Raw genomic sequence first — 65,846 nt, forward strand, 5'->3', positions numbered from 1 at the left:
TGTAGTAATTTAGTATAGAGCCAGATTGAACAAGTAGATATATGTCTAGTCATTGGTTCTTATTTACTTTATTTTTTAATTACTTCATTAAATGTTTGAGCCATCTAATTCTATTGCAACAGTGAAACGTAGGAAATATTGGAAGAATTTTCTTTTGCTATAACCATTTGTCTTTGTGATGTACACAATCTTGTAGCATCTTTATGTCATCACTTTACTGATAGATCAGTTACAAAAACAGGATTTATATAATCACAGGGATGACTGGATAATGCTGTAAGACAGTATAAACTACACTTTGGGGTTGGCCCAAGTCTTTGGACACTGGTTTATTAGATGGCCTGTTCTTTGTACTTGCCAGCAAGTTTTCATAAAATAAGTACCAATATGGTATATGAGGAAGAAATGAACGATTTAAATACTTGTAATTTAAACACTGTCCCTCAGCCTTGAAGAGTTTCATTTTCTCTAAATGGGCAATCCAGATATTTTAAGATGTGAGAGTATTTTAAAGAAAAGCACCTTCCCTCGCATGCATCCAAATCCACATACAAACCCAAAGATTCATGCAATCTGTATATTTAGATTTACACATTTATAAACATTTGCTTACTTCCTAGGGATGCAGTGGCTCAGTGGCTAAGACGCTGAGCTTGTCGATCAGAAAGGTCGGCAGATCGGCAGTTCGAATCCCTAGCACCGCATAATGGAGTGAGTTCCTGTTACTTGTCCCAGCTTTTGCCAACCTAGAAGTTCGAAAGCATGTGGAAATGCAAGTAGAAAAATTGGGACCACTTTGGTGGGAAGGTAACAGCGTTCCATGTGCCTCTGGTGTTAGACATGCTGGCCACATGACCACAGAGATGTCTTCGGACAGCGCTGGCTCTTCGGCTTTGTAGCGGAGATGAGCACTGCCCCCTAGAGCCGGAAACAACTAGCACATTATGTATGAGGGATATCTTTGCCTTACTTACTTCTAGGTAATCCACGACTTATGACTAATCACTGCGCATTCTGTATGCTTGGCAACTGGCCTGCATATTTAGCCATTTGCAGCATCCTGTGGTCACAGAAACACAATTTACAACACTTTTTCTTGGAAACTGGCCTTTATTTCCAGTTTTTTTGCAAAAAATGCCCATTGCAGACAATGGGTTTGCTTAATGACGTCCACAAGAAAAGGCCATAAAATCGGTCATAGTCACATAATCACCCGCTTAACAATCGACACAACTTACAACTGTAATTCTGAGCTCAGTTACAATTTTAAATGGAGGATTACCTTTACTTATTTATCTATTCATTTATTTAGGCCTCTCTAAAAGAATGGAGACTGGATGGCTTAGAATACCTAAACATAATATCAACACAACAATCCTTCTTTTAAATTTGCAATTTATTTTTATTTTATTTATACCCTTCTGCTGTGAATCTGCTTTAATGAATCATATTAAATGCAATGTTAGTACCCTATTAATAATTCATGTGAATAACTATTAATCAAAGTAACACGCTAGGATTTTTAAAAATTAGTCCTATGATAATGAAGGTTAAGATAGCCATTAACTAGGTTTCTGTAAAATATTCTCCAGTAAGTTAAATTTAGTTCTACACATTTCCCAAAACAGTAATGATTGCTGTCTTTAGGAAATGAGTTGGAAATTAGCCCTCAAATGTTTTATATGTCTGTTTTCTCTTTTGAGCAACACTGGATGATTTGGCAGACAGGGATAATAGAAAATTCCTGTGTTTCTCCAAAATTATAGCAAGCTCTTAACACAAATTGCTGACAGCCCATACAATTATCATCAACTGAGGAAAAATTAAACAATTGAAGCCAAACCTCCAATGCCACCCTGATAGCGTTAGATCACCCGTGCTTTGAGTTATTTCTATTTCCAGCTGAGCAATAAAGAGAGTTCTTGATCTTTCCCCTCTGGCTCACCCAGATTGTGACCAGACCGCCTCTAATTAGGGACAGAAGCTTCAAAGTGTGTGTCTCCTTTTACCAAATTTAGGGCAGTGTAAATAATCTGCAAGATGGGAGACCGGGGCTGAACTTTGTGTAAGAACAAATCCATCATGTTATGTAAATAGAAATGAATCTGGTAATTGGCTTTGGGTAGGTATTTTGCATAGATATTCAGTGGGGTTAATCAGAAGGATATGCAGAGGGCATCTGAAGACAATCCCAAACCAAAGCACTCCTGGGGCAGATATAAAGGTAAGTGGGGCTGGAATGTAAAGGAGCAATCGATTTGGTTTTCTTCAGTTTTGCTCAAAGCTGTGGCAGCTTTGATAAGTAAAAGGTGCTTTTAGGTAGCCAGATAAGAAGGTGCGATATAATGGAAAAGTGTGGGTTCAAAAACATATTTCAGACCACCAATTCATTGCAATTAAATGATTAATCTCCCACTCATAACCATCCTACATCCTTGAATAAACCAAAATAAATTAGCATGTAATTTTTCTTTGTTTAGTCAGTCCTAGAGACATGTGGAATCGAGTGGTTTTAGAATAAAATTTCCTCAAATATTTGTAGTCTCGATGTGCCATTCCTAAAAGACAGATAGAGAAGCATATTATTCACATGTAATCCCCTATCAAACCACAAAAAATGAGAAAAAAGATGCCTAAAGAGTTAATTATTATTCCAATAGTTCATCTCGAAAGGACCTCCATAAAAACTTTTCCAGCTATGAGGATTCTAATCAAAGATTCTGCTTTTCCCTGTCTTTCCAGGAAAGCCAACCGTTCCCCCAGCGTGACAATCAAGCTTCTAAATGCTCAAAGTCCTGTCTGTTCACTGTCTTATTACTGCCTTTTTAGTTTCTCTCTTCAAACACTGCAGAATTAAAGGATGGTACACTAATAATAAAGATACTGAAGGTTCCTAGTGGGTATTAGGTAAGTTATCAGGAACTCAGTTATAGTTTATTGATCAGATCTGAAGCAAATTTGTCTCCAGTATCAGAGACAGAATACCTACCAACTATGGAAGAATAAGAATGCAAAAGTGTTCTTTAGTTCTTGTCTTATTGTTGATTTTAGTTTACAGATATTTTTTGCCTACTTTAAGAATTGAACTTGATATGCTAGACCCGTGATGGCAAACCTATGGCATGTGTGCCGGAAGTGGCACGCAGAGCCATTTCTGCCAGCATGCGAGCCATCGCCCGGAATAGATCTACTGTGCATGCATGCTCCCCCTGCCAGCCAGCTGATTGTCGGATATCTGCCACGCATGCACGGGGGGTGTACGGGGGTGCATGCACAGGGGGATGGGGTGCACACAGGGAAGCATGTGCAGAGGCACAGGGGGGCCGTGCACACATGCACAGGGGGCAGGGGTTGTGCATGCATTGCATTATGGGATACGTGCACACATGCATGCCCTTTCGGCACATGATGATGAAAAGGTTAGCCATCACTGTGCTAGACAGTTCTTATACGTATTCCAGCATAGCCTTTATTATACACTCATAAACATTTTTTAAATACCAATTCTTGTTTCTTTTAAACATATGATGGGCTCTTTACTATGTCTATACTTATTCCCAGACCCATCATTTGTTCCATCTACATCAAATTTTATCAGAGTGTTGTTGTTTCGTTGTTTAGAGAAAAACAGTATTTAACTTGGATGGTGATTTCTTTTTCGTGCTATGAAAATGAAAATTGTTTTAAAAATTCATGATTCTCATTTTATCCAGAAAATGCTTCTTACTATGCTAGCTTGTTTAAAGCTTTAGTTTCATTGAATTAAAATCAATCAAATAAATAAATGTTATCTCAAAGTAAACAAGATTGTAAAGCTATTTAGTCATGATAATTCTGGGTTAAGGTTGTTTCACGATGAGGTATGTGATAGCTTTATTCATACACTTTAACAGGATCTGATCCCAACTGATATTATCTTTTAGTTTAATTCTTCTCCATTTTCTTGGGGAAAAAAAAAACATCTTTGGTAGCAGTTTCTCATTTATCCTTGTTAGACTAACTTAAATGACATTTTTGAACAAAGATATATATACATAGCTAAAAGATATGTTATTGGCACCAAACTGTCTTTCATAGGAGCACTTCCATTTAAAACTTACATTTTAAAGATTTATCTTGGAAAATAATTTATTGATCAATTTCTATGTGTTTTTATTTTTACTTTTATCTTTCAGCCCCATTTTTCCAAGGATAATAGCTGCAGGCGTCTTTATAAATTGTCTTAACAGAAATCTCTTATTTTCTCATTTCATTTCCTGTAAATCTGTTTCTAGCACCTTCTCTCTCTAGAGAGACTTTATACCTTTTTTCTCACGTTATGAAAATAATGAAACTTTTGTGGGGGAATTAAGAACATAAATAAATCTTGCAGTTCTATATTAAATTCTCCTTCTCCCTCCTAACATTCACCTTTAAAGGCAAATCCAAAAAACATCTGATAGGCATAATACATCATTCTCCCCCAAAGACACAAATCACCCATGACTTAACACAATTTTAGAATTGAAGGGTCTTTGTTCTTCCCTGCACCAGAAATTACATATGCGTTAAAGTGCCATAATTCAATTCAACAATATTGGATATCTAACATTGCTACAGTTGGAAGACTAGTGCACATCACTAACTGGGCTTTAAGTAATATATAAGTGGGCAAAACTCTCTAAGGGCCACAGATAATTGCAATCTTATTTTTGTGGCCCCACAAGTTCTCCAGAATTGATATTCACATTCACTGATGAATTAATCATGGAACCTTTATTTTATTTGTTTTTTATTTATTTATTTGATTTGTCAATCGCTTACAAGATAATAGGTATAAGTATAAACATGAGTAAGAATACAGGAAATAGGTACGAATAAATGGGGACAATAGGACAGGGACGGGGGCCAGGACAGTGCACTTATGCACACCCCTTACAGACTTCTTAGGAATGGAGCGAGGTCAAAAGTGGATAGTTTGAGGTTAAAGGAGTGGGGGGTTACAGGATGTAACAACAGAGTCAGATAGTGCATTCCAGGCATTGACCACTCTGTTGCTGAAGTCATACTTTCTGCAATTGAGTTTGGAGCGGTTAACACTGAGTTTGTATCTGTTGTGTGCTCTTGTATTGTTGTGGTTGAAGCTGAAGTAGTCATTGACTGGTAGGACATTGTAGCAAATAATTTTGTGTGCTACGCTGAAGTCTAACCGTAGGCGGCATGTTCAAGGTTGTCCAAGCCCAAAATCTCAAGCCTGGTGATAGAGGGTATTCTGTTGCGAGCAGTGTAGTACTCTTCTTGTGAAATACTTCTGGACTCGCTCGATTGTATTAATGTATTAATGTCTGATATGCGGTGTGGATTCCAGACTGATGAGCTGTATTTGAGTATTGGTCTGGCAAAAGTTTTGTATGCTCTAGTTAGCAATTCAATATTTCCGGAGGAGAACCTTATTTGTTTGTTGATTGTCCTTGTCCTGACTCTCAAAAACATTTTGTCATTATCACATTTCTTGTAGAGGCTGAAAATTAACATTTTAAAAGAAGGACATCTCTTTTTCTAGGAAAGCAACTTACTGACAGTACAAACTGATTATATAGCTCTGTTAAATGATAGAGGCCATTTCCTTTAAAACAACCCCCAAAAAAAAAAACCCCACAATTGCACCATTTTACATAGCCAAACCAGTAGAGGGCAGCTCCACCATATTTTAAAAACATAAAGAATAATTGTTTATGGAGCAACAGCTATTTACAGCAGGTTCCAAATCAGGTTAAACCTCTTTTAATAGGATTAAATGGAAGTAGTTATTCCATTATGAAGGAGATGACCTGTGTTGACCTGTTACAGACACGACCTGTGTTGCCAGTTAGAAGATCAACAGTTGTTCTATTCTTCTCACCTTAAAAGAGTTTATTATGAAAGGGGTGGGGGATACAGATACAGCTATAGAAAAATTTAGGTGTGTTACATCTGGAAGTCAACACTGTCTGGGCTTCTCATGTCATTCTGTGAATGAGGCAGGACATTGGTTCATTAAAGCTTCACTTAGAAATAGTTGCAAATTTGTTAGCTTCAGCAGCTCACATTTTATGTTCCCCTTTTGCATACACTAAGCTAAATGCAGATATACACATGCACTATGTCAGAGTCATGGTTTTCAGGGTGTGGATTTCTAATTTCCCAGTTTCTGAATGCTTTCCTATGTAAAATTACCTGAATATTATAAATTGGCATGTTATGGAAGAATCTGTAAGACTTCCATTTCTCTGTGCTGTGTTAAATAGCTCCTACCACAGGTAACATATGTTGTGGTTTGACATGGAAGTTTTGTTTGCAACAAAATTTAATATCTGTGGGAGAATAAGTACTGAAGTGCGTAAATAAGATTTATAAGACTTGGAGGACAGGAAAAGAGGCTAGGGGTCAGAATCAGGCTGGAACCAGAATGTGAAAGAAAAAATGGAAAAGCAGAAAAATACACGACTATGTTGGAGAAAAAGAAGGAACAGAAAGTAGCACTAGAATGGTAAGATGATAGAATGTTTTGAAATGTAGCTGAAGTCTTCAAAAGGAACTAAACTATGATGTGAGAAGGCAAAAAAGAATATTGCTAAAAATGTGGAGATACATGTAAAATAAAAGATGAAAAGAAGGATGTATAAGATTGTTGTTAGAAGTGGAAGGAGTGGTTCGACAGAAGTAGGTTGGAAAGAATTTCATTGTTTGAGTATGATCCTATTCTCCTCGAAGGAAAGGGGAATACTTCTTGAAGAAGCATAGAGTACTTTGTAACGCTATACCATTCTGAAGTGCTCAGCCAAGAACAGTTTTCTTTCAACTATGTTTGATTTACCAACTTTTTTTCTTCCTCCATTATTTACTTACTGGCTACTTCCTGAATATATTACTGCAGCAAATTTTACATGAGGGTGTCCTTTATAGGAAATTCCGAAACACCACTGGATCTAGAATGTGATAGTTTGGCTTCTGATCAATGTGATGTTTCTCATCGGGAATATACTTTGCCTCATTTTCCATGGTTTTCCAAGTCAAAATCAGTGTTTGTTGTACTATATAAATCCTTTCATTGCTTGAGTCTGTATTCCTCAAAGAATATCTTCCCTAGTGTCTTACCAATCAGAAGCTCTGTTTACCTTCTATGGCAGGGATCTCCAAAGTTGGTAACTTTGAGACTTGTGGACTTCAATTCCCAGAATTCCCCAGCCAGCATGCCTGGCTGAGGAATTCTGGGAGTTGAAGTCCACAAGTCTTAAAGTTGCCAAGTTTGGAGACCTCTGCTCTATGGCCTGGGTAATGGTGCCAGCTAGAAATAGTTAGGGTCAAGACTTTTTCAGCTGTGCCCTTGTATCTATGGAACAATCCCACTTGAGGTGCAGACATGACCCTCCTTAGCCAATTTTAAGAGAAATCTGAAGCCTCCTCAATTGCTTTCTATTATTGATTAATATTCGTTTGGTATTGGATTCCATACAGTTTTCTAGTTCATTTGCCAGGGAATTCACAAGTGGGACATCTTTCCTCAAAGCCCAGAATGGAAGTCCAGTTAGTAGCAACAGATGTTATTTTGTAAACTTTGGTTATAATATACACATGGATCAGTGGGATAAGTGGTTGAAAGGATTGAAATTTACACTATGTTATAATCTTAAAGAGAATTTTAATATAACCAATGTCATTGGGGGTCAATCATCCTCTAAACTGGATGGATAGATGGATGGATAGGAGAAAGAGAGGAAGAACAAGTAGTCCTCCTTATCAATGATTTTGTGATCTATCATTGTAAATGTCTGTAGCTAGTATGTATGACACCTCAGTTTCTGTGCTAAAGGATTTTGCATATCTGCAGTTAGGAACACATGTTTTGTTATAGCTGCCATTTGTGTCTGCATAAAAGTGTAAATCAAACACACAACCTATTTTCTCAATGATCTGCTTCCAATCTGTCCATCCGCCCACTCAGCCTTGCTCTTCCTACTGTTTACCCACCAATCCTTAAGCACTTCTCTTTCTTCCTTCCCTTTAGCTCATCTATCCTTATAGTCTTCACATTATAAGTCCATTCTTCTTCAGAGTGCCTTTTTCCAGGGCTCTGGATTCTAACCCCCATTCCTCATAGACTCTAGGTCTCATAATCTATGGTTATATTATTCACAATAGCAGATAGTGGACTGGAATGCACAGAAAAAATGAAGGTCACTTGTTTATTTTACATATATGATCCGCTTGATGTAGGGAGCAACTCCATTCCTGATTTTTTGGCTTTCTGAACCTAATATAAAACCTATTACCAGTACCAAAGTAAACAATGTCTATGTATTTGTTTACCCCAGTATGATTTATAAAAGTATAGATCCTTTTATAAACCTACTGAGAATTAAGGATAAATGAAAGGACTTCCGAATAGGTTTCTGTAGGATTGTAATATGTTCCTGGGTTTTTAAATGGAATTTAGAAATAATCACATAGTGTGAAAATCTTTCTCAGATTAATTTAAACAAATAAATATGGTAAAGCAGAGCATTTGGACTAATGTGAAAAGAAAATCTACCCTGATAGAAACTTCCTTTTGTTCTTCTCTGATCCAGCATTAGATGAGAAGGATCATATCGAACAGTGTCTCTGGGCCCCCTAAGTATACTTGTATGTACTAAAATAAGATTAAATTGGATTTATGTATATGGAATAGCAGTAGCAATAGCACTTACACTTATATACCACTTCACAGTCTTTTACAGTCCCCTCTAAGCAGTTTACAGAGTCAGCCTATTGCCCCCCAACAATCTAGCTCCTCCTTTTATTGACCTTGGAAGGATGGAAGGCTGAATCAAGCTTGAGCCTGGTGGGATTTGAACTGCCAAACTGCTGGCGATCAGCAAAACCTGCAGTACTGCATTCTAACCACTGAGCCACTATGGCTCGAACCACCAAATAGGTTGAAATGCTGTCTTTATTTTGTCTGGGGCAACAAATATTGAGTCAGAACTATTAACATGTTATAATTTCTTTGTTTTCTTTTTTCCTAAGCTAATTATAATTGTATCATTGTGCTTAGTCACACAGTCAGAAGTTTAGAATGGATTTGACATTTTTGTCCACTTACTGACTCCTTTCCAAAGACCTGAGATAGGTTGTTGTTATTCTTCTTGTTGTTGATGATGTTATTAGTTTGAAACGTTATACTTTAGAATAGATTCTAAAGTACTGTTGCAAAATAATTCAACAATAATTGAGGAACTTCTGAGCACAACAGAGATAAATCCAACAATTAACTTCTGCAGGTGACAAGGATCTTCTGCACTTCGGATCCAAAAACAAAAAGATGTTTTGGAGTGGCCCATGGCACACATGTCAGCACCTCCTTTAAAGAAACAGGATTTACCCCCGGTTCAAACGGTAGCCATACACTCCTACAAAAATATGTATTTCAAAGGGATGCCAGCAGTAGACCCATACTCTCCAGAGAGCACCTTATCTCTTGCTGTCAGCACCTTCACACAGCTGAATGTAATACTCTATATAAACCACTTGTGCTCTCTTGAGTTTTATGATGCTATCACCTTTTCACAGAAAAACATCTTCAATTGTCATGACAACCTACAAGAGAGAAAGTAAATAGCAGAAACCAGAACATTAGCCCTGATAGGAAAAACTGTACAGAGGAAGAAGGACATATTAATATTTTTAGATTTCATCTTTGTGGATTTAAAAACCATATTAAAATTCAACTGAATCAGTTTTCTATCACGAATGAAGATATAAATGAAATGCTACCTTGCCACTATGCCATTGTTACATTATTCCTATTGATACAGGAACTTTGTTCTCTTGCTGATTAATCAGGGAGGTGACCAAACTGTATTATATGGGTGCTCAGTTAAGCACTTTTAAATATTTTTACATAAAATTGACAAACCACTTCACATTAAGAGAATTCTGCAGATAACACATGTGCCCCCTTAGCAACTAGTTTCAACTGTAGCCACATTTTGAACTGAACCAAATTGGTTCCAACCATCAACTTTCTGTCATGCCAGCAAATAGCCAAGTGATTTAATTTTTGCCCCTTCAGTGCCCCAATAGCAGCAATAGCAGTTTAGAAAAGCTCTCACCAACTCCCAGTTCTGATAACTTCCATTTGCCTGTTCTAGATTCAGGAATTATAGTGATCAGCCAATGTGTCATGCCCGTCGGAATCTGAGGAAGGGCAAAGGCCAGCTGGGCAGAGCAGGGGAGAGGTAGAGCAAGGGAGAGGGAATTCAGAGGAAGACCCAGGCCTATCTCCTCTTCATCCTAGGGCACGCAGGGAGGAACGGAGGAGGGAGCAATGTGAGTTGTGTGGCTTATGGGGAAGGAAAGGGCCCTGATTCCCTTCATTAGCTGCAGCTGGGAACACAGTGTTTAAAAAGGGAAGTTGTGCACAGCCAACTGTTGAGAGCAAATTATGAATTATCTGGTATTGTCGAAGCTTATCTGGGTTCCTGGCATCTTCCCAACTGCATGCATTTTGCTTGCCTCACAAGTCTACAATTCCTTCTCCTGCCCTGTCAAGTTCATTGCTTCAGCATGGTTTGTGTGGATTTTTATTTACAGTTTGTATGTACTTTGTTTTCAGACTGAATTTCCTCCACTTAAAGATTGTTCTTGGGAGAGTTTTTTTCTCCAGTTGAAGGTAACCTAGACATTGGGAGCAAAATTGGAGATACTAAAGGGACTCTTTTTACTTATGTGACTGTGTTGCCTTTGTGCCAAAGCCCAGGTCATCACACAACATATCAAAGATTGGTTCTGTACTTCATTTATTCTTTGAGGCTACAAATGTCAGTAATGCCAAGCCCACCAAATACAATCCTTTAAAGTAAGGGTGAGCAATTAATTTTCCCAAGGAGCCATATAAGAAACTAGGGCCACCCCCCTAGGCTGAACAGGGACAATCAAAGGGACAGTTGTGGCCTGTGGGCTGTAAAATGTCCAGGTCCACCTTGAAGCCTGTAACTGCCCTCAAATTAGCCAGCCAAAGGAAGTATTGTGTAGCTAGCCTAGTCCTGGTCTCCTAGATATTACCTGATCCCTCTTCTAAAATTTGAGACTGGAAGCAATTGTTTCAAGAATTGGAGAACATGAATTATGATACACCCTGAGGGGTGGGGGGAAACCAGGGTCAAGGGTGACAGTGAATTATGTGTCTCAGAATTAGCTTGCTGTCAGGATTCCAGCAGTTGCCCTAATTAAACCATGAGCCTCAAACCAAGCTTCAAAAACTTCAAAAAATTTATTAGGAGCAAACATGTCAGTATGATCTATATGAAGCCGATTCTGAGACATGTAATTCACTGTCACCCTTAAATCACTGTCACCCTCTGGGTGTATCTTAATTCATATTCTCCAACAAAACACGTTCATAGCCAAGAGTCATCAATCACATTCTCCAATTAGAGATTTGTGCAGCAGAGATTGTGGTAGCTTAGTTATAATCTCTGCAATTTAAGAATGGAATGCACTTTCGTTTCCAAACTGCTGCATTGCTTGTTCAAATTTCTCCCCTCCTGATAGTGTCCCTTGAAGATAGCTTGTGTTCATAAGCCATGGAAACCTGACCAATGTACATCATGCTGTCAATGACCAAAATGATGAAACAAGTCCTACTGATTGATGCTTTATCTTTTCCTCATAAGTACTCAAGATAAATAACAATGGGAAGAAATACATATCCAATATCTACGCAAACTCTGAGTGCTTTCTTAAAAGCAGAAAAAGCGATGGCAAAGCATAACTGGGTCTGTGTAACATAAATTGAGAGCAGTGGAGAAGTCCCAATTAATAGATTTTAATTATTGCTCCCTAGAAAGCAAGAATCAGTAGAGCTGGATAAAAGGCTCCAGTCATATTGACACAACAACGAATCAATACGTTCAATCTCAAAAGAGTTAGATAATTCCATTCTGCTGCATTTATGAACTTATGCACAGCAAAACATTCATATCAGGCCCATCCTACCATGAAGCAGAGTGAAGTAGTTGCCTAGATTTCAATGGCGGGATGGAAGGAGCACTGGCAAGGGATTGTATGTTCCATACAGCATCTCTTCCATCCCTTACAGGTTGCATCTACCGCCTTGGCTGTCCCCTTCCAGTTTTATTGAGAAGCAATTGTTGACATTTGCAAGTGAACATTTCCAAGGAGATAGCTTTGGGAAAATATGAGATATAAAAATATGAGACATTACAAGATCCTGGCTGCTTCTGAAAAGAACCAACTGATTCATTTAGAGCCAACAGCCATTAAAACATCTGTTTGTATCATTTGCTGTAGAAGAGTATTATCAGAAAATACGAGATTCTGGTGCTTTACATCTTAATTGTCATAGCATTAATCTTCACAATATGAAGATTCCTCAACACTTAAGACTTGCATGTGCTCAATGGAACCGAATGAATCAGAGTTAATTAATTGGACAAGGTAAGAAATTTTGTGACCTTAAAAAAACAATTATCAAATGACAGACATACTTTGAAGGTTAGATTCCCTTCCATGTGTACTTGGAAATATCTTACATATAACTGGTTTACACATCACATGAGTCAGTGGTGGGATTCAAAATTTTTTACTACCGGTTCTGTGGGCGTGGCTTGGTGGGCATGGCAGGGGAAGGATACTGTAAAATCTCCAGTCAGAGGTGGTATTGGCCTGTTCTCTGAACTACTCAAAATTTCCAATACCGATTCTCCAAAACTGGTTAGAACCTGCTGAATACCACCTCTGACATAAATTGAGGACCTTAAGTCTGTTGGCCCGATCTAGTCTATTGGGTTGAGCTGTGATTATATTACTAGACGAAAGAGAAATGATTTAAGTGTATCAATGCATTTAATACAATTTTATTAAACATGCAAACAGTAGGAATTCTAAGCTACTGCTCAGCAGAAACGCTTCTGGTTATTCAACCCAAGTCTGCTAAAGTATATACTACTATGTTATTTCTGAATAATATTAATAGGAAAACAACTATTTCAAGAAATCCCCCAGGATATGATGTGGAAAACATGAATGAACACAGCCAGAAATCAGCATGTGGTTTCTGCCTTCACAATAGAGACATACTCATTATGAAGAGCGTTTGGCGGCAAACATCGTATTTACTCATGTAATAGTTTTAAATATTGCTCTGAAAATACATATTTCACGTGTGAAATGTGTGTGTGTGTGTGTGTGTGTGTGTGCGTGTGTAGTCATAATGTATGCCTCAACAACAATGAGCTGTTTCTGTGCTGTTGCATCTATTCTGGAAAATCCCTAGATGATTTATATGCCACTGTCATTACAATCTTTTCAAACTTTTCCACAGTGCATGTATTTTGCTGCAGGGTTTCAGCATCCAGTCACTTTATTGTATTGTTCCCAGAATAAATATTGAGATGATGGTTATCTTTAGACCCCCAACAGGTTTACAGACATTTACAACATGTGGGATCCATAAAATATTAAAGAAAAAAAATCAAACTAAAATCTGAACGCAAGTTTTCCACAGCAAAATTTCCTCAGGATTTTGGTTCTGTCATCCCAAACACAGTAGAGGAGGACATCCTTTGGAAGTGATGGGTTCCATAATGGCAATGATGAAAAAGGGTGAAAGCAGAAAACGCTGGGCTCTAGCACACCATGGCTCTGATCTCAACAGGGACAAGAATGTTCTGTGCTTTTTTTAGCCATTGTATTAGATTTGTTTCAAAAAAATAAATTAAATAAAATTAGTAGATCATTCTGGACTTTTTGCATGAAACGGGGGGGGGGGGGAGAATAAATGTATGACATATTTGATGATTCTGAAAAATTAGTATATAATAGAAAAAAAGAAAGTTAGAGTGTAACAGTTTAGTGTCAATTTTTACTTATATCTGTGGTAAAAGAAAAAGTCAGAAGTCATTTCTTTATATTTCTTTCTGTCTCTGCATGTTTGGCTTTCTTTTTTATTCTTTCTTTTCTTCTCTTTTCTATCTTAATTATTAGTTTTGTTAGGGCTTTTTATCTTTATATTTGAAAATAGGGGTAGGAATTCTCCATATGCCCCTCTTGACTTAACCTTCCAGATGATTCTCCCTTTAAAAAAGACAATCATTTAGATACTTCATGCCAAGCCATTAAAGGCTTTATAGCATAAAACCTGCTTAAGTTTGATTTTTCGAATCGTTTTGTTGCAACTGGAGTGGGGGCAGGGGGTGGAATTCATTTGAGATCAAACGTTTCTGGGGAAAGTAAAAAAACCCAAACAGTTCAGTGGTGGGATTCAATTTTTTTTACTACCGGTTCTATGGGCGTGGCTTGGTGGGCATGGCAGGGGAAGGATAGAAAATCTCCAGTCAGAGGTGGTATTTGCTGGTTCTCCAAATTTCCGCTACCGGTTCTCCAGAACTGGTCAGAACCTGCTGAATACCACGTATGGAATAGTTCCAAGGTAGAATATCTAGTTTAAAATGTACTAACTTCAGTCCTTCACAACTAGAGACTTAAAAGGTAGGGAAATTAGGCAGATACTGGCTTCTGAGGTTTTTTTTCCTAACGCCTTCACAGCTAGTCCATGACTTACAACAGTTCATTTAGTGACTGTTCAAAGTTACGACACTGAAAAAAGTGACTTATAAACTGTTTTTCACACTTACAATCCTTGCAAATATCCCCCTGGTCACAAGATCAAACTTTGGATCATATTTATGATGGTTGCAGTGTCCTGGAGTCCTGTGATCCCCTTTTGCGACCTTCCGATAAGCAAAGTCAATGAGGAAGCCAGAATCACTCAACAACTAATTTAACAATTGGGAACTATTCACGTAACAACTTTGACAAGAAAGGTCGTAAAATGGGGCAAAACTCACTTAACAAATGTTTCAATTAACAACATAAATGTTGAGCTCCATTATAGTCATAACTCGAGAACTACTTGAAATGGTCATGAGGCTTCTGTATTTTTTCCTCCCTGCATAACCAAGTAACATTTGTGTCTATGTTTCTGTCCTTTTCTACCCAGGAACTAATCTGGATGTGGGTATATAAACACATTGTATGTGCTGCATGTATAAGAGCGAGAGAGACTCTAATCTGAGCAGGTGGATATTCTGATGCATTTCTGCTGTCCTATCATGGGGCACCTAAGCTTACCTGTGTAGGGGCACACTAGGAAACACAGCACAGGTTACACACATCTGTTCTGGATCACAAGACCAGGATTGGGAGGGGGGAAGCTTAGAATGGCACAGATCACAACATTCAAGCTGCTATCTCTCCCAGAATATTTTTGAGGATTTGTTTTTTCTGAAATATTTTTCTCTAAAACTCCCATCAGATCTGGTTTATCTAAAAAATATGATGGGTTCTTCTGCTCAATTTCCCTACCCCAAAGCCAAATTCATTCAGTTACCCTTCTTATAGATCAGGGGTGTCAAGCTCACGGCCTGCGGGCCGGATGTGTCACGTGCTGGTCCCGCCCCGGCCCAGTTTACAAAGTGGGGGGAAGTCCCAATAGGTCACGGTTGAACACCCTGTTATAGATGAATAGACAGGGTCTCCATCCCCTGAATTTCTTTCCATCATTTCATTGGGTTAGAAAGAATAAAGAGAAACCTGGGAAAGAAGAGAGGTTCCTAACCTGAGATTCTGAACCGGGGTCAGAATAACATTTGGTCCCACAGAGATTGCTGGATTAAAACTGTCAGCATCCTTACCTTGGTGATCCTTCCAGAAATATTCATTCAGCAACTTCCTGAGATTTCATCTCTACATTTGAGAACCTCTCTTGAGGAGAAAATATGCCAGCCTAAAGGAAGAAATTGCCTGATTTTTGGCAATTTTCTTCAAGCAGAAAAACTGTCTCTAACGCTTCAGTATCTAATGTTGGCAAACCTTAGCAAGAGACAAGGGAGTTTCTGCCTGTTTCTCTGGAAAGTACCTTGGGGATGTATTATGACTTAGTTCTCATAATTTCCAATCAATATTCCAATGGGAATTGTGAGAATTGATGAACATCCAAAATTCTAGGGAGTATCAGATTGATTGAAACAAAAGACATATTTTTTTAAACACAAGATAGGATTATTCGTGGGCATACTATTGTGTGATTTCTTAGCTTAGATACTGCTTTGTTGCCCAGAAGTCCTTTGTGTAATTTATTTAGTTCAAATGACTTATATTTATAACTCTTTCTTAGGGTTGCTATGGTTTCCGTTACATTCATCGCCAGCTAATTTTCCTTTATCTCCATCACTACAATCTTAGTGTGATTTCTTTTTAGTTTTAATTTGTGTCATTCCAGACCAGTATGGACTAAAAATCCCCATTAAGCCAAGGATTGCAGAAAGCATTACAACAGAAAAGCAGTAAAACCATTAAAATAGTAATTTCAGGCAGCCATAATGAGAAAGGGCAGCATTCTTGCCCATTCATTGACCAAACCTAGTAAAGTTAAAGGGATTGATTTCTTCTAATTAAAACAATGTCATTAGAGATTTATGTATCATTATAAGCTGCAGCAAAGTAATAAACTGCAATTGCATCTCCTTTGTTAGGTAATTGAAAAGCTTAAGTAATTCCTAAATTTTGTAAAATATTGAAAATATATTTGAGAATATCTATGTTAAGAGAAAGTTAAAGAAAAAGAAGTATTAGCTGAAAGAAAAATCTAGAACAGATACTCACCTCCCCTGGGAGTGCAAGACGATATTCCAGGCAGTGTGAAAACTTGAGTTTAGAAGTTTCAAAATTATAGAATATATGTATAATTATATGCATATAATTATTTATTTTTTAAGGGGTGCGATATCAGAAGCGTTCCAGGGATGTGGGGTATAGAAAAGGTTGGGAACCCCTTATCTAGAGCTTTAAAAAAGGATGTATACAAGAAGAAAAAGTATTTTGACGGTAACTTGGAGGGAGTGATCCAAATTTAATGAGTTAATTGGAGTTAGCTAGAATTTTATTGTATGTATGCTAAGAGAAAGTTAAAAATAAGATGCATTCGAATATTTTAATTTTAGAAATGTTTTTAAAGAAAAGCTTAGTGTTTTAAAATGGATAAAAATATTTTTCCTTTTAAGGTTAAAGAAATGCAGTGAATTTTGTTAATATAAATAGTGATAGTTTGTAAAGATCATTAAGTACAAATAGAAATACATATTATTTCAATAGCGAGGAAGATAAAAGCAGTAATGGTTAAATTGATAGAAATGGCTAGTTATATACGAATGTGTACAAGTAAAAAGTTGAGATGAGTTGTACTGTGCTAAAGGTTGACTCGGCCTTCCATCTTTCTGTGGTTTGTAAAATGAGGATGCAGATTATTATTGTAGATCTGCTGGGTAAGATTGATTGGAATGAGAATTAAGCACCAACCAAAAAACTAAAATTATAATGCATGTTTAACATATCTGTACATGGTTTATTCAAAATCAAACACAATTAACACCTTTTTCTTTCTTCCCTTGTACTACATATTTTCTTTCCCTTTCTTTTTTATCTTCCCATAATTTCTATTTTTCTTTGTATTTTTCTTTGTATTTTACTCATTTGCTCCGTAATTTACTCATTAGTAATTTTAGGCATATTGTTTCTCAGCTGAACTTCATTATCTGTATAAAATAGAATTAATTGTAAACCAAGAAGAAAGGGGAGAACAGGAGTGAACAATTCTAAACATATTGAATAAATGTTTAGTAATTCTAAATGATAACTGTACGTTTTAAAAAATTAGATATGTTTTATACAAATCTTGAAAGTACAAATAAGGAAATATTGTTCTTGGCAATTAATAATATTAAACATTGTTCTATAATGGTTTCACAATAAAAAAACCTAGTACTATGGTAATATTTAAATTATTCTTTCCATTCCACATTTTGAAATTTTCCTCAAAACTGTGTTGAAAATGCAAATAAAAATAATAAAAAATAAGTAAAACAATTTAAAAAGAAAGCAAATATTAGTTCTATTGGTACTAAGAGGTGACTTGGGTGCAATCCCAAAACTGGAGCACCTCTTAAACTCCATCAGAATTGACAAAAGCACCAATCATCAATTGCAAAAGATAGCTTTATTTGGAACATCTTATATCCTTGGTCATCTTTAACACTAGATCAAGCATCAACATCTGCCTATCCCAGATCCTTGGGAAGGACTTCACAGATAAAAAATGCCAAATCCAGTCCAAATATCTGGCTGATTGTGCAACCCACCATAATAATAAGGCCCAGATTCTACATGATTCAACACTCCTCCAGGAGTTGGTGTGCAATTCAATGAGTCCTCCTAACACTATGGCAACTATGCCTAGGAGGGGCCTTTGGATAGATCTATCTGATTTACTAATTGGGCCCTTTCCTTGACTGGGAAGCCTTGTTCAGAATCACTCATGCCTTGGTCACCTGCAATGAACTCTACATGGGGCTGCCCTTGAAGACCACCTGGAAACTACAACTGATCCAGAACATGATGGTACACACTGTGATGTGTGCTTCTAGGTTTACCCTCATTGCATGAGCTGCACTGGCTGCTGGTTCCCTTCCAGGTGCAAAATGCCGGTTCAAGATGACATTTAAAGGACAGAGTTATCTGTGGGACCAGCTTTCCCTAAAGACATATACTTGTCTTACCAGGTTTTACCAATATGAGCCAGCAGCGTGCATCGGCAGCCAAAAAAGCTAATGCAATCCTAAATTGCATTAACAGATCAATCAAGATCTAGTGAAGTACTAATACCACTCTATAAAGCCTTAGTAAGACCACACCAAGAATACTGCATCCAGTTTTGGTGACCACATTATAAAAAAGATGTTGAGACTCTAGAAAAAGTACAGAGAAGAGCAACCAGGATGATTAGGGGACTGGAGACTAAAACATTTGAAGAACAGTTACAGGAACTGGGCATGGCTAGGCTAAGAGAAGGACCAGGGGAGACATGATAGCAGTCTTCCAATATTTGAGGGGCTGTCACAGAGAGGAAGGGGTCAAGCTATTTTCTAAAGCGCCTGTAAGCCAGACAAGGAACAATGGGTGGAAACTGAACAAGGAGAGATTTAACCTGGAAATAAGGAGAAACTTTCTGACAGTGAGAGCAATCAACCAATGGAACAGCTTGCCCTTGGAAGTTGTGGACACTTGAGACTTTCAAGAAGAGATTGGACTGCCATTTGTCAGAAATGGTGTAGGGTCTCCTGCTTGGGTGGGGGGTTGGAATAGATGACCTATCAGATCCCTTCCAACTCTGATCATCTGTTATCTGTTACAGGTTAGATAGGGTGGGCATGGTTCAAATGCCTTCCCTTAAAGATTGCCACTTTATGGGAGTTAGGAAGCATGCCTTTTCCATGGCAGGCCCTGCACAAGGGAACATTCTTCCCCCTCAAGTTCAACAGGCCTCTCTACCTTCTTAGCCTTCCAAAAAACACTGAAAACATGGCTTCCCCCCCACCCCCAAGTGCTGGGATAGGATGAGGTGACTGCATGTTGGAAACTAAACTTGGTGCCAGGTTTTTATGTTTATGATTTTATTGCCAATATTTTAATTCTTGATTAGGAGCCATATAGAGGTAGTCTGTGACTTACAACAGTTCATTTAGTGTTCGTTTAGTGTTACGACGAAGTTACGACGACACTGAAGAAAGTGACTTGCAACCGTTTTTCACACTTCCTACCATTGCAGCATCCCCATGGTCACGAGATCAAAATTCAGGCACTTGGCAACTGACTCATATTTATGACAGTTGCAGTGTTGCGGAGTCATCTGATCCCATTTTGCAACTCTGCAAGCAAACTCAATGGGGAAGCCAGATTCGCTTAACAACCGTGCTATTAATTTAAGAACTGCAGGGATTCGCTTAGCAACTTGTAGCAAGGAAAGTTGTAAAATGGGGCAAAACTCAACAAATTTCTCACTCAGCAACATAAATGCCAGAGACAATTGTAGTTGTAAGACTACCTATACAAATGTTTTAAATAAATAAATAAATAAAAGTGATAATAATATGAGGTTTGATTAGATGTTCCCTACTACAGGATCAGGGCAAAAATTGTCTAGTTTTCAGATTGAAGTATCTTCAGAATTAGAATCAGAATTTGAGCAGTTGCAATGAGCCCTGCAAAGAAACATTTACATCTGTGATAAATCAGTATTTAGTGTTCCTGTCCCAGTATTTCCATCAAAGAAATACTGATAGCTAACTCCTCCTATCATTCCTTTAGCAAGGGACTAAAGTGGTAATCCAGAACATCTGGAGTACACAATTGATTTTCCAGAAGATGAAACAAAATAGAGCAATCCCAATCAACTAGGAGAAACTAGCAAAGATGCCAAATCCAGGAAATAGGTAGGCAGGTAAAATTTTAAGTATTATTTTTACTTTTAACATACAAGGTCTTTATTTTCAACTTATTTATTGTACTGTGTAGTTTTCCAAAAAATATTTATGTGTACATATTCTCAATAAATTATCGTGGTGATATTTTAGAAAGATTTAAAAGATTTCATCTATCTGTTTTTTTCTCCTTCTAAGTACAGAAAACATGAGCGCAAAAAAGCAATGCAAATTCTTTTAAGAAAACAGCAGAAGTTCCCTAAAAGAATTTTATGTTTCCTATGAGAGTCCTTAGTTTCCTTGCAAATTACAATGCCAGGCCAAAGGAAAACAATGAATGGATTTAATAGAGATAATCTTGTTAAAACTGGAAAATTTATGAGTTACTGATTTCCTCATATGTTTTCAGAGCATCACTAGCAACTCAGCTACAGCAGGAGTACAAAATCTGTCACAGAACAAAAACTGCCACATGAAGTGAGTCATCATTAGCATATTTATTATGACTTCTGTTCAAGGTAAAAACTGTCTTTTGTTGGAAACGAACACAATGCACTATTCACAGTCCTAAAACCAGATGACTTCAACTGCATTTAAATTGGAAAAAAAATCTGGCCTAAACTGATCCATCCTGTAAATGCTTATGCTGCTTGATCATTCCTACTTGGCTCCTCCCCCAAGTGGGTGTGGCTAAACAAAACAAGAAATCCATCTTGGGTGGCTTAGCATTATGTTTGTTTAGCACTGATTGGGTTCTTTTTTCTAACAAGCCAAAGAAGTAAGCTTGAAAATGTTTGGGTTATGCTAATGAATTTTAAGGGAGAGAGAAAACTACAACTCTCAGTTCTCGTGTACAGATCGGACATTCTGATTTGTTTACCTGCTTCTACTGGTAGAAGGAGCAAAACACCAACAAACATTCTAGATTACCTACATTTAATGTTAGGTGGGAATTGGTGCAATATCTTGTAAACACAACCTGCATGATTTGTCATATAGGAGTGTAACAGGTCTCTGCCATTGGATCACTGGTCTTTCTCTTCCCTACTGAGCCAAACCAAATTTGTCTCAGCTATTTTATTATCTCTTTCCTGGGTGGAATAGCACTGTACAAATAAAATTATTAATACTGATCTATAACTGTAGACATGGCCAAAGATTCTGCCAAAAAATTGGTTATATAAGCAATGACACATGACATCATTGTAAAGCCAATAAAGGCTAAGGGTTAACTGAAATTAAACTAAAACTGAACCTAAAGTACATCAATAAAGAAGAGATATCAGCTAATTCTTAACATTTGCTAAAGAGGGCAGAAAGGCTGACAGGGATCTATTTCCATTTTGTTGCTGATATAAAAATGACAAAAAAGAGCAGCTTTGGGGCGCTTTACGTCCAAGTGAAAAAAAACACCTGGAGAAGCAGAACGGAGTATCTAAATAGTGTTTTGACAACAAAACCTTAAGCTTGGATATTCATAACATCTGAAACAAACAGGATGCGATCCCTTGACATGTAGACAGTTTGGTTTGGAAATTCAAATCCATGTTAACTTTTCTAGAGCCACATTCAAAATCAGAATCTGCCAGGAATTTTTATCACACATCTTTCTTCAACAATAAATAAATAAATAAGCCAGAACCACTCATTCGGAGGATCACTTCAAGATCTCAACTGTACTTCATATCTACATAGACCTCACAGATGATATTGTTTTGTAACTTCCCATGTACATCATTAAAAAAAATATTTAGACATGAATATACATTGCTACATCTGGGAACAGCATAATGTTATACAAAACCAATGACAAATATTAAAATATTTTTTTCTAAAAAAGGAGAAGGAACAGAGTACTTCTGGATTTCAAGAACAACAATTCTATAGCTTCAAGTTTGGAGCGTCACTGTGTTCCAGTTCAATATTGTATATTGTAAACACAAATATAAATTAAAGTAAGTTAAATCAGCAGCCATTGGAATATAAACACATACAGTCTTAGAATGACTAAGATAGTTGAAGAATTAATATTTTTCCTCACTCACAGTGGTATGCAGAACTTGCTATAGTTTTATATCAGTGTAATGCAGAAATAAGAGCAACAGTGGTTCTGAAATTTCAAATAACAAAAGTATAAAGCAAATTGTCAAATCCCAGTGCTTCCAATTTTGATGCAGCAATTGAGCTAATTGCATTTAATCTGCTGCTGGCTACAGTAAACATGCACAGATCAAAATTGTTTTTCAACTTCCCACAAGTGATGGGTACGATGTCAAGAGCTGTCTTTGGAGACATATATCTTCTTTCCCTTATAACTTACCTCTTCCTGAATTGTGTATCCTCCCAATATGCTTGGAATTCAATTACCAGAATTCCCAGTCTTCCCAAACGTTTCTGGAAATTCTGGGGGGTATAGTCCTGATATAACAAGAGGACAGCAGATAGGGGAAACTAAAAGAGTTTTGCTTATTACGGAATTCTAGCAAATATCATTGTAACCATAGCAACCTGAATGCAGCATAAAATGATCCCCAATATTTTTGGTCGAGATCATACTGATAATCTCTGCATAAAGGAGGAAAAGACAAAATTAAAATCTTCCACCCACATTCAAGTTAGTCAGGTTCTGATGTTAATCTTACAAATATAGCCTAATATTAAGAATGCAGTATTATCTATTTTAAGTTCTTCCCATCCAATCTCATGTCTGATTAGCAGATGAAACTACGTCAACAAAAATAGGACACAGACATTCACTGTTAAAGTGCAGAACACCAAAACTAGACAAGGATTTCTCAGTTTCAACGTTCTTCTATGGAATACTATGATCTCATTATATTACATTTTCATATGTTCCCCTAAAAGTGCAAAAAAGAAAAAAAGGGGGTGTGGGGTGGGGAATATCGTCCACAAGAAAACCGCAAGCCTAAAAGGTTTCAAAATCCTTCCAACATTTTATAATTAAAAATCTAAAATCCTTCATAAAGAGGTATCTCCAGGATTAAGCAGAGCCAAACTCTGACATCCACTTCTCGTACTTCTCCAGATCTGCGGCTGAAACCGATTTGGAGATTTTCTTCAGAGCCAAGTCAAAGTCCCCCTTGGTGACGGGCATCTGAAGCTCTTCTTTAGAGAGGGCCCGGATCTCTTCTGGTGACAAGCCGTTAATGCGTCGCCTCATCGCCATCAGTGAGGCATCCCTAAAAATAAAATCCATAAGCGCTACATATTAGTTCTGATGCATAACAGCAAGGCTAAAATACCATTTTACTTATTTATAACCTCCACAAGTCTGGAAATGTTGTTTAATGGTATGCATGTGTAATGTGTCTGTTTGTAAACATTTCCAAACCTGGAGGGAGGATGAGACCCTCTAATAATAGTACACAAAAAGAACATGGAGCTCGTTGGCTTGTGAAAAAGTTCCCTGACCTAATTAGAATGATTGGTTTGCATGGAGAAAAAGCATGAGATGGAATTTTTGTAAGTGAAATTGTTTACACAAGCAGTCTCACTGCAGTACAAATGTGTAAGTATGTTGATGGTAAAAAGTTGGTGTGAATACCTGTGTGTTCACCCCCACCACCAGACTGAAACAGTAAGTTGCAATGTTGTTGTTGTTGTGAAGCAAGTGGAAAGGCAGTAGCAAGTGTGTAAGTGTCAGTAGCAAATTTGCTTAAATCTATAGAGAGAGACTATAATGCCATCTCTATATAGGCCGTTTTGTTTTTTTTGCTTGCATATTATCAATAATCCAATTTGTGTTCCAATATAGTGTATCCAGGTCTCCAGTTTAAATGAAGTATCAAGGGAAACTATTTTTACTGCACTGGGAGCAGGCAGACATCATACTGCCCAGCTTGTAAATAAGCATAGTAAGTGGAAATACAATTAACATAAATGCAAGAAATATATAGATGACTGAATATCTTTAAGCAGAAAATAACACTTTTTCACAAGGTGCATATTAAGAAATTTTATCTTGGAACAAATGGTAGTAGTAGACTAAAACTAATGATTTCAATGGGAACAATCTTTTTTCTAATCCTTACTCAGTAATTTACTTATCACTCTGACAAAAATATGCCAAATCTTCATTCATTAGTTCTAAAACATACCACTTTGCAAAATGTCAATCTCAACAGTTTCAATGACTTTCAGAAACCATTTTATAATTAAAAACATAAAAACAAATTTATATTACCAAGATCAAACCATTTGGCTTTAGTCATAAAATACTGTTAATCTGATTATTCTTTCATTTTCAACCTTGAAAAGTAGTATGAATAGTAAAAACTATTTAACCTATTACTCTTCCACAGTTTTTGCAAATATTGAATTTTACAGAATTCAATATTTTACTAAATAAATCTGCAGATTTATTAAAGATATATTATTTTTAATTGAATCCAACCAATATGTTAGTGAGTTCTGTTTCCTCAAAAATATCTTAGAGAGCCCTCAATTAGAAGAGAAATGCAGAGAAATATAAATATACTCCACTAACTGCTCATAATAAGCCATAATAAGCAAGAATGGCACTTGGTAAACTTGTTCAATTTCCTTTGTGTAGAAAGTGAATATCCTAAAAAAATCCCAAAGATTTTCTTTACAACTATCTCAAAGATTATCTGTTTTTTATATTATATAATATTATATTATGTAAAAAACATACTTGTTCCTGGACAAAAAGTGAGAAGGCAGGAATTACCAGAAAAGTATGAAAAATGTAAATTCTGAAAAATTCAGAGTTTAGCAATGTTCTTGGAAAAGGTGTGTTCTGACTGGTCTAGACAGGAAAATAGGGTACCTGCAGACATTAGTGATATCAGCACCAGAGTAGCCTTCAATCTTCTCAGCAATTTCTTCCAGACTAATGTCAGGATCCAGTTCAACTTCCCGGAGATTAATCTTAAGTAGCTCCACTCTGCCTTTTGCTGTAAAAATAAATGTCATCTGATTAGAGGCAAGTGACAAATAAGTCAATATTTCTACCACATCTAAAGTTATAATTTGGTTTTCTCTGCAGGGAAAAGAGTCTCTTGATTAAAGGAGTTCTGAAAGCAATTTTGTTAATGGCTCTAGAATTCTCTTCCCTAAATTGGTGCTCTTGATGTTGCTTCGGAAGCCACAATGGTTGCATGTTCCGAGAGTAAGCCCCAAATCCAAAGTGAGGAGATTGGATGGGAGGTTCTAACTCTCTTAAAACTGTGAAGTATGTTTAACAGTTTTTTTTTTTCAGAAAGAAATAACAAGTAGATTTGTGGATTAACCTAGAGTTCTCTAACAACAGGAAAGTTCTTTTTTTCTTTTTAAAAATTTATTAAAATGTATTATTAATTAACATTATAGAAATGTAAACACATATAACTTTATTTCATTAGAAACAAAAGATATATAATCTTATTTCATTATATTACCTAGGAACCTAGAAAAACCAGATGAAATAAAAACCATCTTCAACGTTACTATGTGATTTAGTTTTGGGGATATCAGCTTTTCCATCAAAACTATTTTCCAGCATATTTGCCACCAAATTGAATAATTCAAATTTTCGAGTATCTTGCTACTACCTTTCTGGCTTGAAGCATTAAGAAAACTATCAACTTTTATTGTGTGTTTCAATATGATGTTGGAATTATTAAAAAAAAACATTAAGTTAAGACCAATTTAGGATTTAATATAACAGCCTGTGTGCTGATGACCTATCCAATTTGAGTAAGGTTTTGGACAATTTTACAAGATCCAACATGCAACATATGATAATATGTTTCTCCAAGCATGGGACTTTTACTAGTATTTATCGTGCTAAATTTTCTTGGTGTTAAGTAAAATTCTTTTATTATGGTTTCCTCAATTTTGGCTGAAAGCAATGTCAAGTTTTCTGTGTCAGTTGATTTACCATAAAGTCAATGGTGAATGGGGCTTTTATATTTTATTCTCATATGGAAGTTTTTCTTCTCTTCTAATAAATACACTACTGTAATTTTTTGAAAATTGTTTTTCTTCTTGTTAGGTGATGAATTTAGCTTAACTTCAGCTTCTGCAATTGTTGTTGTATTAGTTTCTAGAACTGCGGTGAAATGTATTTGACATCATGAATGAGTCAAACATTCTAAAAACTTATAATTACTCTCTAATTTTTGAGTTGTCCCCATCATATACATCTTTTAAATAATAAAGTTCCTTACCAACAGTCTTTGTCTAAAAGCATAATGAAATATAAAAGGTTGAAACAGTAAAAAATTCCAAGTTTTGAAAATATTCATAACAAATGATTTCTGAGTAAGTTCCAATTCTTAATAAATATTTCTGAGAAAAAGAAGTGCCCTAATTTTCACTGATGTTATATTTATACATTCCATTTCTAGTCATGATGTTAATTTGTCTGAATTTTTCAGCCTACAAATGTTTGTGATTAGCATTCTAAAATTATTTAATATTTGGAATTCCAAGTCTACCTTCACTGACATATTTATAGAGAATATTTGAATTCTTGTTTTTTTGCCCAGCACATACGCTTATTATCTATTTTCTGTCATATTTTTCAGGGATATATACATCAGGGAGGAAGGTGTTTAAGAAAGAAGTACGAATTTAAAAAGTAATGACATTTTACTGCTTTTATTTAACCAAGCATTGTAATTTTAATTTTGACCACTCTTTCAAGTAATGGTTTCAAGTTTAACTTGAAGTTCATACTTTCAGGAATGTGGACCTCTAAATATGTAAAAGAGCATTTGCAGTATTTAATTCCTAAATTATATAATTTTTGCACTATCATAGGTGTATTTATACACATACGTTCTTATAAAAATTAATAAAGTTGCTAATTTGCAAAAACAGCAAAATATTCTAGAAATTATCTTAAAGGGATTTGAAACAATCAATGTAAATCAGTGCAGTAACATACAAATGCATGAATTTATGAATACATAAGAATAGTTTATCATCTATCAAGATGGATACAGAATTCCTCACTCCATTAAACAGTAACAAATGTGAAATGGAGTAGGGAAATTCACTTCAAAATCCTTCTGTGGAAAATGACGGACTTTTGTTCTTTTGTGCTTTATAGCTAGTGAAATTGCAGAGCCAAGACCAGGTGATAAGAGAAGCAATTCAGGATGACCAATCCCAAACTGACAGACTCATTATCCACTTTCTGCCTGTTCTTTGTTGTGTTTACTTCTAATTGCACAAAGGCTATCGGTCTCTCTGAACTTGACCAGGACTTTGACATATTTTCTAGGTTGCCCAATTCTGTAGTCTTAAGGTAAAAAAAATAAGGGAACAATGCACTTGTTTTAGCTTCTCATTGTTCCCTACTTGAAACACTCTTAGGTGCGTTTTTTCCATTAGACCCAAATGAGAACATTTCAATGGAATGTAAGGCTTTTTGTTCAAACCTTGAAACAAACTGATTTTTTTTCATTAAATGCACACCCTTAACAAGCAGGAAAAATAACGCATCAAGGTTAAGACAGTTCTCCTTTCCACCAAATTTCATTAAAACCACTGTCACACTGTGTTCTTATTTAGAGTCAAGTGGTAAAAAGCAGGTAGTATACTACCCTAAATCAAGAGAAGAGACAGCTTAAAAGCAAACCTAAGATGATACAGAATCTTGAAGTTAATAGCAGTTCTGACTGACAACCTGGAGAGTCATTCTGCAATGAGGTTTCCTCAAGCAGGGAACTAATCAGCCAACCGCTCCATGAAGAGCTCAAAATCTAGTCATAAAGTTCAGGCTGGAGTTGATTTACAACATGGCAAGCTTGAAAGTTAAAATTAATGGTCTCACTTTTCTGTATTCAGCAATAGGCACATAGGAAAATGCATTGGCAATAATTCTTTAAAGATGTCTACAAGGCTCAATCTATGCTTGTTTAAGGAATGCCTTTTAAACATTCCAAAAAGTTTACAAGTTCATTAAAAAGCTTGATCCCCTCATTGAGTCTACACTGAAAGACTGCTACAGCTCTTTCATTCTGCAATCGCCAGCAACTTTTTTACTTTCTTCCCCAATGATCAAGATAATTATTAAAGCCTGAAAATCCAATGTTGTTGCATAAATTTCAATGTGTTCTTTAACAGCTCCCCGAGGAAGTGTCAAATAACAAGTGCCAGACAAGCACATTTAAAAAGAAAACCTACCTGTTGGCAAAGGTATATAAATTCTTTTTTCCAGTCTCCTTCTCAAAGCTTCATCAATATCCCAGGGAAAATTTGTAGCAGCAAGCACCATCACCATTCTTGAAGGGTCATCATTCTCCAGAGCTCCACCTACACCTAAAGGAGCAATAACAAAGCTAGAGTACATGGTGCTTTTCTCTTGTTGTTCACTTTAATTTGAGATTTTACATGTACTATACTTTACTCTGAATCTTGGAAGCAAAAAAAGTGTAACATCTTAATTTCAGCAACACCACATATTTTAGTGGTAGAAATGGATAATGAGAGACACCACATGTTTAGAAGGGACAAAGAAATCTCAGAGGCCAATCCTAAATACAGTAGGAAAGAAGAGACTTCCTGTAATATCTATTACTGTCAATGCTTTATTATTTCCTATGCTGTGTATGAGATCCCTAAATTTTTCCTGCCTTTTCAAGCTGCTTTCTGGTTCTAGACATAGCTGGCTGGGTGACTTTGAACTAGTGTCTCTGTCTCTGTCTCCTTCCCTCTCTCCCCTCTCTTTCTCTCTCTTATATATGTTCAATGACCCAAGTTACTTATAAATAATAAAGGTGGGATAAAAAATCTAAATAAAGAAAATAATAGGGAAAAGAACATACAATAGCCTGAAGATCATGTACTTAAAATGCCCTGGATCTGAGAAAGATGGAAAAAAACCCACCTTCATTTGAAAACACCCCTCCCAACTGCAAGAAGAGGGACAGACCGAACATTTTCCATTGAAGAAGTATCTGTTGTCCTTACTCTCTAATTGCCAGGAGGGTGTTGTTTTATATGATTAACCCATTGGTATCCTTTTGCAGTCTAACTTATGTTCAAAAAGCCACTGTAACTGCCATTATCTATTGGATTCAGATGCTGAGTTTTGGAACGAAAAAGTCATCATGAATTATTGTACGTTGTTAAAATATAAATCAAAAAATAGTATGTGGCAAATATCAGAATTTGTCTCAAAAACACATTAAGAACTGTAATATTAACTTTCAACAAAATCCAAGTAATTATGATTGAAAATATGCGATTAAATCATCTGTGATTTCTAAAAAAAAAAAAATCATATAAGCCTCAGAGCTCTGAGCAATTCTAGCAGCTTTGGGAAATATCACAAGAGAAGCTAAACCTGACTATTATCCTTCCCCTTCTCTCCCATCTCCAATCTGATCTTCAGAGAAACCTCTTGAGCTTCTTAATTATAGAACAGGCATAGGAAAACTTAACCATATACTTTCTGCATCATGTTCACTGCAGTCTTTATGATGATTTTCATGCATACTTTAGATACCATTTTTCAAATTTCTCTAAAACTGTATGGGTCTTCATTTTTCCAACTTCTGCATTTATTGACATTCTTCTTAAACCATTCAAGACTGTAACTCCAGGTGTTAAGTACTAACCAAATCTCAGCCACTATGCCTCTCTGCCACTGTCCAGTAAACTTAAAAGAACAATGGGCAACCTGGGAGAGACATGTAAGTTTTCTGGAACTCCTGAGGGCCCTTCACATGATGTCCCCAACTTTGTATCTGTTGGGATGGACATACACTACTGATATCTGCTTGTGTTCCTAATATCGGAAAATGGACATATAATTCAAAACTGAAATAACAATATTGTAAGAGCTACATTAAATATAGGTAATCCTCGGGCTACAAACAGTCATTTAACAAACATTCAAAGTTAGAACGGCGCTGAAAGAGGGGGACTTATGTCAGGGCCCTGAAGTTCTGCCCATTGCCGTAACTTTGTGATGACATGCCTGTTATTTGGCTGCTTGGCAACCAGCTTGCAATTGCGACTGCAGCATCCCAGTCACATGATTGCCTTTTCCAACCTTTCCCACAAAACAACAGGGAAGCCAGCAGGAGCTTGCATGTCACTCAGATTTCTGCTGATTTTACGCCTGCCTACCCACCCACTCACACTTTGTACCACTTGCCCGTGCTACCCATTCACCTGCTCACAGTTCTTACCCATAGTTCTCACCTACTGATCTGCTAACCTGAGACTCCCTCTTCTTCCCACGTCAGTCACATGAAGTGTTTGCTTAATGTCAGCATGGTCCTGGGATTACGACAGCTTAATGGCTGCATGGTTTAGCAACAGAAATCCCAGTCCCAATTGCCATCATAACTCAATGACTACCTGCATGTTAAACATTTTGAAAATTATGCCACCAGAAGGCCGACATTTTCAGCCCATTCCTTCAGGGAACTCCACAATTCCTGCAGTTCTCAGAATCCCCAAAGGTCAGTTTTTTAAAAGTGGGCTCTGGATACACAGGTTGCCTGAACCAAGTTTAAAGAATGAGCATATGGAGCATTTTCTTTCAAGTCCTTCCCTCCTTCACTGAGTCTATTCTACAACAATGTATGAAAGAGGAAAAAGACTCCCCAATGCAGGCAGAACAAACCCTATTTACCATCCATCTGAACCAGCAGCTCTGACTTGACTCGGCGGCTTGCCTCGTGTTCATCCACAGTGCCTCTGCGACTACAGATAGAGTCTATTTCATCAATGAAAACGGTCGTAGGTGCATAAAACTTGGCCTTAAAATGAAGACAAGCATTTCTTATGTGACTTAGGGATTCATAAGGGTTTTTTCAATCATATACAACATTCCTCAGCATTACAGTCATATTTAACAAAGATAGATACCAATACATTTTCTTAAAGACCCTGTATGTTTCTTGCTAAATCAAGGTGATTGTGAATTTAAGGAATTTCCTATGGATGCACAAAAACAAATAGTATATCAAGTTAAGACATAGATAAACAGGAAATTGGTGATGTTGTCCATTTAAATCATCAGCTCTAAACCAATTCAGTATGCACGTTTGTAGTATGTATTGTATGCATGTAGTATTTGTAGGACATTTGTAATACACTCACTGTAATGTATATTGATTGCCCTGAAATCATTTTACAAGGAAAGGGAACCAGGAAGAAATTATGCAAATAAGAGTTTAATATCTGAGGGAATCAACAATACCTACCATTTCAAACAGCAAACGAACTAATTTTTCCGACTCGCCTCGATATTTTGATGTGAGAGTGGAGGAAGACACATTGAAAAATGTAGTTCCACATTCTGTAGCGACCGCTTTTGCTAGCATGGTTTTACCAGTCCCAGGAGGGCCAACCATAAGCACTCCCTGAAATTAAAATCCAAACAACTGAAGAAACCACAAGTCTGATGCAAGCATATAACAACCTAGTGCAATTAAATTCATCTAAATATAACTTAGATTGTGGATTTTCAGACTTAGGCTTTCTCAAACAAGGATATGATGAGGCTTGACTATCTACAAATTCTGTATATCCTGGATCTTTTGGTGACTTTCGCTACCATCAGCCATAGTATCTTTCTGGCCTGGCTGCAGGGATTGGAAGGAAGAAGCAGTTTTGCAGTGGTTCTTTTCCTTCCTATGTAGCCAGTTGGTGTTGGTGGAAAGGGAGCCCCTATAATGTTGAGCACCTCTACTCAAAACCTGTGGGTGGAGCCATACAATGGAATGGAATGGAATTCAACATTCAAACAGCAAATTATACCCAGTAATGATACCCAAGTGATGTCATCACAGTACTGACCCAGTGTCCAGAGGCTGTGAGGGTCTGGAGGCTGAGCTTCTTTTTGAGTACAATACAAGGTGCCGATAATCTTTTAAAGCCCTTTATGACACGGGGTCAGGTGATTTGAGGAACTACTTCTTTTTGAGGGTATCTGCCTGCCTCACTAGATTGGATAAAGTGGGCGTACTCCAGGTCCCTTCCCTTAAATGTTGGTCTTTACTGCAGCTTTCCAGTTTGGCAGACCAGTGGGGATGGTGAGGTGATGGTTCAATGCGAGCAGCCATTTGAGTAAGTGCTGGGCGTACGCACCTGCCGCTCAGAAAAAAATGGAGCTTTGTACAGGAGCACACCTACTGCTTGTGAGCCCAGTTCTGAACAGACCGCAGCCCAGAAGTGGGCATGACCCAGGGGTTGTGGGACTCCTACCTTAGTGGACCTAGGAAGCCTCAATTTGTCATAGCGGCCTCTGCCCAGTGAACACCCTTCCCTTTGAGATCTAGTAGGATCCCCACCTTTTTAACCATCCAGAAAGCTATTTAGAGGTGGCTTTAATTCCAGGCATTCAGATAGAAAGGATAGAGCCTGGAAACTACATTGCGAGAGGGATATAATTATTGGACCAGGTGTATGATTTTTCTTCTTTATGTTGTCTTGTTTTTAATGTATTTTCATTACTTTGTTAGCAACTCAAGAGTTGTGTCTCACAAAATGGGCAGCTTTATAAATCTTTTTAAAAGTCACTCATCCACACTCCTGTATCCTGGTGTTTCCATTTGCCTTGTGAATAATTAAAGATAATTAAACACTGGGCCAAAATGTGTTTCTTTGATTATTACTGCTCACTAATAAAATTATTTTCAATAATTTGTTTCATTTATAAAACATCTTTCTGTAAAAATTGAATGTTTCTACTAAGCGTCTCTGGCACTGAAAGCATTTTATATTTAATTTATATTTATTTATTTTTATCCCATCATTATTTTTTTATAAATAACTCAAAGTGGCAAACAAACTAATATTCCTTCCTCTTCATATTTTTTTTTCAACAACCTTGTGAGGTGGACAGTGACTGGTCCAAAATCATTCAGGTGGCTTTCATGTCTAAAGCATGGCTAGAATTCAGAGTCTCCTGGTTTCTAGCCTGGTGTCTTAACCACCAGACCAATTGGATTAAACCTTTAGACAAAGCAGAATATTTTATCTACTTATTCATATAAGAACTAGATGTGCTTAACAACAATGAGAATCTGAAGCCTTGAAACGGGAGAGAAAGCTACATCAGTTTTTAAGAAGGGATTGGACAACCATTTATCTAGAATGGCATAGGGCAGGGGTACCCAAACTTGGCAACCCAGAATCCTAGGAGTTGAAGTCCACAAGTCTTAAAGATGCCAAGTTTGGAGACCTCTGGTATAGGGTCTCCTGCCTGAGCCAGGGGTTGGACTAAAAGACCTCCAAAGTCCCTTTCAACTCTGTTATTCCATTAAAAATCATTTGACCCGTCAGTTTCTAAATTTTACAGAGCTCTTTCTTCAGATGTCGAACTATATGCACCTTATAATTTTAAAAGAAATGTCAACTAAAATCCTATTTATGCACTGGCTGCCTCCTATCAGGCAGGATCCCTACTCAGGCTCCTGAATTTAATCTCAAGCCTAGTGTTGAAGTTCCTTCATCTTTGAAGGTTGGGTGACTTTAATCTCCATGCACCGGCTAGAACCAGGACAGCTGGGATTTCATAGCCTCCACCCATGACGATCAGGTAACCATGAGCAATCTTTGGCACAGCATACTCAGGCTGTTATATTTTTAACCTCATTTTGCTTCAAAGCGCTTGTTACATCATCTTGATATGGCTAGCATTTCTTTTTCCCCACTGGTATGCTTAAATAGTCTAAATAAAATTCTCATCCAGTGTCAAGGGTGTCAAACTCAAGGCCTGCGGACTGTATCCGGTCTTCAGGGGCTCTGCCAGCGAAAACAGAGCTCGGGAGGGCCACATGCGGCCACCCCGAGCTCCATTTTTGCTGGCAGAGGGTTGCACGGGGCCGTAACAACCAAAAACAGAGCCTGGGAGCCCGTTTTCGCTGGCAGAGAACTCAGGCCGCCACAGAAACCCCCGACATGAATAATGTCGAGCTGGCCACGCCCTCTAGCACCCTCAAGGTCAAACACAACCCTGCATCAGGGTTGTGAAATCGAGTTTGACACCCCTGATCCAAGTGATCAGGCAGATTAAGATAAACCACATCATGCATATTATGGAAAAGAATGTATTCAAGCAAAGTGTCAGGAAAGTTCCCAGGAACCAGGGCCTCTTCTGTTCAATGTCTGGTGAATTGAAAGCAACAGGAGGTGACGTAGGCTCTTAACATTGATCACTCCCAACCGGCCTTGACTCTTGGTTTGTCTTTTCATGGGCATGGTCTGTTATAGAGGCAGGGGAACATTTTGCAACATTAGCTAGATTCTTTTGAGGTTATGGATTCTGACAAAATGTAGAGGATGTAATCTTCCAGGCCCTCTGCCATTTACAGGCTAGATATATGCCTTAACTGAGTCCTCCTGGGGAAGAATAAATACAACTGGCTGATGTAATACTGTGTTTCTCCAACAATACGACCTCCACCAATAGGAAGGCCCAGCATGATTTCTAGGCATGAGGTGAAATTAAGCCCCACCCCCAAAATTTAGGCCTATTTAATCCATGTGTTTCCCCATTTCTCACATTGTTCGTTAGAACTACACAAGGTGAAGAGAAATGGGGGGAAGGGCGGGGGGGGAGAAAACTTGCCTTTAGGAGTGGCCTGCAGGTAGCCTAGGCTAGAATACCCCGATCTACCGATAGAACATCAGCTGATAGAAGCTCCCCGAAGGCAGAGTCCCCAGCCGCTTTGGGGTGAGGCATGGCTGCCCGTGTCCCCTCGCCATTAGGCAGTGTCTTTGGGGCAATGGAAGCTCCCCAAGGGCAATCACCAGCCACTTCGATCGGCCGGTAGAAGCGGCCTCGGGGTGAGCACACACGCACACTCCCCTTGCCACAAGGCCACTTCTACCAGCTGATCGAAATGGCTGGTGATTGCCCTTGGGGAGCTTTGCCTTCGGGGAGCTTTCGTCAGCCAATAGAAACGGCCTCGTGGTGAAGGGAGTGTGCGTGTGCGCTCACGCCGAGGCCGCTTCTATCAGCCGATCGAAGTGGCTGGTGATTGCCCTTGGAGAAAGACACTGCCTAATGGCAAGGGGACACAGGCAGCCATGCCTCGCCCTGAAGTGGCTAGGGACTCTGCCTTCAGGGAGCTTTCCTCAGCCGATAGAAACGGCCTCATGGAGAGGTATGTGCGCATGGGCCGTTCTAGGTGGGGGAGGAAATTAAGTCACCCCTCGAAAAGACGGCCTAGCCGTTTTTTCAGGGGTCAAAAAAAAATAAGGCCCAGCCTTATTTTGTGAGAAACACAGTAGTTTCCACTCCTGGTTTACAATAAATGGGCAGATCCTAACTGTATTTAGGTTTCCGGGACAATTCTATCTCATCTATGCCTGTCTTGGGAAGTTTCACAATTATATATCTTAAATGATAAGTCCACAAGACAGCACCAGCGTGCCTTAGTTCTCTCCAGACCTCACAGATCATCTGATTTTATTGTTTTGTTTAGACTTCTTTTAAATAGCTGGTGGTTGCCAAAAAAGGAATAGAGAATATATAGAGAGAAAGATTTATCTTTTGCTAAATGTTTTGCTAAGCCCACCACGCTAATCATTTTATGAGGTGCCCACAAAAGATTTTGAAAAATTCCATATATATCCAATGGTTCCAAAAGTTAAAACTCATGATTTAAACTTCTCTTCTTCTTTTGCACCCAACTTGTAAAGAATTTAGAATTTACTCTGGAGAAAGTATGAAAGAGCTATTGATGGGGGAAGAAAGGGCAAAGCCATTAAGGAAGGACTTGAACAAGAGACTGCACACTCTAGAGACTGAAATAAGTGTGAGAAAGAAACTCAAAATAATCCCATTTTGATTTTGTTTATATAAAATGAGACAGGGAAAAGCTTGGATATATTCCTTAAATCCCTGAGGTATCTATTTCTTGATCTTGTCAATCTCAAAGAGCTAATTCTATTTGTCCTTCTGCCTGGTGCTCTAACCATAATCATTAAAGTTTTGCTGTTCTGACTGTGCAAGGTAAATTTTCCATCTTGGTCTGTTGTGAAATGTGACTCATGAATGCTTAGAATGAGCATTTCATGATCTTTTATCTTTTTTTCATTCACACTATTCATTAATGCATATTCAGAGCTGTTGAAAAGTCACATATAATTCATACAGCAAAGATTAACTGCGTCTGTGTAAAACCAGGTTCTTAATTACAGACATTATATTATTTCATAAAAGGAAAGCAATGAATAAAGACAATACACACTTATCAGTTTTGCTACAGTTACTGAATATCTTTTATCCAGCGGAAAATTACTAGCAAAAGATTTCTAAAGAAAAATAGTACTTTTAGGATAATCACACCAGACATCAAAATGAACTTTACACCATTAACCTCTTAAATATTTTCACAATAAAAGAGCTAATAAAAACTAAAACAAACAAATTTTGCAAAATGTGTCCTTCTTAAGAGTGAAAATTATTCAAAATTATTTTTTGAATTATAAAAATAAATATAACAAAATCAATTATTTAAAAAAAACAACCATGTTCCTTAGTAATATGTTGTATTCTCCTCAAGAAACTCCTAAACCAGTATCTTTCCAAACTAGTAAAAGTTAACCACCAATGCTATCTCTATCCTGGAACCCTATCTACATCAGGACTTTGCAAATCAAGGCAACAAACCCATATCACAGGGGATTTCCAGGCATCTCTAAGCGGTTGTTTAGAGATGCCTGGAAATCCCCCCCGTGATATGGGTTTGTTGCCTTGATTTGCAAAGTCCTGATGTAGATAGGGTTCCAGGATGGGGACTATAATGGGAAGGTTCCACAGACCTACCAGAACATCAGTCCAGTCATATGCTCAGCCAAGCTGAAGAATTTGTGCTGAATTCTTGCATGAGGCTTAAGAACTCACAGAAAATATACTTTTCTGTGCAAACACTGAAGATTTTTTTCTCCACTTCAGACTTACGAAATACTCTCAAAGCAAGAAACAAGACAAGCTATTTTAGCGTATTTGCTACATCCTGGGAAAGCATACAACTGCAGATCACTTTTAAAAAAACCACATTGATATGTGATTACATCATACCATGTCAACACAGCACAAAACACAACATGCTTTGCTATTGGACTCTGTGTCCGTGTACTCACTCATAACAACTTCACCATTGGCATAACATATAACTGCAGATTAGTGGCAAAACTGTAGACACATTCATGGCTCCCAGATATTCAAACATCTTCAAAGCTATCTAGAACAATATTTTCTCAATTATTAACTCTCAAAATAATCCTTCATTTGAGATTCCTTGATGACATTTAATCTTCTGGATCTATGAAAATGAGTACCTTGCTAAAATCCTTCATTATTTCAACTTCTACCTCACAATAGTCTTCACCCTCAATCTAGCTACAGAACAAGCCCACTTCCATGATATCACGGCAAAACTAGAAATTGGGCACATAAACAGCATGGTATACAGGAAACCTACAGATCAAACCAGTCAAAACAGGAAAAAGCCTTAGCAAACGCCTACCTTACTATTTAAGCTTAAGTGGAGGTAAGTTGCATTTGCTTAGATTTAGCAAAACGATCCTCATAGGCTTATCCAACTAGCGGTAGAATGGATTACTTTATAGGTCAGCTGTGTGTTCACCCAGATACATTAGGGATATCTAGAAGCTTGGCCTGCTGGAGGTGTCCATTACAGAATCAGATAATAAAGCAGTAATTTAAAAAGTCTGAAAATTAGACTGGCAGGTGTCTGAGAAATGAATGATAGCTACATCTAAAACAGGATTGGTTAGCTAACATTGTATAAAAAGAAAGATATTCAGTGACACAATAATTCAATTTAAAATGAAAACAAAGGGGTGGAGGGAGCAATATGCAGCCATAGAATTAAAGCTTTAAAAATAGTTTTCCTAAGAAAATTACTAATTGATAATAACCATATTCTCAACTATATTCTTCATTTCAACACAAGACAGATAGTCAACCTGTTTCAGATAAAAACATTTGAACCATAACATGTCCCATAATTTCAATCACCTCTACCAAATAAAATCCCCAAATAAAATCAAACATGAGTAATTTTATCAGTAAAAATCTTGCAAATTCATCCGCAATAAAGATACCTCATATTTTAGAAATGGTTTGGAGGGAGGGTATAGTACGTTTTACTTGGAATATATCCACTGAATGAGATTTGCTAGATAAATGGCAATGGAGAAGCTGTTAATACTATTATAGCAACAAGATAATCTGATGCTATCTTAGAAATAGCCATTCTGGTGACCTTATCATATGACTTCTGCCCGGGCCATCACACAGCTCAGCTCTATTATGTGTAGTAATCACGACTTCTTCACTCATGGTTCACTCTCTTGCTTGGACCTATACTTTAAATGGGCTATTCTTAAAAAAAAATTGGAAGTTACAGATGATTCAGAATGCAGCAACTTGGGTAGTCATGGGCACACCTTAACTCAGTCATATAATTCCATTACTTTGGGATTCAATTTTAGATGCAATTTCAGGTTCTGGTTGTACCTTTAAAGTCTTGTATAGCTCAGGACCAGGTATCTTTGGGACCATCTGTGTATCTACCCATCCAATAATATCTCTCTATGTCTGCATTCTGGGAATGTCACAAAAAGACATCACAGAAGTGAGCTTTGTCAATTACTGCCCGCCCCCCACATACAGCACCATACCCCCTGAAATCCAAAATAAAAAAAGAGAAAAGAGAAAAAGAAAAGAAAAAGAAAAAAATTAGTTTTAGGAAGGCCATTAAAATGTGGCTTTTCCGGAAGACCTTGGGAGTTGGGATATCCTAATGTTATTACCTCTGGTTTTGGAATATTTGTTCAGTGTAATTGACATTTCTAGAGTGCATATTTATAGACATATTCTATTTTTTGTTTTGGAATTTTGTTAGTTTTAACCTTGTTAGGAATGATAGTTACCTAACAGTTGAGTTGGAAATATATAAACCAGGATAGTCATTTAATACTGTATCTTTAAGAGAATGCTGAGTGTGATTGGTTGAGATTCCTCCAACGGCCATAAGATGGAGGAAATAAACCTGGTTTCTTTCTTCTTGTTTCCTGTTTTACCGTATTGCCTGATCGTTGTTCTGCTTGGATTGCTGTGAGTCTTGCAACTGTTAGCAAACTCCGTTTACTGAATATTATGATACTATTATGAATATTAAGATACTATTATGATATTTGACTTCGTTTTTGGATTATCCCTGGACTGATACTAACTGCTTTAACCATGTATGATTTGGACTGTTTGTTGGACTTGTTTACCCGTTTACTGGAAGTAAAACCTACATTTTACTATTCAGTGTATCTGCATGCTGGTTGTGTGTTATTCAACATCACTCTCACTATGTTTCCCTGAGTGCACTCATTCTCCTAACGGGGAATACCTCAACAAACCTGATTTACAGAGGACATGCATGATGCTCAGAGTCATCAGTAACTAGAATGAAATAAGCACAGTAAATAAATAAATGAACAAAATTCTAGCCTTATGTCCTGTACAGGAAGAACAGGAGCCTCAAACAGATTTTCTTCCATGGTTTAGTATCACCTGATCATATCTAATAAGTAGATTCAATTCTTTATATCAAAAGACATATTCCTCGGCTCATAAACAGAATTACGGTTGTAAGTCATGTGGGTCATTAATTTTACAAACAATTTTTCCAGTGGTCCTTCAGTGAATCACTAGTCGCTAAGCGAATATGTGACCGTTAAGCAAACTCATTGTCTGCAATAGGTATTTTGCTTTTTTTTAATTGGAAACCAGAAGCAGATACCATTTTCCAGCAAAAAAAAATAATCATAAATCAAGGTCATTTGATGACAGGACACTGCAAACAGCCACAAATGTGAGCCAGTTGCCAAGTGCTCAAAATAGGAATACATGACTGTGGGGAGGAAAGAATCAGAACTTCAGACCCAGATCGTAACTCCCTTTTTTTGGATCCATGGTAACTAAGAAGTCAAGGACTCTATACAGAATATTTCATTTCCATTTTTTAAAATAATACAAAAGATTAAATTTCACATACACCCCCAAATTGGTAGATGCATTGCAAGAGAAAACGTTTGTATATATACTATAATGTTATACATGAGTATATTTTCATAGAGACAACACACGCATATAATAGCTAGAGGGCTCTTACTTTCCAAGGTCTTCTGATTCCTTTGAAAAAATCTGGCATCCATAGTGGAAGAACAACGGCTTCTCTTAATAGTTTTTTGGCTTCTTCTAAATCTGCGATATCATCCCTATGGAAAATAAAACTCAGTTTTGGAAGGATAATATACTTTTTTTTTCAACAACAAATATATAAATAAATGTTAAATGCTTGCACTTTATTGATAAAATATATAATGACAAGTTCTTGCACAGGATGCTAGCACAATTCAGTGTTCTGAAAAATGACCTTCCATTTAAAAGGCATGCGGAAAATGACTTGCAGCTAATCGCGGAACAGAATGTTCAGTTTAAAAATAGGTTTCTTGAAAACATGATAATCAAGGCAACACCTAAAAAGCTTTTCAGCATTATTGCACATTTTAATGAGTGTCTGTAAAGAGCCTTTTGTTTGTGGTACTATTTAGACATGAAGTGTGCTTCGTAAGCAAAACAGCACTCACAATTAGCTCAAGAAGTTTTTCTGCTGTAACAGAACTGGAACGAACTCTAGTCTGATATGGATCTGCCATATGGACTTGCTTCATGTCTGCTTTCAACCATCTAGATTTGGCTACCATCTCCAAACTCTAAAGTGACACTCAAAGCTGGCCCATCTACTGAGCACTTGAAAAATCTATATCTCCTTAGTCTCTCAATAATTCCCTGTTTTAATCATAATAGCTATTTTAGTCAAGGACAGGAAATCTGCATAGCTCTGCAACCCAGGACCCAATGTATGAGTAAAGTAAACTGGCAATGGTTTTGCACAATAAAGATAATTAAGATGATATTGTTATTTTAGAGACAGGCAGAATGAATAGGAGGAAACGCTATTCAAATGGCAGAATTGCTACTGTTCAGGAAGCTCCTTAAAACATTACAAAGTCCAGTTCTCTGTGATTCACAGAGAAAATGAATAATATGGGAAATGATAACAAAAGATTAAGTTTTTAGGTGCTCACATAGCTCACCTGCTAACTTAGACAGAAACACAATGGCTGCTAAAATAACTTGAGAACTAAATATATTTCTGGAAATCTTATTTGAGCTATTTTCAACCCTTTTTCAGTTTCACATGTTTATGATCCCATCTAAACTTAACAGTAATTATTGTACTATTATGGGTGCCTTGTGAAGAGCTATAATGCTTTAAGGCTAAAGTATCTCCATATGGTGTCTGTAACTTGCAGATTTCTCCAAGTAGATATTTATAGCTGTATAAACAGCTTCTAACAGCACAATCTTTCATAAAACAATATGCAATAATATATTTAAAATGTAACATCATCACACTTTTATATAACAATATAGAAAAATATTGGTAATTATCCATTTTTCAAATCTTAAAATTCTATTATGCATGCTTCTCTCAGAAGGCAAGATTTTCAGAACATACTCAATATACAAATTGCCCAAAGGATATTAACTGATAAAAAGACTATTCCTATTTGATCTTCTCTTGACAATAATTTGCTATTTTAAATGTCATGCATCTATGAAAGATTATTCTATCCTTTTAAAACAGAAAAAATACTGCAAAGATATTCAAAGTGTTATCCAAAATAACCACAGATACGTAAGAAATAATTGTTATTATGTATTATACTCTCAATTTATTGTTTTGCATTTGAACTAATCCATCAAGCTTTACAAAACCATTAATCTTTAATGTGCAACAAATCTCTTGAGTTTTTCCTAATATCAGCAGTTACTACAAAATAAGCACAATTGTTGCCCAAATGTTAACATCTTCTGGATATGTATCCTCAATAAATGTTAATATATCTCATTTTACAGAAGAATTACTATACCAATGAATACTTAGATTTCTTGACACAATATCTCTCTCAAGAGCTTCAACCAGATCTTTATCATATCCTGTTCCATCAAATTTCTGAATTTCACTGTCACCACCACCATCCTGAGGGATCTTCTTTCCCTGGATAAAAGAGTTAGAAGCACGTAAGTATTCATCTACATTTCTTTTTCTTCTCTTAAACAATTACTAGAGTTCTGCTCAGATAAATCTGATGAATTGTAGTTGTGGGATGAAGGAACCAAAACTAGTAACCAGACATCATAAATACCAGGGATTTCGAATATTATCTTTCATAAAAAATGGAAATTTGAAAGATGGCCAGATGACCATTATGGGAAGGACAGAATAAGTAGCACTCAGGAGTTGTTTAGATATTCCCAACTTAATCAGAACAGAACAGAATTATTTTCTGAGTAATACTTTTTTCTTCTTTTTCTGAGGACTGTATTTCCTTTGAGCTACTTTCAAAACATAAATGCCTATTATATGCAAGACCGAATCCACTCAATGTTGACAAATACATTATTAGGGGAAGGAAGGAAGGAAGGAAGGAAGGAAGGAAGGAAGGAAGGAAGGAAGGAAGGAAGGAAGGAAGGAAGGAAGGAAGGAAGGAAGGAAGGAAGGAAGGAAGGAAGGAAGGAAGGAAGTCCATTTAACTTGTTTCTGGACTATTTATAAATTAAATATAGCATACTGGGATGATGATAGGATAGTAGCTATAAAGAGCTGACTCTACCCCTTGCCCTGTCTATGATACTACCTAAATGCAGGACTAAGAGTGCAGATACTTCTTGGCTTACCCATTCTGAGAGCCTCAGTCCCAATTTCTTCTCAGTCTAGAGCCAATGGTCTTAGTATCTATGATGAACCAATGAACCAATGAGCTGTGCCAATGCCTGGCTTAACTTGGCAAATAGCTGCCCTAATTCCAGCAGTTGCTCTCTTGGTGTGTGTGCAGCGATTGTGGTGTTTTCTATTGTTCTGGACTACATTCAAGGTGGCACCCTTTCTTGTCTGTTGCCCATCTGTTTAGTCTGCTTTCCCCTCATGTCATTTTCACAACAAATGGGCAGAGAGCAATGGCTCCTTCTGTTGACCTTGATCTCACCAGTGAATAAACATAAGCCTGTATGGTTTATTCTTTCATTCTTGTGAGTTACAGAAAATGCCTTCAGGGTGCCGCAGGATGTAAGTTGGAAACCTCTGCTCTAGACCCTTACCTTATCATCTTTCCCTTTTCCTTTAGATTCCCTCTCTCGACTACTAGCAGGTTTTTCAGTTTTTGATATTGGTTGAGCTCTGCCCACAGGTCCCCGTTGTAATCCTGGCAATTCTCTCCGCAGAGGTTTCACTTCTCGATTGGGTCGTTTTATCTGAGGTGGGACTCTGTGTCACGTAAGGAAGCACACAAGAAACTGCTAAGATGAGTAAAATTATTTCCATCTTGCACTGCTATTCAATTTTAGTCTTCTCAACAGTGTCCTCCAGATACATATATACTATATCCAGAATTTCAAAACAGCACAGCCACTACTGAGAACTCTTTATGCATTCAGTTTTGCAACTGAGGAAAGCTGCTCAACTCTGGGAGAAAGCTAATGTTCAAATTGCATTGATAATGCATATCTTGATCTCTAAGGAGCCAGGTATGGCTAAGCTTTGGGACGGAGGTATGCTACCTCACGGCTACACAGTTCTTTGTATCCACATAATCCCTTTCATTGCTGTGCAGATGATGATGATAGAAATTAAGTGAAGACAAATGGAGCAGGAACTAGGAAATTGGAGAGACAGAGACAGGTGCTAGGGGGAAAAAAGTAGAAAGATGAAAAAAAATAAGGCTGAGGAGTTAGCAATACAGTCTGATGACAACAGGTACAAGAAAAAAATGGACTAGAATTCAGGCATTGCACCAAACTGCAATTTAGGAATCTTAGCTACAATTCTGTGTGAACTCCAAACTAAATTAAGGTTTTCAACAGTCCCGCATACTGGAATCTAGGAATTGTGGTTAGAAGTGGTTTTGAAAAGAATGGTATTTTAGCAAAGTCTTCCATGAAAATCTGTAATTATAACTGAAGTTCCATTTTTAGCAACTATCATACTAACAGCAAGTCAGCAGAAAAAAAACAGACCCTAACATTATATTTGTAATGCAAACTAGCATACTAGGTTATGAATAATAGTTCAAATGTTTGATGTAATTTTATAGTCAATGCTCACATTTTAAAAGGGGAAAAGGAGGAATAAGGTAAAACAGCTCTTATCTCAATCTTTATACTATTTTCTCTCTCAAAAATGTCGTTGCTACTGCCTGCAAGTTAACCTGCCATCCTATTTAAACCCAATTACCTGTGCTCAGCTGGAACAGGAGGTGGCCACACAATTGGATCTCTAAAATGTTCATCTTGATAAGATACAGGAATATCTGTAGGCTTGTCTATTTTAAAACTCTCTAAGGTGTTGACAATGCTCTTTACTTGTTCAAATTCTTCTAATAATTCTTGCCGAACCTGAAAAACAAATAAATGTGAAGCCGTTCAAAAATTAAATTGCAAAGTATTATAGCAAGCAGTTTAAAGTAGAGCAGATAAAACTGCTATTGATATAAACAAAAGCCAATTTGGAGGGGAACTGTTGATTTCTGGTATTCTTTGCACAAGGCAAACAAAACTGGATAAAACTCAAGTCAGTCTAATACAAGGGCTGGGCCAGTCTAAGATCTGTACACCTTATATGAGCAACTGGACAGGACTTATTGTTTTATTGTTTTGTTTTATTGTTTTGTTTTAACCAGCAGAGCTGGAAGGTTTAAAACATAAAGTGAATTTTACAATTCTGCTAGATAAAACATTTCCTTAATTTTCAATTAGAAACACAACTCCCCAGGCCCCTGTAAGTACCCCCAAAACTCCACCTCCCTCAATTTTGCTTCTTTTTGCCAAAAGATCAAAATTGCCAGAGCGCTGCTGCCAATCACAGTAAAATAGAGAGTTTCTCCCACTTCCCAAGAAGAGGAAAAAAATGAGCCCATAACTTTATTCTTATTTTAGAGCAGAGGTTCTAGAAATGTCTTGCTTTACTGCCAATGGTACAAAGAGTCGCAGAAGATTCTTATCAAGTTATCACATAAATTTCCTTGCAATTTTTTTGCAAGGAAAAAGATTCAGTTACAAAGATCTCAAGATTCCTTTCATGTAGCCCCTATTGCAGGGGTGTCACATTCAAGGCCTGTGGGCCGATGCGTAGATCTGGCCCGCAGGGCCACCCTGGAAACAGCGAAGGACTGGTCCACAGTGCCTCTCCCAGTGAAAATGGAGCTTGGGAGGGCCACGTATGGCCTTCCCAAGCTTCATTTTCACTGGGAGAGGGTTGCAGGAGGCCATTGCAGCTGAAGACGGAACTCGCGAGCCTGTTTTCACTGGTAGAGCATTTGTGCCATCACATCCCCACCGTGGCCATGCCCACCCTGACCCCACAAGGTCAAACATCACCCTGATGTGGCCTCAATGAAATTGAGTTTGACACACCTGCCCTATTGTTAAAGTGCTGTAGAGCTTAGTCCTTCCTTCTAACTATTTGAGATATGGAGAGGTATCTTAGCATTTTCCTGAATATTCAGATGTTTTAACTGGATATTGGAAAGCATAACTTGCCTTCTCAGGCTTCAAGAAGTCTGTAAAATGGGCTGTTTGTGTAAAAACCTGGGTGTATAAATATATGACTATATATCTGCAGCATATACATTTTTGAATTTTCATGTATATTAACATGTAGGGAAGTTACACATTTTAGGTTATACTTTTTAAATGTGTACCCATTTTAAATATACCAGCATATGCATTCATTTGTTGAGCTCAGTGGCAGGTGTGCCTATTCTCTGTACCCCATAGGGTACAGAGCATGATTTGATGTCAGTTCCTTGAAAAGACTGCCTTAAACCTTTAATTCTCACTTCTAATCAAAGCAATTGTAATCAAAGCAATCAATTGCATTTTCTCTTAACTTATGTTCATCCCTACATTGCATTGCTATTTTTTCCGGCATTTAACTCTTGACTTTATTGAATTTATATTTAGAGGTAAGCACAAAAAGGAGAATATATTTTGTTTCAAAACCAGAAGAAATCGTTACATCCTTGTTTTGTCAGGCTATTTGGGGGCAACCATTACAGTTTGTTCACTGGAGCTGGGAGGCTAATAAATTCAAATAAAGATATAAATAAATTCAGGTCAGTAGGCTTAAATCCCTAAGTATATTTGTTGTTCCAGGTTTGGGGTAGCCAATATCCAGAGAAATCCTTGCATGATTTCATGAGGCAGATGCCAGGCTTAAGGCAGCAACCTGGACTGAAATTGATTATTGTAATTCCAACAAGTTTGACTTGAATACAATTGTTAAGGAGGTTGAAATAAAAAGAATTCTGGTTTTCCCATAAGGATTTTAAAAAGGGGGGGGGGGACTCATCTCTTTTGTGAAGGAGAGGCAGCCCACACTTACTGGCTTGGAGAACCATTTATACAGCAAGTAGGCTGATGTGCACCTTCACCTCTCTCTCTTCTCTTTAAGCAGCTCCCAGAGCAGCAAATCCCACCTGTCTGTCAATCCCCTTAGACTTCCCAATGCATTCCCTTCCCTTCCATCAGCCGCTGCCAATGTCTCAGATAACATTGCTCCCGATATCCCAAGTGCCTTCTTTTTTCTCTGGTACTTCAGCCTTTTACCCACTGCAGCCATTGATGTCAGAGCACAGTTGCCAGATCTTTGCTAGCTGCCTGAACGGAGGGTTTTTCTTCCCCAAACACAAATTATTGTGGGGTTTTTCAAGCTTTATTCAAATGAAAGCAGCATTGATACGTGAATTCCAACAAATGAATTAATTATCTTCAATTTAGAATTATCTTCAATACCTCTGTGTACATCTGGACAAAAGATTTCCTGAGTCATTTTTTCTTTACTCTCTATACACAGGGAGGAGACAAGTCTCTTCTGCAGCCATTCTTGACAGTCAAGAGAAGCAGTATTTTTAATTTATTCTGCTTTGAACAGACCCCACTTCAAATACTGTATCCTTCTGGTACGCCAGTTTAAGAAGGATTCAGAGAAGGACAATGGGGATGAAAAGAGGATGAGACATAAATCCTATGAAGAAAAATTGAATGAATTGTGATTGTTTAGTTTTAAGAAAAGTGAGGGGAGATATTACAATACCCGAAGAACCTGAAAGCAGAACATAAAAAATACTGTAATGTTAACTTGCAAGCAAGAGGACTCTAGTGGATTTGTTAGAAAAATTTTGTAACAGTAGGAGGTTTTAACTATCCAGACAGATGCTGGATCCCCTTCCCGTGATGTATTTAAGCAGAAGTTAGACAGTTTTCTATTTTACTGTGTATGCCTTTTGGATTTTTGCAACAAACAAGGGCTTGGACTCTGTGGCTTTGAAACTCTTTACTGTAAGTATATTATTCCATGATGGCGTCTCAGTGGGGGTGTTCCATGCTTGAGATGGCTAGTGAATTAGGAGACAATTCTGCTTCCACCATTTTGTATATCACTTGCTTCTTTAGCCACCTTTATTCATTTTAATTTCAACATTTATAACTGTAATATTTTGATGTTTTATACTGTCATTTTTATGTTGCTGTAAGCTGCCTTGAAGAGATGGGCAGCATATAAATGTAACAAACAAATAAATAAAGTCATCATGATTCTAGAACAGATACTTATTAAGAAGCATGATTGGTCTACTGTTTAGGGCACCAGATTAGAAACTACGAGATTGTGAGTTCTATTCCTGCCTCATGCATGAAAGACAGCAGAGTGAGTTTAGGCCAGCCACTCTCCCGTAGACCAACTCATCTCACAGTGTTGATATTGTTGTAAAAACAGAAGGAAGGTGTTTTAGGTATGCTTGCCACTTTCAGTTATTTTCAGTTAGTAGCTATGATACCAAGCAAACAGTCATTTTAAAACATTTGTACAGGAATCTAGATGTAGTCTAGATTCCTGAACAGAACATACAATTGGACTCAGTCTCATAAAGTTCAGGTGGGAATTCAGTCACCAAATGCCTAAGAATGTCCTGAGTAGCTTTCAACTGTGGTTCAAGCATGGCAAGGAACAGGAACAGAACTGATAATATTGGGGGGTGAACCCTAGGAGGACTTGTATTGTAAAGCTTTTCGCCATATTGGATTTCTCGATAGCCTTCAATTCCATCAATCACTGTGTATCACTCCTTCCTTCATATGCAGTTTCAGTTGGCTTAGTAAACCTTAGGGAGGTACCACAGGATTACGTGAGTTCACCACCACCCCAGCTCTTTTTTAACATCTGCATAAAGCCACTGTCAATTCATGATGAGGTCATCAATGTGCTGATGATAGTCATGCTGCTATGGAAATCTTGTCTTAGTATCAAGAGGGCATAAGGGTCCAATTGGGGCAAAAAAGGCTGAATATAACCCAAATAAGATGGAGTTACATTTCATTCATCAAGGTTCTTGGTTGGCTCCAGTACTGCCTCTTGAGGAGAAGCACTACACCAAAAGCTCTAGTTTGCCACTGGGGGATTCTCCTGGACTCATGTTTGCAACTGAAGGAAAGGTAAAAAATGTTGTCAGAAGGATCTTTTTCCAGCTTTGGCTGATACGCCATTTGCAAGCCCATGGATCCAAAGATCTCACAACTATGACTCATGTCCTCATTACAAACCAATTGGACTACCACAATGCACTCTACTTGGGGCTGTCTTTGCAAACCACTTGGAAAAATTGGTTCAAAATGTGGCAGTCCATTTATTGGTAGATATCAATCTCCAACTGCCAACAAATATTTCAAAGTACTGGAACCGACCTATATAGCTTGGTGCCCTCCTGCAGGAGGGCTTGGTGGCCACCTGCTTGGTGCACACCTGCAGGATGCCTTCTCCAACCAAAATCGCTCTGTATTATAAGTTGAGCTTAGGAGAAGCACTTGGTTGGTTGCTTCCCATAGGTACTGTTCTCCTGTTGGAATTGTCTGTCTTACGGAAGAGAGTCTCCTTGAAAGTTAAGTATGGCCCTACTGTTACACGTTCCAGAAGTTATTTCAGATGGATGGCATTCGGCAATTAGCATTTTGTTGCCATATTTGGTATCTTTATTATGTGTTATTTTTTAATAATGATTATACAAAATAATCAGCATGGTCATTATTTCATTATCGTTCTGATTTTTACTGGTTAGTGATTATTGTGGATGTGTCAATTGCTTTTATTGATATTTACCATGATATATTAATTACTTATTTATTTATGATTATTAACTTCTGAATGTCTGTGGCAGGTTTGGCAACACATAAATGGGATAAATAAATGAATCCTTCCAACCCCATATTTCCATAATTTGCATAATTCTTGAAGAGATCAACAGCAATACTATCAAATAATGTTAGAAAATAAAACAACATTATTTATAAGGAAAAGAAGTTGGAGAACAAACAACATAAACAGATAAAAGCACCTAGAACAAACTGGTGTTGGATTCTGGCATATCGTAAAGATGTCATTCTGCACAGAGCAGGTATCACTATGGAGAAGGTTCAACTCTACATCATTGCTAAATGAAAGCCTGCTTTCTAATTTTGGATGCAGAACAGCTGAAAGGGCACCTTCTACAAATGTCCTCCTCAGCTTGTTTAATATATAAGGACCTGTATATTCCAAGTAACACTTCTGTTCAGAGAGATTCCTTATTAGGCAAGGCAAATCTAGCGAGCTCAGATAAGAAATGAAATCTATTTTTTCTGTTAAGAAAAACTTTAATTTGACTGATGGTCAAGGACATTTAATAACTGAAGTGACATGTTCTGCTCTTAGTTTGTTAACATTATACAGGGTCATATTTTCTTTCAGTGAGTTCCATTTTCATATTGTTATTCTGCTACATAAGAAACATTAGCAGCGATTAAACATTTGCACTTAAACCTTTTGTTATTATACCTGCTGCCATTTGCCTTTTAATGTTGGGTCTCTGATTGATTGACCATGCCGTTGAATTTGCTGGATGACACCCTGGTAATAAACCATGGACGAGTCATAATTTCCAAGAAGGGCATATTCTCTTCCTTTTTTAGCATTATCACAAATCTCAGCCAAATTCATCTTCTTTGAAAAACCTACAATACAATGTGAAACAACACAGTAAAAATTAAATTACCCTTTGTCACAAAAAAACCTTTATTTCACTTAGAATCATAACTGAATATTTTTATTAAATTGTGTGTTATTGTTTTGTTATACTAGTTAACTATACTATCAATCATTCTGGAGAAGCTATGCAATCATTTTTTCTACTTTTGAAATTTCAGTAAGAACTCTCCACATTTCTGCTACTAATACTGTATATTCAGAACTAGAAATCTGATATTCTGAAATAAAAATGATAGCTAAGTTCTTAGCACTATATACTTTTTCTTCACTTTCCCACTTCCAAATTGCAATGCACACAAAACATCCTTAAGAAATGGGGTTTTCAGCTCACTACAGAAACATCATGGGTTTATAACTAAGAAATCTGACAAATAGCCATAGTGAGTTCTAGCTCTCTGATTCCCCTATTTCTTTTCATTCACTATTAGCTTTGCTTTTTTATATTTTTGTACTAATTGTAAAAGGTTAACATTTCTAGAGAATCACTTTGAATTTTTTTCATGAAAATGCTAAAAACTAGCAAACACAGTTTCTGATGGGGGATAGATAATGTTCATAAATAAAATATGTGAATGACCTACATATATAAACAATGTATTACATCACCAGGAAATGCAGCTGTAGCATTCATACATAAATGGAGCTGAATGACAAAGACTATTAGCTTCCTTCCGAAATTTAACTGTCCATAAAAACAATCTTCATCTCCTCTAATCCCAGATGTTTTTTAAAAAAACCATCACAATCTCAAAAGCCAAGAAGTTTGTCCTATTTTGTTTGTATATGCTTTAGTTTTCTAAAAAAAAGTCTCAAAACATGAGCTACATGATATTGCAAACAAAGCTGTTTCATTTGAATGTACTGAACTATTAATTGCTGGTAGCTGGCGTCTGTTCAGAACATAATCCAAACAAATTAATTCACTTGAGATACAACAAATCCATATAGATAATTTCTCAGTGCATGGCTGAAGAACTGCTGATGTCACCCAATTATATTTGGTATTTGGCGACACAATTCAACATTACAACTGATGTGATACAAAAATAAATATGTCCTTAAATTTTTGTACACTTCAAGAACCATCAATCAATACATTCCAGCAAAATAAAAATATTCTCTGTCTCAGAAAGAATATTATCCATATCAAGAAATGTTCTAGGTCAGGTTGAGAACCCCATTAACCCTTGAGGAATGTGTCAGGGCTGCCCTTCAACAAACAGCGCTAAGACAAAATTAAATTGGGGTTATTTTATTTATTTAGCGGATTACTTTATTTACTGCCAAGGGCGTTTATAATAATAAGTACAAAAAAAAATAAAACAACTACAGCAAATAAATAAATACATTTACAAAATTGTAACATCATAAAACCATAATTACATCTTAAGCATCAGACCCAACAGCGTGCAGACAATTACAATACAGGTAGTCCTCAACTTACAACAGATCATTTAGTGACCATTCAAAGTTACAACAGTATTGGGAAAAAATGACATATGACCACTTTTCACTCTTACAACCACTGGTCATGGTCACATGATCAAAATTAAAATGCTTCGCAACTGGCTCATATTTATGTCAGTTGCAAGTGTCCTGAGGTCTTGTGATCACCTCTTTTGTGACCTTCTGACAAACAAAGTCAATGGGCAAACCAGATTCACTTAACAACTGTATCACTAACTTAATAACTGCAGTGATTCACTTAACAACTGTGGCAAGAAATTTTGGGCTCAATTGTGGTTGTAAGGACTACCTGTAATATGATTCTTCTCTCTATATTTTCTAGGCTTCTTTCCTATGACAATAAATGTTGCATTTCGGTTGATATGGGGTCCCTAGAGCCCTCAGGAACTAGGGGGGAATAAATGTATGCTTGGAACCTCAAAATGTAGTTCCCTAAAATCTCAAACCACGGGAAGCAAACTATCTCCTTGCACAATGGCTACTTTGACCCGTGTTTGCTAATACCGATGTCAGGTTTATTTCTAACAGTTGTTACATCTCTTCAAATTGGCGTAACAGAATTTAACAGTAGATAGTTCTCAGTTTGTTAGTGGATAAATTACGTGCACATTCCATGTTAGTACCTTAAATCAACCAACTTAGACCAAAGACTTGATAAATCACACATGGCAATAAGATCCATGTCAAAAATCCCTCTATCAGCGGAGTTGCATTAAGAGAGTTGTACCAGTTAATTGCATTCTCTGTCACTAGTTCCCATCTGTTTCTATTTCTTTACATACAATTAAGCCCTTTAGTACCTTTTTCAATAATTAAATCATGCAAATCAAAACACCAAAATCCTTGTTTGAAAATGAAACTTTTAAGTTTTTGAGATTATGGATCTAAACTGCAGAACATTATGCCACCCGTTTTCAGCACACACCACAGAATCTTGACAGTGTGATTTGAAAAAAAGATCTGGGATGGCTCCCTCGGTTGCCAGTTCAGATGATGAGGATCTGGTAGGGCTTATGGGGAGCACCAGGGGGATTTCAGAACCCAGGAAAATTCATCATAACTTCAAACTGTCACTAAGTGACTAGTCACAAGTCGAAGATTATCTGTATCAGAAAGGACACACGACCAGATGAGCTAATTCTACTTTATTATAAGGCTACATTAACAAAATCTAGCAAGTCTGATAGTACAAACCTACCATCATCTCTTTTTCAGCCTAAGAAATCAGGGAGGTTCCTAAGTTTCTTTCTCTTCCCATTATGTAGCTGTGGGCTATGCCCTCTCTTATCCGTTCCCTACTGTGAAGCTTCTAAACTGGTACAACAGTAGTTTACACTGTTTTCTCTAAATATTAGGTACAGGGAATCATGGATTTACAACCACAAATGAGCCCAAAATTTCTATTGCTAAACAAGGCAGTTGTTAAGTGAGTCATACCCCATTTTACAACCTTTTTGCCATACGTGTTAAGCAAGTCGCTACAGTTTTTAAGTGAATCATGTGCTTGCTAAGTGAATCTGGTTTTCCCCATTGATTCTGCCTGTCAGAGGTTCCTTAGGAAGGTTGCAAACAACAACCCTAGGAACCCAGATTACAACATCAAAAGACTATGTAAATATGATTTGGAATCTTGTTAGGACTCAGGATGAGAAAAGGAATACTGGCAAATTTTGCTTTAGGGTGTCACAGTACTGGACACAACAAAAGAGAAAATTCACATAAACATCAAATTAAGATTCAAATTCAATTGTGGGATATAAATCCAAAATTTCTGTGATAATTTCAGTGGAACAGCAAGATCATACAATAAGAAATGACTCTTCATAACCAGATCACAAGCTATGTAGAATTTTAAATTTCCAAAGAAAAAAAAAGAAAATATTTTGAGGAACTCCCCATTCATTGATCATGGGTATAAGATCTGTTTACTTTGAATGTATAAAAAGATACTAATCCAATCTGATTTTTTAAAAAACAGCATTAAACCATCCATGGGGAACAAAATTTATCAATCTTCATTGTTTATAAAATACATGAAGATCCCCTTTAATTAAGCTGGAAAGAAACTGGTATCTCCTGATTGTAAACAATACTAATAAATGTTAAGTAGCACTAATGCTACAAATCTAAAATAGAAAAGATTTTCCTTCTTTGCATTATCTTCTCAAGTCTCTTATATTTTAGAAACTTTCAAAAACATTGTATTATGTATACTATCTCAATTCCTGTTTCTACTCATCTAGTTTCCATTATCAGATTTTCTAATATGAACATAAATACACATGATAATGAGGATCTTATTCAGCCTACATAACTAGTTCATTTTACTTAGTTTTCCATTATTTTTTCTTCTATGCACATAAAAACACATTAGTTACAATTTGCCATACATTAATAATTAAACTATTAAGAAATAAAGCAGTTCTCCTCAACACATGCTGATTTTATATTTTTTTTCTTAAAGCATTAATGCATCAATATCCTGACAATGCCCACAAGCCGCAACTCATCCATTGTCCAACTGACTGGTGTTACCGTGGGGCCCGTCATTTCATGAGGAAGAGAACTGTCTATCAAGGAACAGATGATAGAGATGATAGTAAAGTTGCATCAAGGAATAAGCTAGAATTGTGTAAAACATGGCTAAACAATTTGGAGGGGGAGTTTTAAGAAAATAACATACTTTATGGATGATTCAGTGTAAGAAGCTCTGTTTTTTCTAGCAAAAAATTAAAAATTCTGTATCTTAGGATAATCCTGTCATATAGGATTTCTCTGAGGTTTTGTGATAGAAGGATACCTTGAAATATAGGAAATATGAATTTATTACTTGGATGTGAAAGACCAACACCATGGATTTAACTTAGTTATTCATCTTCATTTCTATTTATGGGCCTAATATCTATTAAGGTCAATTCTACAATACTGTTATCAAAAATAACCTCACACTAACAATTGTGTACATTAAATACAAGCCTACATATCTCACCAAAAAATGCACATATAAATTCCAACTAAATTATCATTAAGAAAAACCCCTATCCAGATATTGCACAGATTAGTTAAGTTAATGGAGTTAAATTAATAATAGCTGATTCACATATATCAATCATCATTTAACACCGCATACATGTAGTATATGTGGTCCCTAAAACATACAAAAGAACTTTGAAAAAAATACATTGTGGGACTGCTATGACTTTCATTCTTTTTATTACAAAACCCTAAACCCTACATGAATCTAGAGATCTTTTAAATATTTACATTAGATGTTAGAGAAAAAGCAACACAAAGTGAATTACCATATACAATTATATTATTAACTATGAAGTTTTTTTAGATATCTGACAAATAATAATTTAAAGACAGTTTTGAGAAATTGAGTCATGAACAATGAACTCTAACAATGTACTTAAATTGTATGTTTGATTGTAATGTCTTCTGTCCCATGACATTTAGCAAGTTTTATCTGAGAAAGAAATTATATGGTACCGTACATATATACATACCCATCAGGCTTTCCTTTTGGGAATAAATCATAATATAAGCATAGAAATGAATACAAAATAAGCCAAAGAAATTAAAGACATCAGATAAATGAAAGGATTCTAGCAAAAGAAAAATGAAGGATTTAACTATACCACTCCTTATCTTTCGACCACTGCAAACCATCTTTGCATCCATTCTACCACATCTGTTTATACAGTCTTGAGTCTCTTTATGAGCTCATTAATTTCTTTTAACCACAATTTTCTTCTCTTTCCTAGAACACATGAGCTACTTGGGGTAAAATTTAGGATGGGCTGCACTTGTGGCATACTAGCTAGAATGCACCAAAACTGACCAGTATAGTATTTTTAGTTTTAGCAGAGATTACTACCGAGTGGGCAGGTATACAAGTAAAACTGGTAGTCTATACCTTCTCTACCTTCCTAAAATACATTATGTGAAAAATATGTTATGTTTGTTGACTTAGATATTAAGAAAGTAAATAGGTTCAAATTATGATATTTATGCTATTTGTCAAAATAGCAAACTGAAATTTGAATGCCAAATACAAAATAAACAGTATGTGATAAATATAAAACACTTCTGTTAATAAATATATGCACACACCTATATACATACGCACACACATATATACACACACACATATACATGTTATAGAAATGAGTCAAGAAACTGGAACAAGTAAAATGCTGTTGATCTGTTGTGTGTTGTTGAAAGAGACAAGTTCTTGTGTGCAAAAAAGTGCTTTTGTCAACTGTGCTACATACAACTTCTGCCCACTCTGTTCCATGGAAGTGAAAGTTGGATATATCAAGAGAAACATAAAAGAAAATTGAGTGCAGTGGGAATAGAATATTTAAGATATAGTAAAACAATAAAAAATAGGCTCAATAATGAATGGGGGATGAATAGACACACTAGTGCGCAAGCAAACAAGCATGAAAGAAATGTATTGAAGAAAAGTCCAAATTGTAAATTTAAGAATAAGTAAACACGTCAAGGGAAAGAAGACACAAAATAATAAGATGGCGTTCATAATATCCTCAAAGAGATAAGACTTTTACAGAACAAAGGGAAGTGTATAAAGTTGTATAGATATGGTGAAATTAACTGATTGTTAGATTACCTGGCATCAAATCATTTCAGACACCTAGCAACCCATGGGCAGAAATAAAGGATGGCTGCAAAGGCTGAAAAACATGGAGCCTATGTTTTCGTGAGATGAGTCACCATATAAATAGGATACATAAATTAATAAAAACCAGAATTTCCTTCCTTATCTCATGCCTATAATTTCTTTTGCTCGTTATTTTTACTCCTTTACTTACTGCTCTATATAGCTTTGTTTTATCATGAAAGTGAGCATGATGACTGGTATGTAATTCCTCTTGTCCCCACTATTCCTTTCGATTTGAAGCCATTGCAATACTGCTCATTAACTTTCTGTCTCCTCACTATCACTGTATAACATATTTACCCTGAAGCCTCTAATCCTGCAGCCTCCCTGAAAGGTGCTGCATCGGCAGGCCCATCACCCTGTGTATCCTGTGCCACTAGCTGAGAATGGAGGGAACTGAGCTCCATAGATCTATAAGGAAATCCCAAACTTAAAACTGACGACCCTCCCCACCCCCCATCATTAAAGAGGGGCTTCTCTGCGCCGTTATACTTGGGATTCAATCCTAGTTACAACTGACCCGCGCCGAACTCCATCCATTGCACAGGTAAAAAAAAAAAGCATCTTTTTCCTCACCCTCCCTTAGAATAAGCAACTGAGTATCCCAAACCTGATTCCCCCCAACCCCTTCCCCAAAAGGCACATGGGAATCGCCAGCATCTGTAGTAAGCTCGCTCTCGCCGGCATCTGTAGTAAGCTCGCTCTCTTCCAGCAGCCAGACAAATCGATCGCCAGCGAGACTACAACTCCCATCATGCTTCTCGAAAAGAAAAAATATTTTCTTTCCAAGCTCTCTCCCCCACCCCCCACCCCCCGGCCGACTTGCTCACCTGGGGAGGAAAACGCCTGTTACGAATTCCGGGGGCTCGCGATTCCGAGCGGGGAGGGTGGGTATTGCATCCTCCGTCTTCGAAGCTAATCTTTGGGTCTAAAAACGCAAAAAAAAAAAAAAAGGATGCAGCTGCTGGGCCTACGGCAGGGAGGGGCCACCGCCTTCGCGTGCTCGTGCGCGCAGGGCGCGGAAAGAGAGGGGGGGCACCGCCTTCTGGGTCCCTCGGCCCGTTGGCGCGCGTGCGGGACAGTTAGCGGCGGCGAATTGGTTACCATGGTGGCAGAGGGAAGGCGGGTTGAAACCTCCTGACGCTCCTCCCCCTATTGGCGGGAGGGAGAGCCGAATCTTTGCTGTGGAGGCGCTTCACTGCACCGTCCAACGTTGGTCGTTCCCGGGTTTTTGTTTTTATTCCCCCTCGTCAGGGCTTCCCACCTTCAAACTGAAGTGAATACTGTCAATTTTATCAAGCCACCACGTTTTTCCGCCTCTATAGAGAAAATTGCTCCTTTTTTATTGGTGTGTGAATATACGCTGCCTCAAACCATTCGGGTTTTTGGTTTTTTTTGTGGACCTAGTCAGTTGGAACTCCTTCATATTAAAATAAACTACTGTATAACTAGGTGTAATAAAGGGATGACATCAGTGCGGCCAAGTTTTCCCTTATGGTTTCTTGAAAATAATTCCGAGTTGGCTGAGTTCATATGGTACCTCAAACTAGGAAGAAATGTGAACCTGGGGCCCCATTCAGATAAATAGCTTGGATACCATAAAATCCTTCTCAGTCGTCTATGGGGTGGCATCTGCAGCAAACAAGAATGAGCAAATGCATGAACCCTGCAACATTTAAACTCATCTTGACACCTAACACAAGTACGCCCATTCTTTCAGCATTTGAAGACGACTGTACACATAAATCCTCTTAATACATTGAGGCATACATTCACTGCTGGTTCTGTTCTGCGGTATTGGGCTTCAGGGTTTAGTGAACAGATTTCCTGATGTTTTGCCGACAGCGATGATTGGCATCTTCAAAGGATGTTCCCAGCCACAGTTGTTGGCGAAATATCAAGAAATCTGTTTTTTAAATCAAGGTCACTAAACCCTGAAATACAACAGGGCTCAAACTCCTTAATTTTCTTTAGCTGTTCACTGCTTCTACTATCTGTTTACTGGAACAGTGGCGACTAATAAATACAAAGTAAATATGTAAAACCAAAAGTGGGATTTCCTCTTTTTTGGCTAGTAGCTACCCCAACCTTTGAACAGATGGTCAAAAAATGCCTAGTATGTAATGAAAGTTTCACACTTTGCATCAGATGTTAATAATCCCACGAGATTGGGATCACACAGGATGCAAAACAAAACTCAAATTCAACCAAACCACATGATGATTAGTATACCCATTTAACTTCAACATCAAATCTGCCTCCTAATAGAATCCTCAGAATTTTGTTAAACATTCCATGTGATTATTGTATAAACATAAGAAAAACATTTTCTTTATAGAACTATGCCAATTCTGTGCATGAATAATTAATTCATTAACCATTATTACTTAAATTTCTCCTGAATCAGAGAATGGATTCCTGCATTTAATAATTTTAAATGTCTTTACAAATTATAATCATGCACTTTTTAATATAATTTTAATTGCTTTTTTAAATAATAAAAGTATACTCATGCACAATAATTACAAATATACCCACTAATTGAAAATAAAATAATAAAATTCTAGACATGTTTACCCAGAAATAAGTCCTACTGATTTCAGAAATGTCTACACAGCCCTCATTCACATATCATGCAAGTCATGGTTTGTATTTACCCTAAGGTTTTCAATAAAATACAATTGCCTAGATCGAAATACAGCACCAAGCCATAGATCAGATGCAGGCATTTTTTTTCAGCTTCGGGCTGTGCTGTGCTGTGCTTCCTCTTTCTTCCTTGTCTAGGAACCTCAGGGAATATGACTGGTAATGTTATCATATTATCAAACTGGACAGAAATATTAAATGGTTTCCAGACTGGGAGAAATGAAAAGAGTAAAATTGTTTCTCCTTTTGGTCTTTAAAATCTCTCCAGAACAGAAAATCATTCCAATTTAGGGCAGAGTAATTCATAAAACATCTGTTATCTGGGACTTAATCCTAGATACTTGTGTTGTAGTGCATATCATAGATCTGGCTGGCAGAAGAAGAATTTAACTTTTCACAGATCTTCCTTTAAGTTTCTACCTGGTTCAGCAAGTTAGGACTGGAGGAGAGAGAGGTATGCCACTTGAGAATCAGCCAGTTTTGAGTAAATAGAGCTATGTTTAGGTTGCCAAGACAATTTAAGCTGTTGCAGTGCTATCTGCTCTGTTGCCTAATGGCCGGTCGCTGTTCCTGAACTGCCTGAGCTTTGGCATTGCCAGACAATTCTTGTCTGAAGGACAATTCAATGTCTATGCTGAGCTTGTCCAGAGAGGAAGGGCCAAGAACTTTTTGTACCCTGTGAAGACCACAAACTTATCCTAATTAGTTGATGATCCCCTCCCCACCCCCTGTAGCAGGGCCCAGGCAATGGACGCATTAGTCCCTGGTCAGTTTTAGCCCGACAACTGCAAAAGAGATGTCCCATTAAAGTGATCTCAACCCATTAATTGCTTCCTGACTCATGTCCCCCTGCCTCCACTGGAATTCAGTGACATCCCACATCTGAGACAGTTTAAAATACCATACTCTGAAGTGGTATGTTCCCTAATAACTCACCTTAAAAAGCACTATGTGCTAGTAATTGATGAATGTGTATCAGAGAAGTAGTCAGGTCTAAAATGGTATGGTTTGTGCATGAAATGTTGAGATTCTAGGTGGTTCTGCTAATTTACTTCAGTCTGGTCCCCCACAAATTCACTTACCACTGTAGAACCAGCTTCCACAGTCACTTTTATAACAACCAGGGTGATGATGATGATGATGATCTGTGAAGCCTTGAAATTGAGTAATCCCTGCCTGACTTAATACACGTAATTGAAAGTGTGATTTTAAAAAATCAATTTTTATATTTCTGTAGCTTGTCTGCCTACATGCAATTCTATTTCTAGTGGCTTAGAAAAGCCCTGGATCCTCATGTTGTCTCTTCACATTGTGTTCTTAGGGGAACCTATAGCTGTCACACAAATCCCCACAGAGATTTCTCATCGAAGCAATTATGCACTGAATTATAACTTAGATATATAAATCCAGACAATCTCTAGATAACAATAGCACTTATACTTATATAACGCTTCATAGTGCTTTAGAGCCCTCTCTAGGCAGTTTACAGATGGCAGCCAAAAAGTCATAATTCTTTGCAGTCTCATAGTCTTTGACGTATACTGTAATTAAGCCCAGAATTATAGTCAAAAGTTCTTCGTTTGTTAAGTGGGGACATCATCTAACTGGACCCAATTTTGTGACATTTTTTGCAGTGATCCTTGAACCAACACCATGGTTGTTAAACATTGGTCTTTAAGTAAATCCATTATACCAATGGTTTTTTTGGCAAAAATCAGAAGTAAATGCGAGAAACTGGCAACAAACATCAAAAATCATGGTTATGTAATGCCGGTCACTGCAATTACTATAAAAGTGCCAAAATGCAATCATGTGACTGCTAGTGTGTGTGTGTGTGTGTGTGTGTGTGCAGCTGTTGTAACTTCAAAATCAGGTCATTAAGTAACTTAACGATTTGATTGAGGACTACCTGTAATTTCATGAAATATTTTTTAAAAATTCCATCAGCTGATGATACAATGACAAAGAAGAAAAGAGGGAAAGTTATACAGACCATTGATCATTCCATTGGAATAGGGTTTTTATATGTTGAATAATGTTGGCTGGAGTTGTAATTTCAACAAGAGAACTCCAAAGCACAGATGCTACATGTTAAAGCTATAGAGATATATGTTCTGGCTATGTGTAAAGCCACACTGAGGGCGTAGCAAAATCTAGGGTGGCATTTTCTTTTGCGGTCTAGCATGAAAAAAATAGTCAAAGCAGCTGTGTGTATGTGTGTCCTAAATCCTTCGTGTGTGTTTATGTGCCTTTAAATCAGTGCTAACACCTGGAGATTGGATCAATCCCTGCAGTTTTCTTGGCAAGGTTTCGGAAGTGGCTTGCCATTACTTATTTCCTAGGGCTGTAAGAAATTGACTGATCCAAGGTCACTTAACTGGTTCTGTGGTTAAGGCAGGGTTAGAACTCATGGTTTCCTGGTTACTAGCATGGTGCCTTAACCACTACATCATACTGGCTTTCTGAGTTTCCTTACTGCACTTGAGGAATTTCTCACACTGCCTGTCAGCGATGCTGTCAGCACCCTGACTGAACTGTAAAATACAGAGACATCTGAGCAGTTTTCATAATGTATTGGCCTTTCACTAAAACAAGGAAGATCACAGCTAAAAACAATTTCTTTATTTTATTCCAGAAAACAAGAAATAAGGACAGCAATTTCTGTATGAAGAGAATGGTAGTTCAGAAGTTGGACAGGTCTCAAATTTTTGTCGTCTTGTAGCAGCATCCCACAGAATGAGAGACTTGGATTTCCTATTTCTAATCCTCATGGTGTTCATTTATCAGAAAAATCTGATGCAAGGATTTCTTGCTTTCCACACCTTTCCCTCCAGGCAGTCTCTGGACCATAATAGTTCTCTGCCTGCTATCACTACTATCCCTGGATCCAAATTTGCTTGCCTTTCCTGGATAAGCTGACAATCACCCTCATTTCTGCCTCCTTCCCTGCATAGTAGTCTGGATGTACAAGGTCAGGCTAACAGGACATTGAGCTATGATGGCAGCTGTTACTATAAAGATAGGGCAGCCAGAGGAAAGCACTCCACTCTGGAAGAAATTGCTATGAATCTGTGGAAGCATAATGTCCTGCCTGCCTGCCAAAGTGTGTGACCAGAGCTGACCCTCCTTCTCAAGGCCCATTGCAACTCAGAGCTGCCCCAGCCAAGCCACTACTCGGCCATTCCACTCCTGCCATTCATTCTACTACCATCATACATTGCTCCAGACTGAATCCTTCCTTACCACCTATTATGATTGAAGAAAGAACGCAAGAAGGAAGGATGGGACATGCTATCATGCCATCCTGGGCTGCCAACAAATGCCATCCAGGCCAAGCAAGACCCTGTCCTTTCTCATTTGCTGTCTGGTACTGAAAAGGGAGAGGAGAATTAGATAATGTAAATACTTGGCAGTCCTGATTTAGCAACCACAGTTAGAACCAGCAACTCAAGTCACCAAACACCAAGGTTGCTAAGTGGAAAATCACATGACTGCAACGGGCTTCTGACTTTATTTGCTCCCTGGTTCTTAAGCAAAGTGCCACACTCACTGAGCAAAAACTCACTTGACTGTAACTTATTATTTTACTTCCTCCTGTTTCATTAACTCTGCTTGTTACAAGCTAGTTGCAAAGCAAGCAAATGGTGGTCACTTGACTGTGGGATACTGCAACTGTTGTCAATGCAAGTATTGGTCACAAAGGTATTTTTCAGCACTATAGTAACTTGAAATGGTTGCTACACCATGCAGTTGGTAAATGATGACTACCTATAGATGTACAGATAGAAGTAATCACGTTCTTGGTTATAAATAAATGAACACAAATATAGCACAAACAAAACATACAGACAAGAAGAAGTTGAAGAGTGACTGCAAAAGGCTGAAGACAAAAATATCAGAGGGAGATGTAAATTAATTAGAGGAAGAAATTATAGAATTGTCATGCATGATACCCAAAGAAGTAAATAACTGTCTTTTTATACTCTGGATAAAATTGCTCATTTACATTTGAAACTGTAATCACTATAGTCAGAATTTTCTTGTGCATGTCCGTTTCAGTTGCTGTGACAAATCAAGGTTTTTCAAAACTGAAACTAATTAAAAAATTGTCTGAAATCTGCGATGAGTCAAGAAAAGTGATTGATCTGCCAGGAATTGCTGTTGAAAATTACATCACTTATACTATAAAACTGGTAGTCTTTCTGAGACGGACAGCAAGAAAAATAGGTTTTAAAAAATAACAGCAATGTATCTCTCATTGCCAAAGTCAATACTTCTCTAAAAGGAATTTAAATTTAAATTTTAAATTAAAGGCATGCTTGAAGTTTTGTTTAGGTTCTACTATTTAGGACTATTTTCAACTTGTGGATCCAAGGATGTGGGCAGAAGGTGTGAAGGAAACCCTCTGCTGTCAACCAGTGTGCGGATCCAACAGTTGCGGATGCAACCCTGGGGTTGGCTAGTGACTTGAGGATTATCTCTCCATCTTTTTAAACATTGTTTATTTTTGTACAGATTTTTGTGTGGATTTTAATGTTTTTTAGGTGTAAACCACCCAGAGTCACTTAACTAGTGAGATGGGTGATATATACATTTGAATGAATGAGTGAGTTAATTAATTAGTGATGTATATTCTTGCTTATTGCCTTGTCCTTCCTACTTATTTAAATTAGCTGGCATAAGGTTAGCTTCATGTGAAGAGAAATGGCATGTTAAGCGTTCCCCAATGACCTAAGGAGATAGTTACAAGATTGTTTATTTTAAAAAGATTTCTCTACCTTACAAGAACTATACAATTATAGATATATCTCCAATACTGCATTTTGGGAAAATATAATTGGAAAGATACTAGCCTTACAGTTTCTGGGATATCTGAATTATACTAATTATCTGGACCTTTGTCAATTAAGCTTTCAGACAGAATACAGTACTAAAACTGATTTGATTGCCTTAGTAGATAACCTATTCCAGAAAGTGAATGAGAAGAGTTCAGCGCTGCTAGTTCTCCTGCTCTCTTGGCAGTTTTCAGTACCATCCACATCTGCACTTAGATCAGAATTGTGCCTTAAGGGTGCAATTCTACAGTGACTCCAGTCCTTCCTTTTTAGATTTGTTCAGAAAGTGATGTCATTTCAGTTTTGCTGGAAGCTGAAGCTTTTTATACACGTATGTGAATGTTATTTAGAGCATGAATCTAACCTGAAGAAGGATCAGTGAAGCAGGTTTTAAGAGAAAGGAGATGTATGAACAGACAATGTATTGTAGCAATAGGGAAACTCTAGCTAACAACATCCTACAAGATAAAGGTTACTATGTGCTCTGTGCATGCATGCTTAAATAAAAAGGCAGAAGAAAGTGACCTCAGATTAATTACCATCTTTTAGATAAAGAGCAAGTATAGAGTAGACAAAGAGGGGACCCAGGGTAAATCCTTAATCTAACTACATCTTTATGTACCATGACGGTCAGGAGACCATGAAGTGCTGAAAAGTCAGTGCTGTTTGCTTTGTAACCTCTAATGTGTTTGATAGGGCTCTGTCAACATCTAGATAAAATTGCTGGGTTTTGGAATGGAATCTCTTCAATATCAGCTCTATTGTGTCTTATCTCCAAGGATGCACCATATTTTTCGCACTATATGATGCACTTTTCCCCCTCAAAAAAGTGGGTGGAAATGTCTGTGCGTCTTATTGGGTGAATGTTGCCAAAGCCCCACCCACCTGCCGGCCCCCACACTTTGGCCTCCTCTCCCAGCAATTTCCTCCAGGCAGCAAACAGCAAACAGCCTGGTCAGATTCAGCACAGCCTGATTTAGCACAAGCAGCTGATTGGCAGTTGGATCGGCTTCCTGGAATACTGCCGATCAGCTGTTCCAGGATGTGTGGATTGCCATCACCCATCGCCACCATCACCTTCCATCACCACTGCCACCTATCGTTGCCTCTGCATGCCCCATTTCCTGCCTCCATGCACCACATTTTCAGCCTCTGCACATCCCATTTTCTGCCCATTCCAGGCAGGGATCGCCGCCGCCACTTATCGCCACTGAACAGTGGCGGTGGCAATTGGCAGTGATAGGCAGTAGTGATTCCCACTGCCTGGAATGGGCTGAAAACGGGACACATGGAGGCCAAAAATAGGGCACTTGGAGGCTGAAAATGGGGCATGTGGAAGCAGCGATAGGCGGCAGTGGCGATAGGAGGCAATGCCAGTGATGGGTGGCAGTGATCCCTGTGGCCTGGAACAGCTGATCGGCGGTATTCCGAGAAGCCGATCCAACCACCAATCAGATGCTCATGCTAATTAAATCAGGCTTTGCTGAAGCTGACCAGGCTGTTTGCTGTTTGCTGCAAGGAGGCAAATTGCTGGAAGACAGACGCAGATGTTTTTTCTTGTTTTCCTCCCCTAAATCTTGGTGCGTCTTATGGTCTGGAGCATCTTATAGTCAAAAAATACTGTAGTATATAGATACCCTCGAAGATTAGTGATGTTTGATAATGACCTAGATGAATAAACTGATATTAAATCCAAATAAGATGGAGA

At 37.4% G+C, this 65,846-nt stretch overlaps 1 protein-coding gene across 1 annotated transcript; it reads right to left on the reverse strand.

Annotated features, from left to right (window-relative positions):
• Window positions 1–22,778: 22,778 nt before the first annotated feature.
• Window positions 22,779–57,742, reverse strand: KATNAL1 (katanin catalytic subunit A1 like 1). The gene is made up of 11 exons (XM_026708897.2): window positions 57,488–57,742; window positions 50,294–50,469; window positions 44,663–44,823; window positions 43,531–43,696; window positions 42,303–42,430; window positions 40,475–40,580; window positions 31,529–31,687; window positions 30,955–31,081; window positions 28,494–28,628; window positions 25,147–25,273; window positions 22,779–23,536 (listed from the first exon to the last, which is right to left on the reverse strand). Exons 2-11 carry the CDS (start codon window positions 50,453–50,455, stop codon window positions 23,338–23,340), a joined length of 1,470 nt encoding a protein of 489 aa, XP_026564682.1. The 5' UTR covers window positions 50,456–50,469; window positions 57,488–57,742; the 3' UTR covers window positions 22,779–23,337.
• Window positions 57,743–65,846: the final 8,104 nt, after the last annotated feature.

The sequence above is a fragment of the Pseudonaja textilis genome, chromosome 7 (genome assembly GCF_049901715.1).
Source record: "Pseudonaja textilis isolate UNSWEBS1 chromosome 7, rPseTex1.2, whole genome shotgun sequence".
Lineage (NCBI taxonomy): Eukaryota > Metazoa > Chordata > Lepidosauria > Squamata > Elapidae > Pseudonaja > Pseudonaja textilis.

Coding starts and splice junctions, on each gene's coding strand:
- KATNAL1 (XM_026708897.2), bottom strand. CDS start 50,455: ATGAATTTGGCTGAGATTTGTGATAATGCTAAAAAAGGAAGAGAATAT. Junction 42,431..43,530: donor GAAAAGGGAAAGATGATAAG/GTAAGGGTCTAG, acceptor TCTTTTATCCAG/GGAAAGAAGATCCCTCAGGA. Junction 40,581..42,302: donor AGAAATCTAAGTATTCATTG/GTATAGTAATTC, acceptor TATTTTCCATAG/GGATGATATCGCAGATTTAG.